The following is a 72,089-nucleotide window of genomic DNA, read 5'->3' as shown; positions in this document are numbered from 1 at the left end:
TTCAGGATGTATCTTCAAGTCTTTGATCCTTTGTGAGTTTATTTCTGTGTACGGTGTGAGATAGTGGTCTACCTTCATTCTTTTGCATGTGGCTGTCCAGTTTTCCCAACACCATTTATTGAAGAGACTCTCCTTTCACCATTGTATGTTCTTGGCAACTTTGTCAATGATTGGCTGTCTGTAGATGTGTGGTTTTATTTCTGGCCTTTCAGTTATGTTCCATTGATCTGTGTTCCTGTTTTTGTACCAGTACCATGCCGTTTTGGTCACTATGGCTGTGTAATATATTTTGAAGTCAGGGATTGTGATACCTCCAGCTTTGTTCTTTTTTTCTCAGGATTTCCTTAGCAATTTGGGGTCTTTGATTGGCCCATATGAATTTTAGCATTCTGTGCTCTATTTCCATGAAGAATGTCATTGAGATTCTGATTGGGATTGCATTGAATCTGTAGATTGCTTTGGGTAGTACAGATATTTTAACTATGTTTATTCTTTGAATCCATGAGTAAGGAATCTCTTTCCATCTCTTTAAGTTATTATTAACTTCTCTCAGTAATGTCTTATAGTTTTCTTTGTATAAATCCTTCAGCTCCTTGGTTACATTTATTCCTAGGTACTTTATTTTTTTAGTTGTGATTGCAAATGGAATTATATTCTCAAGACCACTTACTGTAAGTTTGTTATTGGAGTATGGAAAACCAACTGATATTTGTAAGTTGATTCTGTACCCTGCAACTTTACCGTAGTTGTTACTTATTTCTATTAGTTTTCCAATAGATTTTTTTTTTGTTTTCTATACATAAGATCATGTCGTCTGCAAAAAGCAAGAGTTTCACTTCCTTTCTCCTGCCTAATTATTCTGGTCAAAACCTCCAGTACTATGTTGAATAAGAGTGATGATAGTGGGCATCCTTGTCTTGTTCCTGTTCTCAGGGGGATGGTGCTCAGTTTTTGCCTATTGAGTATGATGTTGGCTGTGGGTTGTCATATATGGCCTTTATTATTTGAGGTAATTTCCTTCTATCCCCATTTTCTTAAGAGTTTTTATCATAAGTGGCTGTTGGATCTTGTCAAATGCTTTCTCTGCTTCTATTGAGATGATCATGTGGTTTTTATTCCTTATTTTGTCGATGTGGTGTATCACAATTGATTTGCAGATGTTGAACCATCCTTGTGTCCCTGGTATGAATCCCACTTGATCGTGATGTATGATACTTTTGATGTATTACTGAATTCGAGTTGCCAAAGTTTTGTTGAGAATTTTTGCATCTGTGTTCATCAGCAATATTGGCCTGTAGTTCTTTTTTGTGATGTCTTTGTCAGCCTTTGGTATCAGAGTGATGTTGGCCTCATAGAATGTGTTAGGAAGTGTTCCATCCTCCCTAAATTTTTGGAATAGCTTGAAAAGGATAGCTATTAAATCCTCTCTGAAAGTTGGGTAGGACTAAGGGAAAGCCATCTGGTCATGAGGTTTTATTCTTTGTAATGATTTCGATTGCTGTTTCAATCTCTTTCCTTATGATTGGTCTATTCAGATTGTCTATTTCTTCTTGACTCAACTTTGGGAGGTTGTAAGAGTCTAAGAATTTATCCATTTCCTCTAAGTTATCCATTTTGTTGGCATACAGTTTTTCATAGTATTCTCTTATAATCCATTGTATTTCTGTGGAGGCTGTTGTTATTTCTCCTCTTTCATTTCCAACTTTGTTTATTTGAGCTTTCTCTCTTTTTTTCTTTGTAAGTCTGACTAGGGGGTTGTCAATTTTATTTATCTTCTCAAAGAACCAACTCTTTGTTTCATTGATCCTTTCTACTGCTTTTCTTGTTTCAATAGCATTTATTTCTGCTCTGATTTTTATTATTTCTCTCCTTCTCCTGACTTTTGGTTTTGTTTGTTCATCTTTTTCTAATTCAATTAGGTGTAATTTGAGATTGCTTATTTGCGATTTTTCTTGTTTGTTAAGATGTTCCTGTACTTGGATGAATTTTCCTCTTAATACAGGTTTTGCTGCATCCCATATGAGTTGGTACGGCATGTTATCATTTTCATTTGTCTCCAGATATTTTTTGATTTCTTCTTTAGTTTCTTCAATGATCCATTGCTTGTTCAATAGCATATTATTTAGTCTCCACATCTTTGTACCTTTCTCAGCTTTTTTCTTGTAATTGATTTCTAGCTTTATAGTGTTATGATCGGAGAAGATGCTTGTTATTATTTCAATTTTTTTTAAATTTATAGAGACTTACCTTGTTTCCAAACATATGGTCTGTCCTTGAGAATGTTCCATGTGCACTTTAGAAGAATGTGTATTCTGTTGTTTTTGGATAAGTGTTCTATATATGTCTATTAAGTCCAACTGGTTTCTCTTTTCATTTAATTCCACTGTTTCCTTGTTGATTTTCTGTCTGGATGATTTGTCCAATGATGTGAGTGGGGTGTTGAGGTCTCCTACTGTTATTGTGTTATTTTTTATATCTTCTTTTAGGCTTGTTAATAGTTGTTTTATGAACTTTGGTGCTCCTGTGTTGGGTGCATAGACATTTATGTGTTATTTCTTCTTGATGGAGTGTCCCTTTGATCATTATATATTGCCTCTCTTTGTCTCTCTTTACCTTCCTTATCTTGAAGTCTACTTTGTCTGATATAAGTATTGCAATGCCTGCTTTCTTTTGTTTGCCATTAGCTTGGAGTATTGTCTTCCACCCCTTCACTCTAAGCCTGCATTTTTCATTGGAGCTGACATATGTTTCCTGGAGGCAACAAATTGTTGGATCTTGTTCTTTAATCCATCTTGTCACTCTGTGTCTTTGTATTGGAGAGTTCAGTTTGTTTACATTGAGGGTGATTATTCATGTATGAGGGGTTAATGCTGTCATTATATCACTCGTATTCTGGTTTTCCTGCATTTCCTTTGTTTCTTTTCCTGTGTGTTTTGGTCTACCCATTGAATTCTGCAGTTTTTTTATGATGTGTTTCTTTGTTTTTTCCTTGTTTATTTTTGTGTCTCTGTTCTGCTTTTTGATTTAGTGGCTATCCTGAAGTTTGTATTCAGAATCTCGTGTATAACATAGTCCCTTTTCTGATGGCCTCTTATTTCCTTAGCCTAAACTGACTCAGCCCCTTTCCTCCCCCCCCCTCTAAGTTATTATTCTCATAGCTTATTCCAACTTGTATTGTGAGTTTGTGGTTAAAGTGACAAGATTGTCTTTGTTTTTGGTGTTTTCTTTCCCTTTAGCCTAATGCTATAGTTGAATATTTGCTATCCTATTCTGATTCTGTCTATCTCTTTGTCTCCTTGCTCTGTGTTTTGTGATCCTTTCTCCCTTTTTTTCTTTTTAGAGGTACGAGGGCCTTCTCAATGATTTCTTTTGGGGGTGTCTTGTGGCTACAAAGTCCCTTAGCTTTTGTTTGTCTGGCAAAGATTTAATTTCTCCCTCATATCTGAAGGGTATTTTTGCTGGATAGAGTGTTCCTGGCTGAAGATTTTTATCTTTTAACGTTTTGAATATGTCATTCCATTCTCTCCTAGCTTGTAAGGTTTCTGCAGAGAAATCTGCTGAAAGCCTGATAGGGGTTTCTTTGTAGGTTATTTTCTTCTGCCTTGCTGCCCTGAGTATTCTTTCTTTGTCATTTATTTTTGCCAGTTTTACTACTATATGCCTCGCAGTAGCTCTTTTTACATTGAGAAATCTAGGAGATCTGAAAATTTCCTCCACACACATTTCTCTCTCATTCCCTAGATTTGGGAAATTCTCTGCTATTATTTCTTTGAACATACTTTCTGCTCTATTCTCCTTCTATATACCTTCTCGAATACCTATAATTCTTATTTTGCATTTCCTCACTGAGTTGGATATTTCTCAGAGATTTTCTTCACTTCTTTTTAGTCTTAGTTCTCTCTCCTCTGTCTGGAGCATTTCAACATCTCTATCTTCCATTATGCTGATTTTCTCCTCTATGGTGTCCACACGAGCAGTTAGGTAATCCATATTTTGTTTTATCTCTTCCATTGTGTCTCTCATCTCTAATATTTCTGATTGATTCTTCTTCATAGTTTCAATCTCTTTTGTGAAGTAGCTTCTAAACTCATTGAATTGTTTATGTTCTATTTTACCTCATTGAGTTTTTTGATGATAGCTATTTTGAATTCATTGTCATTTAGTTTACTTATTTCTGTGTCCTCAAGACTGAGTTCTGGGTGCTTATCGTTTTCTCTCTGGTCTGAAGATTTGATGAAGTGCCTGATGTTGGAAGGATGGGATTTTCCCATTCTTCGGTTGTGGTTACAGCCTATCGCCACTGGATGGGGATTGAGAGCCAAGTATTCTGAGTCGTCTGCCTTCAGCTGAGATGGCACGGCATGGGTCAGGGGAGGGGAAATTTCTCCTGCCTGCAGTCTCTTGTTTCTCGATCAGCCCTTGTTATCTGGTCTCCTGGGGTCTTGGCTTGATGAGGTCACCCCATGTGAAGGCTTTTCCCCATTAGAGGGTCTCCCTCTAGGCTGTGAGGGGCCCAGGGAGTCCTGGGTGATCCTGCGGATGTGTGACCCCTCCACTCCTTTCTTCATGGTGCCTCCCATGGCAGTGACCAGTCTTTAGGGGAGGAAGCAAAGTTCTCTCTTACCCAGTTCCATCTCCTCTGAGGGGAGCTCCAGCCTCTCCACCCTCCATCATGTGGCCGCCCTGACTCTCTAAGGATTTTTGTGCTGTTAGGGTATTACCCGTTGGAATATGGTTGCTTCTTTTTGTTGTATGTTGGAGGGGAGAGAGTCTCAGGCAAGTTCGCTCTGCCATGACACTGACGTCACTCTCTTACTGTTTTTAAGATTCTCTCTTTGTCTTTAACATTTTTTTTTCTGCTTTATCTCCCCAAACTGCCCCGCCCCCCATACACAGTTGTATTTCTTAGTTGCAGCTCCTTCTAGTTGTTGGATGTGGGATGCCACCTCAACGTGACCTGACGAGCCGTGCCATGTCTGCTCCCAGGATCCAAACCCTGGGCCACCACAGCGGAGCTCGCGAACTTAACCACTCAGCCATGGAGCCAGCTCCTGTCTTTAACTTTTGGCAATTTAATTGTAATGTTTCTCAGTGTGGATCTCTTTGGATTCATTTTACGTGGAACATAGAGGGGCTTCCTGGATTTGCATATATGTTTATTTTCCTGGGTTGTGGTAGGTTTGAGCTATTACTTTTTCAAATAAGTGTTATGCCCTCTTTCTCTCTCTCTTCTACTGGAACCTCTGTAATGTGAATATTTGTCCACTTGATTTTGTCCCATAAGTCCCTTAAGCTATCTTCAATCTTTTTTATTCTTTTTTTTTTTTTTCTGCTTCTTGTTTGGATTAGTTCCACTGCCCTGTCCTTGAGTTCACTGATCCTTTCTACCACTTAACTTTGTTGACATTCTCAGTTTGTTCAGGCCTTATTCTCCTGACTTTGGTAGCATTTTTATTGATGAGGAGCAAGGCTGCCCCAGGGAGAGAAGCTCAAGGTGACTTGTCCTACATACTGATCTATATCATCCTTGGGGGAGCATAGGATGTCCTGACCTGATCCGATCTTATTCTTGTCTAAAGTTATATGACCACCCAATAACCACACCCCACCTGCACTGATACCATTTTAATGACTTTTTTTACATCATCTTTCCTTTGTCATGTAAAGAGATAACTCACATAGCTATGCCTTACATTTAGCCCTACCCTCAACCTTTGCTTGCAGCTATTACTGCCCCCATGCCTGCAGCTCTTTACTACCCATGGGTCCTGTCCCCATGCTACTCCATGCTATTCTCTGAATAAAACAGCACTACTGCAAGACCTTGAGAGTCCAAGAAATCTTTCTTTTGACTCCTTGACTCACCGAGCCTGCATTATTTATGACCAGTATTTTATATTCTTTATTAGGTAAATTACGTATATCCATTTTATTATGGTCTTTCTCAGGAGTTTTATGTTTTATCTTTTTCTTTTTTTTTTTGGAACATATTTTATTGTTTCTTCATTTTTCTTGACTCTCTGACAAAGTGGTCTCATGTAGGAGATGAATCTTCTCATTCAGTCTGGCCCAAGTTCTTGGTTGTCTTTCAAACCTTTGTAACTAGAGAAGCTGCCTTCTTTGTTCTTAGTTGTTTACAGTAGTTAAGGTGTGTCAAGACCTGTCACTGTCCTAAAGGGAATGACCTCAGTCTGATTGGAATCAGACCTTCAGGCAGCAGCTTTTAGAGTATGCAAATGGAGCCCTTTCAGGGAAAAACTAGGAGATAAACTATTCTGTATGTTCCCTCTCTGCTAAGCAGTGTGGTGATAGCTGGTTAAAAACTGTTTCTTTGCTACAGCCTGTGGGGCCTACAAACACAAGCCCTGCTGGCCACCAAAGCCCACCAATAAAGGGGTGAATCCTCTTCCAACCGCTGCTAAAGTAAGGGTACCAGACATGTGCACAAGCTCCCTCCAGAGGTACCAGTGACCTTGAGTAGGCTAGAGGGAGTATGTGGAGATGGCCCCTGCCAGCTTCCCTATATCCAGATAGGATGACAGTCAGTGCATAGTTATGTGCTGAATTGGAAGCATGACCCTCAGGCAGCAGCTTGTGAGGTATGCAAACAGATCTCCTTCAGAGAAAGCCTGGGACTGAGATTTTTTCTTTTTTGTTCCCTCTGCACTGAGCCCTGGGAGGATAGCCAGAGTGTGAACTTGGTAGCCCACTTTGAGCTCTTTGTATATTTTTTTGCTGTAGTTGTGGGTTTCTTGGATGCAAGCCTTTGCTGACTTTCAGAGCTAGGTGTTCTGGAGCTCATTCTCCAGGTACAAGTTTTAAAAGTTGGAATGCTAGATGTTGGGTCCAAACTTTTTGGCCCTTAGGGAGAAGCTGAGAGTTGTGAGTTCCCTCTTGATTGTATGTCACTGTGCTGGGGGTGGAACTTATGGCATGTCTCAGCCTCTCCTACCTGTTTCACTCTGTGATTTTTTTTCTAATCTGTCCAATGTTTGGAAGTCACTCACTAGTTTCTGAATTTCTTTCAGAGGAAATTGCTTCTTTGTAGCTGTAGAAATTGTGTGTCTGTGGGACTTCAGGAGTTCCTATATTTGAGTTCAGGAGCTTCCTATATTTGCCTTCTTGGATCAGAACTCTTCCTTGCTTCTTATCTTGCTACATCTTCTTTTGTGATTTGATGACTTTTGCAGTAGGATGCTTTGACTCTGTTATCATAATATTTTTTTGTATCTGCTACAGGTTTTTCCTTTGTGACTTCCATGAGGTTTACATAAAACATCTTATATTTATAGTAATGTACTTTAAGCTGGTAATAACTTACCTTCAATAACAAACAAAAACTTTATACTTTTACTTCTCCTCTCCTAACTTTTTAAGTTATTGATGGTAAAATTCACATATATTTATATTGTGTATCAAATAAGCAATTATTGTACTTATGATTATTTCTATACTTTTTAAATGTTTAAACTGAAGTTGTAAGTGAATTATGCATCACCATTAAAATATTAGAGAATATGACTTTGCCTACATTTACCATTAATGGCAAGTTTTATACATAAATTCACATATTTTTATGATGATAATTAGCATCTTCTACTTTCTGCTTGATGAAGGCCCTTTAGTGTTTTTTGTAAAGCAGGTCTAGTGGAGGAACTGGTGAACTCCCTCAGCTTTTGTTTGTTTGGGAAGGTCTTTATCTGTCCTTCATTTCTGAATGATAGCTTTGCCAGATATAGTATTCTCGTTGACAGTTTTTTTCTTTCAATATTTTGAATATATCTTTCCACTCTCTGGTTTCTCAGCCCAGATAGAATCATAAAACTGACTCCATCGTTGGTATAACTTATTTGCTGGGGATCTAAATCAGGCAAAACTTCCCATGGTGCTTCCTGAGCAGACAGGATCACCCACTCAGCACTGCAGATGAGCAAAGTGACTGACTAGGCTCTGTGCTCAGTGTTGCTGTAAGCAGGGCTGTAGGATGGGCTATGCAGATTCCTAGGTGTTTTGGTTAGGCCTCCTGATTGCACAGGACTTGGGGCTATGTTGAGGACTAGGCAGGATCATGAGTTTGCTTCCCTTACCAGGTAGGGCAATAGAACAAGCTCCAAGACCTGTAACACTAGTTAGCTATGCACTTGAAGCAAGCAGAACTGCAGTGAACTCTCTGCCATTCAGAGCCACCAGCTCAGCCCTACAGATGGTCATGGTTGCTTGCTGTGCTCTTTGCTCCAGTGCCACTGTAAGCAAGGCTGTAGATGGTTGTAGTGGCTATACCACTTCCTGGGTGTTCTACCTAGACTTCCTTGTTGAGCTGGGCTGCGGGCAATAGTCAGCAGTAGGTGGGGCTATGAATTTGCTTTCCTGCCCAGGCATGCTGATAGAACAGGCTCCAAGGCCCAGCTTTTTGACTGTGGACTCATATCAGTAAGGACCACACACCTGGCCAGATGGTGTCACCAACTTGGCTCTGGTGATGGGAAGAGCCACTGACTGGTATCTCTGTATGGGCACTGCTGCAAGGAAGAATTCAGTCTGCCAAGATCTGAGTGGTGGTTTCTGTGAGCCTCACCCTATTCTCTGTCCCAATTCTATCTCCAGTAGTCAAGACCTACAGATTCCCCCATGATGCTGTGAGACCTGAGTGGGCCTCCTAGGAAGCATCCTGCAGCACCGGTGGAACTGTATGTCCACCTTGGACTCTCTTTTTCCTGCTGGAGTAACCATAAGCACAGGAATACCCTCTTAGTGCAGCACTGTGCTGGCCTGGGGGAAGTGTGATTCAGTCAGAGTGTAGCCATTCCCCCAATACTTCTAATGTGGTCCTTTTCAGTATCTGTGGTCCAGAGACCTGCTTCAGCCACACCCCTGTGTTCTGGGATTTTCTCAATGGTGTCTTGTCTATGGATAATTGCTAACTGGTCTTCTTGTCAGGAAGACTGAAGTCAGGAATAGCATATGTCACAACTTGATGACGTCACTGACTGATTTTGAATTTTAAGCTACCCTTGCATTCCTGGCACAAATATTCTGTCATGGCTTATAATACTTTTAATATGCTGATTGGGTTTGTTGCATCTGTCATCATGAGGGATATTGGTCCATAGTTTTGTTTTCTTTTTTTTCCTAAATTTGACAAAGGAGTAATGAACAAATTAGGAAGTGTTTTCATTTTCTTCCTTTTTCTGGAAAAATTTGAGAAGAATTGGCCTTAATTTATCTTCAAATGTTTGCTAGAATTCAGCATTGAAGTCATCTGTTCCTGAGCTTTATTTTGCTGAAAATTTATTTATTATTGATACAATCTCTTCACTTGTTATAGATCTCTTCAGATTTTTCTTCCTCTTGAGTCCGTTTTGGTAGCTTGTGTATTTCCAGTATTCTATTATAATCCTTTTCATTTCTGTAAGCTCAGTAGTAATGCCTCCACTTTTATTTCTGAATTTAGTAATTTGAGTTTTCTCTATTTCACAGTGAATGTACAATGGCTTGTCATTTTTGTTGAACTTTTCAAAGAATCAACTTTAGATATTGTTGATTTTCCTTATTCTTTTTCTATTCTGTATTTTGTTAACTTGATTGTAATTATATTATTTCCTTTCATTTGCTAGCTTTGGCTTTAGCTGCACTGCTATTACTTATTCCTTCAGATGTGAATTAAATTATTGGTTTGAGATATTCCTTCATTTTTAATTTAGGTACTTATAGCTGTAGATTTCCCTATGAGCACTGCATAAGAGTGTGTTCTTTAAAGTCTATAATATGTGAATTTTCAAAATTTCTTTCCTTTATTGATTTCCAGTTTCATTCCATTGTGGTCAGTGAAGATGTTTCACATGATTTTAATCTTTTTAAATGTATTGTGAAACACATAGAAACAGAGATTGGATTGATGGTTGCCAGAGGGAATGGGGGCAGGGCAGAGGGCAAAAGGGGTGATTAAGCACATGTGTATAGTGATGAATGGTAATTAATCTTTGGGTATTAAACATGTTGTAATCTACACAGAACTTAAAAGATATAATGATGCATACCTGAAATTTATATAATTTTATTAACCAATGTCATCACAATAACAAAAAGTATTGTGATTTTCTTGGTTTGTCCTGGTTTATAGTATATGGTTTATCCTGGAAAAATGTTTCCTATGCAATTTAGAAGAATGTGTGTTCTTCAGTTCTTGGATAGGATGTAATACATATTGTATCTTGTTAGTTTATAGTGTTGCTCTTATTATTTCTTTACTGGTCTTCTCTCCAGTCATTCTGTTATTCTGGTGAGGTATTGATATTTCCAGCTATTATTGTAGAACTGTCAATTTCCCCTTCAATTCTGCCAATTTTTGCTTCATATATTTTAGGGCCCTGTTTTATATATATATTTATAATAGTTAGATCTTGATTAATTGACCCTTATCAAGATATAATGTCCTTCTTTTTCTCCTCTAAGAGTTTTTCGTTTACAGTCTATTTTGTCTAATCTTAGCGCAGCTAGCACAGCTCTGTTCTGGCTACTGTTTGCATAGAATACTTTTTTCCATTCTTTCACTTTCACCTATGTGTGTCTTGGATGTAAGTAGGTTTCATGTAGACAGTACACACATAGTTGAATCATGTTTTCTTACACATTCCACCAATCACTAACTTTTATTGGAGAGTTTAATCCAATTTCATTTAGGTAATTGCTGCTAAGAAAGAACTTACTTTTGGCATTTTGCTATTTGTTTTCCATGTGTCTTATAGTTTTTGTTCTTTACTTCTGCCATTGCTTCTTTATTTTGCGTTTAATTGATTTTTTAGTGTACCCTTTATTTCCTTCTCATTTTCATATTAATTATCTTTGCAATTATCCTGGGATTACAATCAACAACTAAATTTACAATAATTTTGTTTGAGTAATACCAAGGTATCTTCAGTAGTATAAAAACTCCTCTCCTATATGGCTGCCTCCCTCCTACTTTATCTTGTTATTGTCGCAAATCTTTATACTTTTTGTACCATTAATATAGATTTATAATTATTTTATTTAAAATCATGTAGAAGAAATAAGAGTTAGAAACTAAAAGTAAAAATTATTTGGTTTTGTATTTACCTATGCAATTAGCTTTCTTCTCTTTTCTTTAACTCTCCTGTTCTTCTGGAACTCCATCTTTCATGAGTAGGCACACTTAATGGCATCCAACCTGTCTCTTAGGTTCTTTTTGGTTTTTCTTCATTCTTTCGTTATGCTCCTCAGTCTGGATTACTTCAATTAATTCTTCTTTAAATTCACTGATTCTTTATTCTCCCTGCTCTAATCAGTGTTGAACTCCTCTAGTGAATTTCTCTTTTTACTTATTATGCTTTTCAGTTCCAGAAATGCTAGCTGGTTCCTTTTTAAAATTTCTCTGTCTTTGTTGATGCTCCCTATTTAATGAAAATTCATTCTCCTAGTTTCCTTTCATCACATGTCCAATATTCTTTTACCTCTTTACAAATATTCAAGACAGTTTATTTAAAATCTTTGTTTTGTGGGCTGGCCCTATGGCCTAGTGGTTAAGTTCAGTGTGCTCTGCTTCATTGGCCTGGGTTCAGTTCCTGGGCACAGACCTACACCACTCATCAGTGGCCATGTTGTAGCAGCATCCCTTGCACAAAATAAACGAAGATTGCCACAGATGTTAGCTCAGAGTGAATCTTCCTCAAGCAAAAAGAGGAAGATTGGCAATGGATGTTAGCTTAGGGCAAATCTTCCTCAGCAAACAAAGTCTGTGTTTTATAATAATAATATCTGTGTTTTCTCAGAGTCTGTCAATTTCTTTGTTTTCTCTTAATGGTATGTACTTTACTGTCATATTTCATATCTTTTAATTTTTGTTGAAAACTGGGCATTTCAAATATTATAGGTTTGTAACTATGAAAATCAGATTCTTCCCTCTTCCCAAGGCTTTTTTCTTATTGCTTGCTGTGGATTGTAGTTGTTTGTTTAATGAATTTTCTAAAATATTTTTAAATATGATATTCTTTGTCAGGTGTGGTCTCTGAGGTCCCTGAAATTTTACTTATAATCAGATAGTAGTTTGACAGAGATTTCCTTAAACACCACATTTAACTATCTTCTTCTTGATTCAGCACTCACTTGTAAACTTTTGACTATTTTTCAGAGTTTTAACACAGTTGATTCTAGAGCTTTCGCTTAATTTTTTCAGTGTTTTTATATAGGAATGGGCCCTTGAAATGTGCTAACTGGTTATTTTTCCTGCCTTTCTCTTTTAAGAACACTGATTATTACATTTATATCCCACTAAATAATCCAGGTGAATCTTCCATCTTAAGACTCTTAAATTAATTACAATCGTAAATCCATTGGTAATATTTACAGATTCCATGGATTAGGATCTGATATGTTTGGGGATCATTATTCAGGTCCCTACAGAGTTGTTTCTCACTTATGCTACTATATATCCGTGGGTATCTAGCAAATTGGAGAGCCTCCTCTACGTGGTCACGCAAGGCTGATGAAGCCTTCACCATCTGTAGCTGCACCTCCTCAAGCATGAAGCTTCCTCAATCATTGTGGCAGGAGAAACATAACAAGAGAGTAATGAGTATGCTTCAACCCACCCCAAAATGATATATATCAGTTCTTTCTGCAGTCCGTTGTCTGCAACTAATACACATCTCACTCTACCTATAATTGGTAGGTACCTGTGAGGAAGCAGATGGAATGTTTGAATATCACTATTTTTGTGAGTCATGCTTTATCAATTTTTTTTGAATAATGGAATATTACTGTTTAACCTTACAGAAAATGTGATATGTGCTGGAAATTGTTCTCTGCTTTGTATGCATGTAATCTGATAACTTCATTGACAGTCTTATGAGGATGGCATGACATTATTATCTCTTTCTTTACAGATGATAAGCTGAAGTTTTATGATGACAAATTACTTACTCATTTTGAGGCCAAGCCACTTTAGTACACAAAACGAACTTGTAACTGTCACACATGCTTGCAATGAGAAAAGTGTAATAATTCTACTTGAGAATGTGGGCTCAGAGGAAAATGTGGAGAGGAAAGAATGAATCCATCTCCTTTATTGGGGGAAAAAAACACTTGAAGGCCATAACTGTGGTGGTAAGGTAAGAGGAATTTTTTAAAAAAGATTCTGCTAAAGAGACTTATTGAGCATTTTTGAGAAAGAGTAGAAATGAAAATAAAACTAAATTAAATTTTAAAAATTCAAAGTACCAAGTGCTGCAAAAATTTGAAGAAATTTGAATGTGTTTGGCCCTGGGAGTACAAAATGGTAGAGCTACTTCCATAGACAGTTTGGCAATTTCTGTTCAATTAAGTATATTTACCAAATGAACAAGTAATCCAACTCTTAGATATTTACTCAAAGGAAATAAAAACCTATGTTCGCAAAAATTTTAGCCAATGTTTTGGTCAGCCTTATTTATAATCACTCACTGGAAACAACTCAGAAGCTCCTCAACTGTGGAAAGAAAAAAACAATATGTGAAGTTTATATTATGGAATACTACTCTGCAATTAAAAAATTCCACTACAGATACAGGTAACAATATGGATGGATCTCAATTAAATTACGCTAAGTGAAAAATGCCAGAATCAAAGACTACATATTCTAGGATTCTAGATAAGGACACTCTTGCAGAGGCAGAATTATGTGGAAAAAAGCATATTAATGGTTATGAGGGGCAATGGGTCACAGAGAGGGTTGACTACACAGAAACTCGGGGAAATTTATTATGGGTGACTGCAGTAGTGGTTACATGACTATACATGGAAATTAATGATCAAATTATTAGAACTATATACTAAAAAGTATGCATATTACTATTTGTTATTTATACATTAATTAAAAATAAAAATACTACGAAATAACAATACAAAAACATATGTGAATGTTCAAAATATCCAACTTGGTCTCCACAAGCAGTTTAATTACTTCTTCCCTAGGAAAGTAGGAAGAGACGCTGCAGGTGTTCTAATGGGGGCATCTCCTGAGAGCTCCATGTCACTATAATTCACTCCAGTTCCCATGCATTAGCCTCTGAAATCCAACATGACTCCAGGTAACTTTGTTTTAGAGGGACCAGGCTTTGGCCCTAGCCTTTTTGGTCATCGTTTATTAATCTGAATGTTGATAGTTGTTTTCACATACAGGCCTTCTCTCGATCTTAAGATTTCCTGCAAGCCTGCAGCCATGGCCAAGGCAATACTCCAAGGTAAAAATTATATTGAATGACTTTAAAATGTTAACCCTTGCACTCACCAAGTTATTTTATAGGCATTTCTTTATTTGGAAATAAGGCATTTCCTTATTTACAGATAGATTTATGCAGATTATGTGGGAGAGGTAATTTTATTATGTTTATTTTACATATGAGCAAGGAATTTATCCCTCCAAGGACACAGAAAGAATGCAGGGTAGATTCAGGACTTGAACCCATGTTAATGTTCTTTCCTCCATTGTTCTCTGCCTTAGAGGCCTTGGAACCTTTGACCACTATTTGAGAGAGCTTCTCTAACAGTATTTATGCATTATTCCATGGGTGAACTTTTTATTTCAAACACATTATTCAGGATTGACTGTCATTTGTTTTCAAACAGCAATGTAAGCTTCCATATTCAACGTACGGTTTTAGGGAAAACTGTAATTCATGCAAAAGCAGTGGGGTAGCTACACCTACTATGATTGATCAAGCACAGAAATAGATGTTTTGAACATTTTCCTTAAAAACTGAAGTGAAGCTGGGGAGTAAATGTCAAAACTTCCATCTGCAGAAAGTTAGATGATACTTATGAAACATCATGATGATCCTCTAAAAAAGATTAATAAAAAAATAATTAGGGTGATGCTACCATTAAGTGGTAATTTTATTGTGTTCACTGTATGTTTGCCCCCCTATTGTAAGTAAGGAGAAAAAAGAAAACAGGAGAGTGAAATGACTCTTCTTTAAGCTATGAAAGGGACAAAAGAGAAATAGCAAGATCCAAATTTTGTTTTAACATTTCTCCCAGAATTTCATCCTTATTGTTTCTAGCATATCTACACATGTTGACAGTGATATGGCTAAGACACGGGCTTCTGATTAGTTGATAATGGGTTTAAATCCTCACACTAGCTGTGTAATTATAGATCATTACATAACTTCACAAATCCTTAATTCTTCAGCGTTAAAATAAGAATAAGGATACTATCTACCTTACACACACACATATTGTTATATGTAAAGCTCTTAGCATTGGTTGTAGCACATGGTATATGCTAAAAGTGATTATGTATGTTAAGGTGAGCAAACACAACCTTCAAGGGCTAGCCTTGTAAAGTGACAGTGCCAAAGGTGTAGGAGGAAGATGGCAGGAAATAACAGTCAGCATAACGTGGCTGCATTTGCAAAGGACTCAGATTCAGATAAAAAGAATTAAAATACTGTTCCTACACAAGAACAGATTCATATAAAATGTATAACAACACAAAGTGTGTCACAAAAACAGATATGCAGGCTAGAGGGAAGCCACAAACTGAACTCTCACTTTATATCTCTGTGATTCAAATATGGGATGACAGTCATGAAAAAAAAGGGTTTAAGAGAAGAAGACACTTTTAATGCAATTTAAAAGATAAATTTCAAGGAAGAAATTAAGAAAAAAACTGGGTATGCGAAAGAGCAGCCAATTGTATGAGTGGAACAAGGAAAGAATGAAAGTTACTGGAGAGTACAGAAAATCTCCTGATCCTATGGTGTGAGAAAAGGCAAATGGAAGAAGGAAGCTACACGACTTCAAAATTCACTCACACCCAAAGCCCTGCATCTTACCTCTCACTTTTTCCAAACCAACAGAGAGACCATAATTCCATCCTAATAGTAATTTTATAGCTAATACTTATCACTTAACTCTCAATATTTTACTCATAGTTTTTTGTGTTTTTTTGAGGAAGATTAGCCCTGAGCTAACATCTACCGCCAATCCTCCTCTTTTTGCTGAGGAAGATTAGCCCTGAGCTAACATCCATGCCCATCTTCCTCTACTTTATATGTGGGATGCCTGCCACAGCATGGCTTGACAAGCGGTGCATAGGTCCGCACCCAGGATCCGAATCGGTGAACCCCAGGCCGCCAAAACAGATTATGTGAACTTAACCACTGCACCAGTGGGCTGGCTCCCTCATTGTTTTTTTAATGCATTATCTCATTTAATTCTTACAATAATACCTTGAGTTAGATCTCATTACTATCTTCATTTTGTAAATGGAGAAAATTAGGTTCAGGGGAGTTAGGTTAACACAAATGATTCCTAGATAGTAAGTGGTAGAGTTGATATGTACCTCATCCCAGAGCCCAAGCTCTATACCTGGTTCTATGCTTTCCCCTCAGAATTGCCTCTGCTAGTTGTGCATGCCCCTGCAGCTCCACTTATACCACCACACACACTATACATATGATTCTCAGTTGCTTCACTGTGAAACCCCCAACGCTGAATTTGGACCAATGGAGACAAGTAATTGTGAATTGAGTTAAATCTGATTCTATTTAAATTCAACTAATACAATTTTACTTAGAACCACTCTACTTGGATCCAAAGATTGGCTTTCCATTAATACTTGTGGAAACATGAATAAATTACTCAATGTCTTGGGCCTCACAATTTAAATGAAAGTAACAACTAACCAACCTCATAAGACTGTTGAGAGGAATTATTGGATATACATGTAAAGCATCTAAAGCAGTCCTGGCATATGAGCAACATAGTGGTGTAATCTTTTACTAGGATGGGAAAAACTGGATATGGCACCCCAGACATGTCATCTGAAAGAAGTCATTCAATTTTCCAAATCTCAGTTTACAAATTAAAAAATTTTAAAACTGAGACGAAGATCCATAAAGATCCTTCTAATTCAGCTATTTTTAACCACAAATAAGGTACCAAATTTTGTGGTTAAGCTCATGCTTTAGATATGGAGAATCTTGAAACACATATTATTGCTATAATGAAATAATGCACATGGTATATGAATGTTTCAATTTCACTGTAATCTCTATTCCACTTAACACTCGTACTTTATTTTACTTGGCTACAGGGCATATGATTCTCAAATAACGTAGATGGACAACAAGACAGAAGTGATGCAGTTTATCCTTGTAGGACTAACTGATAACCCAGAATTGCATATCCCTCTCTTTATAATGTTCACTCTGATTTATCTCACAAATGTGGTTGGAAATCTGGGGATGATTCTGCTGATTCTCATGGACTCTCATCTACACACTCCCATGTATTATTTTCTCAGTAACTTGTCTCTGGTAGACTTGTGTTACTCTTCAGCTGTCACTCCCACAGTCGTGGCTGGGTTTATTACAGGAGACAAGATCATTTCCTACAATGCATGTGCTGCTCAGATGTTCTTTTTTGCAGCTTTTGCCACTACAGAAAATTTTTTCTTGGCATCAATGGCTTATGACCGCTATGCAGCAGTGTGCAAACCCCTGCATTACACCACCACCATGACAACAAGTATGTGTGCACGTCTGATCATAGGCTGCTATGCCTGTGGTTTTTTGAATGCTTCCATCCACGTTGGGAACACATTCCGTCTTCCCTTCTGTATGTCCAATGTGGTCCATCACTTTTTCTGTGATATTCCAGCAGTCTTGGCTCTGTCTTGCTCTGATAGGCTTGTGAGTGAGTTGGTTCTTCTTTATGTAGCCAGCTTCAATGTCTTTTTTGCTCTCCTGGTCATCTTGATATCCTACTTATTCATATTTATAACCATCCTAAACAAGCACTCATCTGCAGGATACCAGAAGGCTTTATTCACCTGTGCCTCCCACCTCACTGCAGTCTCCATCTTCTATGGGACTCTTATTGTAATGTACTTACAGCCGAGCTCCAGTCATTCCATGGACACAGACAAAACGGCGTCTGTGTTCTATAGTATGATTATCCCCATGCTCAACCCTGTTGTCTATAGCCTGAGAAACAAGGACGTCAAGAGTGCATTCAAAAAGGTTCTTCTGGAGACAAAATTGTCTGTATGTTTGTGATTTAAATGTCATAAGATTCACAGTAACCTCATTTCATTTCTCTCAGATCTTCCCCATGTACTGACTCATATTTTAGGCCCACACTGAAGCTAAGTTCTTTAAGTTATTACCGTCCCTCTTCAAAAGTTTGTTGTCTAGAAAAAAGGAAATATTATGTTGAGAAATATAATACCAGAATGAGAATGGCTAAGGTGAATCATAAGACATCTTGTGTCCTGCTTGTCAAAAACCTTGTTATGGATATTTGACTCATTCACTCATTCTGCATACATTTCCCCTACCATATGCCGCTATAAACATACATCTAAACCAGGGGCACAAACAAGCCCATGAGCAGAAGTGTATGTATGTGCCTCATGTGGGAGCTTATACACGGGAGTGGGAAATTTGTCATATGTAATGGAATGTGGCTAGCTTTTAACTTACATAATTTAGTAATTAATTGTAGTATTAGAACGTCAATTTATGTTTAACATTATGTATCTACTTTGTTGACTAAGTGTTCTAAGGGTCCTAATTTCAAAATAAAGTGACTTTTAAATGAAAGTATTTGCCTTTTTCTTGACATATTTTATCTGGAGATACATAAATGCAACACAAATTAATTGCTACGTCTTGACTGAGCCATTTTATACAATCAATATATTCACAATATAATTTTTGAAAGAATACAAGAGCCAGAGTATAAGAAAAATGGAGGCGAAATTAAAAACATTTTCTAATTGGAAAATTACTGCATACATACAAATTGTAATTAACTTAAATTATTCTAAATGTCCATATAAATATAAACATGACAGTATCTCTCAGTAATAAAGACAATATGCATTCAATATGCTAGTATAATGCACAATCTTTGTACTTTTAATTTTGATCCTCAGGGGTTTGATACTTATAAAACCTATCTACAGGAATGTACACCCATGTCTAATTTGTTGTCTGTATAAAATAAGAGACTTCAGCATCTCAATATTTGTAAGATTGTGCCTTGAATGTGTTAGGATTCTTGTAGTGGTACTTGTGAATCATTATAGTTTAACACAAATATTCATTTTGGTATTTATGATAATGTTTCTACTCTTGCAATTGTTTCTATCTTTTATTTTAAATGATTATTTAATTTTAAAAATAACAGAAGATTTTCAGAAATAGCACAGAATGTTTCTATATAATCTTGTGGCAGGCTAAAAATAGCTGCCAAAAGATCCATGACCCAATCTCTGGAACCTGGGAATATTAATTTATATGGCAAAAAAGAACTACTGAGATGTGATTAAATTAAGAATTTTAAGATTGGGAGGTTATCCTGAATTATCTGTGTGTATCCTAAATAAAATCCCACATGTTCTTATAGGAAGGAGCCATAGAGGCTAAGATTCTGAGATGATGCTGGAAGAGGAAGCACCAGGAATCTATCTCCTCACCTAGACAATTACACTGAGAATCTGTCTGATGTAACTATTTGGCATTTCTGGAGTCTATTGGCTTGCTACTTCCAGGGGAAGACTTGGATGATAAATTGCAGTTAATTTTGATCATTTTCAGCTCTTAGCACAGTAGCAGGTACCCATTTCCCACTCTGAGCCATGTGACAAAAAGCTGTGCCTGTGTTCCTGGAGCAGCTTGCACACAACTTACAAGAGCCAGGGTGGGCTAAATGACTCTGTCCTCTAAATATTGAGAATTTGTGCTCTGATTGCTGCTTCAGATCACAGAGGTGCAAACAAAGAGGTAGGAGGTCATTGTTGTTCTACTTCCCCTATTATTTCAAGACTCCCTCCCCCCCCCCCATTAGCTGAAGTGACTTCCAGGGGACTTAAAGGGCTATTGCCTGTTTTATTTTCCCCTTAATTTTTTCCCCTTTCTAGAGCCAAACATTAAAGTCTAGAACATTCAAAAACAACTGCATAAAAATAAGTAGATCAGAAAACGACTATACATGCCCAGGGAGAAGCTCAGAAAAGACCTGAGGAGACCTTAAGTTTGCTCATTAGGCTGATCCTCAGCAGAGAGAGAGCCTACAGCAATCAAAAAAACAAAAACAATAACAGAAAAGAGCAAAGGCTGGGGAAAGGGGAGAATATGATGTCCAGATTCAGTGTTCTGGAAGAAATATTAGTTCACTTAACTGTTTATTGATCTCAAGTGTGTTTCAGCCATAATGATGAGCCATGGGAATACAGACTCACGCGAAGTAAACACCATTTTTGCACTCATGGTGCTCAAGTCTAATGGGGAAGATAAACACTGAACAATGAAACACCCTAAGAAGCATGCAATTATATGTAGAAAAAAATGCCATCCATTTATAATTATGTATAGAATAAGCATGTAATTATACATAGAAAAATGAGAGAGAAAAGAAGAAATCTACTTTATATTGGCTGGACAGAATGTTTTCTCATTCTCAGAAATTTTTTTTGAGGGACTGATCAATAACTTTATTGATTAAACAGTTTATTGTGTACTCAAAATATCGTTCAAGTTATCACAATTGACACAATTTTTCATGTATGAATTTCATGTGTGTAATACATTTAGGAAGGCAAATCTGTATTGTCGTAACAAAAAGAAGTCATTTTCAGGTTGTGGCAGTGTCTGATGTTAGGTGAGCCTTAGGGCAGAAGGAAAAGCCCAGAGTTTTCATTTTAGCCAGGGCTAATGACAAAGAACCAATGTGAGAAAGATCATTCCAAAGAAAGTGACAGTATGTACTAATGGCTCCAAATTTAAAAAAAGTTCGTAGAATCTAAAAGAAGCCGATGTGTCTGCAGCATAGATAGCAAAGCCACTTCCTTGATAGTTTCCATTTCAGCATCCTCTGAGAATAAAATCCAAATAAAACCAAACAAATCCATCTATTCTTGATACCAGGGTTGTTGGTCTGGATCACATGACCCGAATAGGCAGGTCATAAAGATAGCTCAAATATTATCATACCAGAAGCAATGAAAATTGGGATTCAAAATTAACTTCAAATTGGAAATGATTTGTTGGAAACCTGCAACATCGTGATAAAAGCCATTGCCGTTTCTTGAGGAATATCCATCATACCCAAGGAGAATAACTTACAGACTGTGAGTTTAAAAACCCATGATAGTGTGAGTAGTTCCTATAATTTTCCTAGAGGTTGTGAATAATTAACCTCCACTCTACTGAGATATGACTTAGTAGTAAACTCATACACCAAGGTATTCAGCCTGTTCATGTCTCAGTCATCACCATCCCACATGGCCAATGCCTTTTTGTCTTGTCATGGCAAGAATTCCTGCTGTTCTTGCTATTGTAAATGAATCAGAACATTTTTCCCTCTAGGTCCATGTTGTTACCAACATCTATATAGTGTAATGGTTGTGAGCATAGATTGTGCACAGAAATACATCTGGTTTTAAACGTGAGACTTTTCAATTTTCTATCTTTGACACCTTTGGAAAACACCTGTAATAAAGAAGGGATAATAGCACTATCTACATCACAGTGTGATAATATATAGTAGAGTTGAGAGGAATACATGAAATGAGATATGGTCGGGAGAAAAGAGAGGGAGATACAGATAGGCAGGTCATACAGAGATATAATGTCTTGTATTATAAGAAAATTGGGTTAACTTCAGAAACTTTGTATTTGCTAAATAAAGAAGGCAATAATCTGGAATACTTAGTCATCTAGTGAGTTAATTTAAAAAAGTGTTCCATCTCTCCTTCCTCTTTCAGATATAAGAGAATTTTCAAATCAATTCACTTCAAAAGTCACTGGACAGATATATCAATTAGTCACCCTCAGAAACCTATTTATAATCTAATTTATTGCAATTAATAAGAGAAGTTACATAGTAAATAGATATGAAAATTATTATTCAAAAGAGAAGTAGATTGAGTTATGGGATGTATATACATTGATCTCAGCTCTTTTTATGGGTCAATTTATGGCTAAGAAATCTGGCACATAATTTAGTAAAAAGGACTATCAGGGATTATAGCCATGTAGAAGGGAACAGCCTAATTCTGCCAGTGAGTACAACTGTAAAAACTAATTTTTTTTAAAAAGTTGTATAAAGGCATTGAAGAACAACCAAGACAGTCATTAATTGAGAAGCCAAAGTACTAGAGAAAAGAGAAAAGGATTGACATAAACTCCTTATTTTCTTACTAAATATAAGAATTCAATATTTAGCTTGAAAGCACATTAAACACAGCAAAGGAGTAAACTAGTAAAGGGCTCAGTAGAAACTATCCAGGCTAAAAAATGGAGCAGAACACTGATAGAAATTAAAGAAAAGAGCAAGAGAGACATGAATGACCTGGTGAAAAGGCTGTTTATATATGTTTTGAAGACTAAGAAAGGAAGAGGAAAGATAATATGGTAGAAACCATACATAAAGAGATACCTGAGGGGCTGGCCTCATGGCCAAGGGGTTAAGTTCCCATGCTCTGCTTCAGCAGCCCAGAGTTCACCAGTTGGGATCCTGGGCATGGGATCAGGCCACACTGTGGTGGCACCCCACATAGAAAAACCAAAATGACCTACAACTAGGGACTTTGGGGAGAAAAAAAAGAGGAAGATTGGCAACAGATGTTAGCTCAGGGCCAAACTTCCTCACCAAAAAGTTTAAAATAAAAGAGATACCTGCTAGAATTTGTCCAAAACAAGAGCAAATTTACTAAATGGGATTTTTTGAGAAGCTCTATATTTGAAGAGTACCAACCTGCAAGTAGAAGACGAGTAAGGTCTGGAGATCTAATGCACTGCATAGTGATTATAGTCCACAAAACTATATTATATACTTCAAAGTTGATAAAAGACTAGATCTCAAATATTCTCACCACAAAAAAGTAATGATAAAATTATAATTATATGACCTGATACAAGTGTTAGCTAATGCTACAGTGGTAATCATATTGCAATATATATATATCAAATTAATACGTTATACACCTTAAATGTAAATGACATTATAAGTTAATTATATCTCAATAAAAAATAAAAAATAATTAAAATACACCTAAGAACATCAATAAAATAACAATTAAAATAGTTAAAAAGTAGACAGAAAATAAATAAATGTTATTGTCAAAAAAAGTAACAGTGAGTCCTTCCTTCTCTTTGTCTCTTTATAAGGGATTTGATGATTTTCTGCAATGGTAAACTTAGATTCCTTTCTATTTATCATGTGTGTATCCAGAATAGGCTTTTACTTTGTTGTTACCATGAGGCTTATATAAAACTTCCCATAACTGTCTATTTTAACAACTTAAAATAACTTCACTAATAACTGATGTGTGTGTGGGAGGAGTTTCAGCTTGAAGAAGTCTCCTTAACATTACTTGTAGGCTGGTCTAGTGGTGATGACCTCCTTCAGCTTTTGCTTGTCTAGAAAACTCTTTAGCTCTCCTTCAATTCTGAAGGACAACTTTTCCAAGTAGAGTGTCTTGGTTCACAGTTTTTTTATTTCATCACTTTGAATTTATCGTGCCACTCACTTCCGGCTTGCAAAGTTTCTACTGAAAAATCTTCTGCTTACAGGCTTCTGGGGGGTTATCTTGTATGTAACAAGCTGTTTTTCTCTTCCTACTTTTAGGATTCTCTCCTTGTCTTCAACTTTTGATTTAATTATAATGTGTCTCAGTGTGGGGCTTTTTAGATGTATCTTAATTGGAACTCTCTGAGCTTCCTCATCTGGATGGATGTCTGTTTCTTTCCCCAAGTTAAACAATTTTTCAGTGATTATTTCTTTGAATAAGCTCGCTGAATTTGTGTCTCTTCTCCTTCTGGGACTTTCGTAATGCATATATTTGTCTACTTCATGGTTTCCGTAAGTTCCTTACAGTATCTTCACTCTTTCTTATTTTTTTTCTTTTTGCTCCTCTGATTAGATGAATTCCATTGCTTCTGTCTTTGAGTTCACTGATCCTTTCTTCTGCTTGATCTAGTCAGCAGACAAACCTCTCTATTGAATTTTTCATTTCAGTTATTGTATTCTTCAGCTTTGTGATTTCTGTTTGGTACTTTCTTATATATTCTATCTCCTTCTGGAAATTCTCTCATTGTTCATACCTGGTTCTGCTGACCTTGGTGAGTATCTTTATGACCATTATTTTGAACTCTTTGTTAGGTAAATAACATTGCCATTTCATTAATATATTTTTCTGGAATTTTATCTTATAATGTTGTTTGGAATATATTCTTCTGTTTCTTCATTTTCCTTGACTGTCTGTGCTGTTTTCTGCACATAGGATAAAATAACCACCTCTCTCAGTTTTGACAGTGTGGTCTTATGTGGAAGATGAAACTTATCAATCAGTCTGGTATGACCCCTTGTTTGTTTCTCAAACCTTTGTGATTGTCTGAGTTGCCTTCTTTCTTCTTAGGGGTTCTCTGTTGTTGATGGTTTGCCAAAATCTGTCAGTGTCCCAAACAGGAGGATCTCAGTCAGCACCTAGATGCAGGTCTACTGGAAGCCAGTCTCTCAGGCAGTAGCTGGGAAAGTGTATAGCTAGGGCCCTTCCTGGTACAAACTGAGAGGGCTGGGTGTTTTTGCCTGCTCCCTTTGTGCTGGATTCAGGTGTGTAGTTGAGGGTCGAGGCTGCTCCTGAATCCATTCATAACTGCCTCTTTTTTTTTTTTTTTGCTACGGTCCTTTGAGATTTATGAATGCAAGCCCCACTGGCTGTCAGAGCCAGGTGATCCAGGGGACTGTACTTTCAGTGGCAGTTGCAATAACTGGGGCACCAAATGTGTACAAGCTCCTTCCAGGGAGATATGGGCAATTTGTAGCTATCTTGAATTAGAAGGCAGAAGTGGAATCTGCTGGTTTCCCCAGTCTCTGGGGAGAATCAATCAGCCCCTAGATGCATGCTAAATTAGAAGCCTTACCCTCAGGAAACAGCCTTTAAAGTATGAAAATGGACCTCTTTCAGGGAAAGACTGGGAGATGTGCATTTCCATCTTTTCCCTCTGCATTGAGCCCTGGGAGGATAGCTAGTTAAAAACTGTTTCTTTGTTTGTTACCCTCCTGTGGGACCTGCAAATGCAAGCACCTTTGGCTTATCAGAGCCAGACAATCTAGGGTTCTGTGCTTTGGGCAGCAGCTGCAAAATATGGAGGGCAGGACATGTGTACCAGCACCTTCTAGCGAGGTATTGGTGATTCGTAGTGGCCTACAGAGGGGGGCAGGTGGTTTCTGCTGTCTTCTCTGGGAGAAGCCAGGGAGAATTGAAGTCAGCCCCTAGATGTATATTAAATTATAATACTGACACTGAGGCAACAGCTTTTAATGTATGCATATAGGCATACCAGGAGATGGGCATTCTTTGCCTGCTTCCTCTGTACTGGGCTCTTAGAGGAGAGCCACAGAAAATCCTCATGAGCCTGTTAAGAACTGTTTCTTTCTTTGCTATAGTCTTGTAGGCCTTGTGTATGCAAGCTCCATTTGTTACCAGCACATTGGGTTCTTATTGTCCCCCAGGATAGAAATCAAGAGAGACAATAAGCGGGAGTAGAAAAGTAAAAGTTTATTAGCTTGTGCAGAGGAAAGGCACAAGGGAACCAGTGCAGAAAGGAAAGGGGCAAGTGGCTGCCTCCTTAGGGAACAGACTGTGGGGCTTTTGTTAGGCAAAAGCTAGGGAGGAATGTCTTGTCATGGAATGTAGAGGTAGGGTTGTACTTTCACGTGTGCTGTCACATAGCATGCTACTACATGTGATGCATGCATCATTAGCATGCTAGCTCTCCACCCCTGGTGGTGATTTTTACTATGGTAAGGGGCTAGAGTCACCTTCAGTGGACTCCTGGATGCTAGGGCACATGTGTAAGCCCAGGAAAGTCCAGAGGCTGCTGAATGTGAATCTTGGTGGCCTCTGGTTCTCCTAGCTTGCCAATTGGTTAGGGTCCTTATCTTGTTAGGCCAGGGGTCTTGCAGACGGCGCTATATTCTTAGGCTGGTTCCTGTCTCACATTGGCTTTCAGAGATAGGTGTTTGGAGTGCCTGTCCCTCAGCTGAGAATGTTAAAAGTTGGAGTGCTAGATGAAGAATTCAAACCCTTTGCTCATCAGGGAGAGGCTGGGATTTGGGCATTCCCTTTTGATTATATGGCACTATGCTGGACGTGGGGGTTAAAGATGAGAGTGTGCCTCAACATTTCCCACCCATTTCAATGTGAGTGATGTGAATATTTTCTCCTTCTCCCTATGTGAGGGACTTGCTCAGCTATTTCTGGATTTATGATTTATGTAACAGGAAAATGTCTAATATGTCGCTGTAGATTTGGTGTGTCCATTGGTAGAGGTGAGTTCAGGAGGCTCCTTTTTCACCATCTTGTAGAGGAACTTCTCCAGGTTTTAGCATTTTAGGAGAATAACTTGGAGAGATCGGAGAGCTCGGTTACTTTTCTACAAAAGGAAAACACTTCCTTATCAGGAGAGACAATTTGTTGCTTTGATTTTTCATTTGGTTCTGAAGGATATGTCCCTTACATTTAAATATCTCTACCATGCCATAGCAAGGTATGTTGGCACTTCATGTTAAACCACAGGAGTCCTAAATGCTAGATTCCAGACACCACATGGAACAAAGTATACTTCCCTCTTCCCACATATGAGGCTAAGGCTTAAAAATATATATATTTTTGTATGTGTTCTAAATATGTTCTAACTTATTTAGATAGGAAAAGAATATTCAAAGAAAAACCAATATGCAGAGTATTGATAATTCAAAGAAATACTCTTTAGACTCAATAAAATAAGATAATAGTTTCCTTTTTCAAAGACATCTTCATAACTGTTACCACTCCTGTGAACTATTCTTAGTGTGCTAACACACTGAAATTAAAAATCTAGGTAAGATAATTCTTCGAGACAGACAAGAACAGTCAGGTCAGCCTCTAACCTGAGGTAAATGTTGACCAAAAAGTTGGCAACCTGACTGTATACATGAAGAAAGAAATATGAAATGTGTCCTGGACTGAGCATCTGAAGACAAAGAGTCAAGCCTCACATTAATATTAAATGTTGTTATTTTTATTTCAGTAGATTAAAATATGCTTCTATTATTGTTTCCCTGTTCTTATACTCTGGTCTGCTTCCTTTATTAAAATTGTCACATAAAATGTTGATACTGGGTAATGAATCAATAAAGGTGGATATTGAGCTAAATAAAGATGCCCACATGATGACCTTTATTATCATTGAAAAGGAACAAAACAAACAAAAAAAACCCCTGCAGTAATAAACCTATACCCAGGATGTTTGGAACCAATTTTAAGTAAATTAAAATAAAATATTTTCACATAAAAAGTTTTTAAAAGTAAAATTTAAAAATCACACATGTAGGGACTATTAAAAAATTAACAGTTTCATATTAAACGATGTATTATCAAATATTAAAATCATTGTTTTAAATTATCCTATAAAAATAGATTAATTCCATTCATCTCTTGAACTTATTCCACTGTCCATTCATGGATGTGTGAGTTACATGGGCTTTGCATGAATGAAGGATGTGTGGGAATATACTTAAATATACATGTGACTGTAGGTGTGCATATGGTGGTGTGGATGATTTTGTAAACAAATTAAATAACAAAGTGTAATGAAGGAGAAATTTTCAAATAAAAATTCTAAGTTCATGTTTATTCTTCCTAAGCTATTATTCCTGAGACCTCAATATTTGTTAACACAATTGGTTGTATACTTAGTAAAGAACCGATGGAAATTACTTCAGGAATTTATAAAATTGTTAGTCTAGCAAGTTAATATTTTCCCCACATGGATCTGAGCTGTATGAATGTCTTATTCTTGATTCTATAAAATTAAAATATGAACCCTATAGAAGACTTACCCTTCCCAAAAGCCTTTTTAGAGGCAGTCTTGACCTCTTTGTTCCTCTGGCTATAGACCAGCACATTCAGCATGGGAATAACTACGGCATAGGACACAGATGCTATTTTCTCTGTGTCCATGGAATGGCTGAAGCTGGGTTGTAAGTACATGAAGATGCCTGTCCCATAAAAGATGGAGATAGCAGTGAGGTGGGAAGTACAGGTGGAAAAGGCCTTATGGCATCTCTCAGATGAGTGCATCCTCAGCATGATGATAAATATAAAAGGTAGAAGATCAAGATGAGCAGGATAGAAAAGAGGATATTCCTGCACACCAAAACAAACCAAATCATCTCACCCATGTAGTTGTCTGAGCATGAGAGAGTCAGGAGAGGAGCAGCGTCAGAGAAAAAGTGATCAACCACTTTGGACCCACAGAAAGAGAGGTTGAATATGTCCCCAGTGAGGATGAGGGCATCCAGGAAACCACAGACATAGGAGCCTATGACCAGACACACACACACTTTTGGTGTCATGATGGTGGTGTACTGTACTGGTCCACATACTGCTGCATGGTGGTCATAGGCCATTGAGGCCAAGAGAAAATTTTGTACAGTGAAAAAGACCACAAAAAACACTTTTGAGCAGCACATGCATTGTAGGAAATGACCTTGTTTCCTGTAAGGAATCCAGCTATCACTTTGGAAGTGACAGCTGTGGAGTAACCAAAGTCTGTCAGAGAGAGACTACTGAGGAAGAGGTACATGGTAGAGTGGAGACAAGAGTCCAGCAGGATCAACTCAATCATCCCCAAGTTCCCAACCAGCATGATGAGGCAGAGGAAAGTGAACATTTTAAAGAGTGGGATGGGCAGTTCTGCGTCATCAGTTATCCCAACAAGAATGAATTTGGTCAGCTCTGTACTGTTCTCCATTGGGGTCATTTGTGGATTATACGAATGCCTTATAGCAATGAGAAAAGAGGATCTAGATAATAGCTGTGCTTAGAGCCATCATTATGCCCAATGTATAACTTATATCAGTATTCTCTGAATCTAACATGGGTACAACAGCAAAATGTAGTTTTTAGAAATTGGTAGACTAGAGAGTGTTCCAACCAAAAGTATTTTGGAGTTAAAATAACTCATTCTTCTAACTTCATAAATGGTTAAACCAGAGTGCCGGGATGGAGTGTGTGCAAAATCAGGATTATTCCTGATGGGTTTATGTTAGCCTCCCAGTTCAGATCTTCAAACACTAACACAAAATAGCCATGTAATAAAGTAGATTTAGTGTAATTTAATTCATTTCACTTGAGTCACTGTTTTACCATTATGTCCACTGTATCAAGCTCAGTATTATATGTTAGCAAAAGATAGTTTAATATATCATGTTCTAGCATTCAATATCTCACAGGATAATAAGATACATAAAATGTGTAATTATCACACAATGAGATACTATAGAAATTCATGTACAAGGAATAAAGACAGCTAGAGAATAAAAGTTAAAAGTATGAATCCAAACTTGGGACATCTGGATGCAAACTCTAGCTCTACTATATACTGGATGGGTGACCTTGGGTGTTGCTCAATATCACTTGGTCATCAATTTTCCCTTGAACTCATAATCAAACTGGATTGATAATGCAAACTGACATTGTAAATTCTTACACATTATGACGAGGACACAGTCATTGATCTATGTATGGATTAGAGGGGTGAATGCTGTTACAGAGGGATTCCAAATAAGTGTGAAATCTATCCTATATACTCACTCACTCCATTTGCTTCTGTTCAAAATTCCTTCCACTCTCACATTCCTTTCATTCCTTCCTTCAATTTTTCACACAATATTCTTTTTCTACCTGTACAGTGGCCAGTCCAGCTATGTCAAGTAAAAATCCATTTATTTTCTCAGTCATCTTGAGTATTAAATAATGTGTCTGGGTCTCAGTTTCCCCACCTGTTAAAATTGAGATAAAATTGCCTGACACTTTAAACACATTCTATAAATGATATTATTATATCTAAAAGCTAGTTTAAAATATCATTTTTAAAGATAGTGACAGGCTCTATCTAGGGATCCAAATTGTAGGCGAGGTTAAGGAGAGCTTCCATGTGAGAATGAAAGCTGGGGTCCTATGATCTCACCCATTGCATGTTTCTTTGCAGTAATCTCATTAATCTATGCACGAGATGATGATAACTTAGATAAGGGTGATAGAGAGGTGAGAAATTATCCAATCCTGATATATTTCAAAAGTAGACTTGGCTGGATTTCCTGATATATTGAATATAGGGCATTAGAGGAAGAGAACAATGATGACTCCATTTTTATGTATAGTGTTACACGGAAAGGTGTAGAAGAAGCAGTTCTTTGGGAAAAAATGAGAGACACCATCGCAGGTTAGTCATGCTGAGTTTGAGATTCTTTTTGGTCATCCATGTGGAAGTGTTGCATAAACACAAGGCTACACAAGTCTGGAGTTCAGAGGAGAGGACTGGCAGCGTTAGATTTTATTAATTTGAACTCTGTTGGCAACTTCTAATTTTCAACAAATGTATATCATATTAAAGTCACCAAAAGGAAAGAGTTTACAGCAAACAAAAATTAGACTGTTATACTGTTAACAAAGTCAAGAACATGAGGCGGTACAGTGTTAAGAAGAAAGTGAGAGAGAAAATTGCCTCCCCCTGAGATGACTGCAAGGGGAACGCTGTCCCAGGACATAGATTTCAGTTAGACCATGTAGGTAAATGGAACTTTCAGAGGAGAGGTTAAGTGTATACTGGGTTATGTTGATGACTCCTATGAATTCCAGAGTGCACAGTGGAAAGTTTTCAAGAGTTTGGGCAGGAGTGAGTTTGGGGACAGAAATAGGGAAATAAAGAGATACGGACATTATTTTATAGAGGTTGAGGTCTGGTCTGAGATTCTCAGCTTCATGGTGAGTGACACAGTTAGAAAAAGAACATTGAGATTAGTCCTAAGGTCTCCAGGTGGACAGTGACAATCAGGCTACGAGTTTGGGAGTGGGAAAGGGAGGGTGAAGGTTTTTGATAGAAGCATGCAGAGTTCTCTGCTCCCTCTAAACTCCTGCCATGTGTAGTATGGAGGCCACTGGAGAGGCACTATTATCCAGAGCAAAGTGCCTAAGGCACCATTTTGGTCCCTTAAATTACTTACCTCAGTCAACACACAGAATTATACTCTCTCTTAAATCTGGAAAAAAACAAAGAACTGAAAACCCCCCCCCTTTTTTTTTAACCATCTCTCTTCTCCACAAAGTAAAGAAGTGGATCTTAATTCAACATTTTCCTGGGGAAGAAAACTAGTTTGGGGATCACTCATAATCAAATTAATCTGTTGATAAAAACAAAAGTCCTTCGAAGCATTTGTTGACTTCTTAGCATTCTTTGTTCCGAGATGGGGAACTTTTTATGGATCGGACCACCACATACTTGGTGCTAAGGGAAGAATTAAAAAGTGCAGTCCTCCTGACAAGATGCTTTGTGCTCCCAGCACAAATCTCACTTACTCTTCAAAGAATAGCACAAGTTTCAAAGGTTCCACAAAGTCTTCAGCAACTTTTCCTCTTTAGACACTGGCTTGCCATTATAATCCGTAGGCAATCTTTTATTACTTTGTTACTTGTAACAATTTGCTTTCTCTAATTTAAGCTTTACCTTCCCATACAGATGATCGATATCATCTGTATCATCTGTATCTGTATTAAAGTGGATATCAGAACTTTAATAATGACAAACTGTGATAGCGAGGATTTACTGTGCCCTTGTTATTTTGGGAACACCACATTTATACTATACTTTCATTAATTTATCATGCAACCATGTGAGATATATTCCCATTTCACGCATGGAGAAACTGAAGCTTGCTGACAATGAGCTACACACTGAAGACTGTAATGCTAGCAATGAGCAGAACTGGAATTTGGAAACGTTGATCTGAATGCTTAATAACTAAGAAATATCGCGTTAATGTTTCACATATAATGTAAACTGCCTACTCCAAGCCTGGATACAAAAAAGTGACTCATTATATTGCCTTATTCAAGACTGATTGATGTATTGAATGTCATTCTGAGTCAACGTGGGGAATTAAAAATCATGGTCTTGGGAATCAAATATACTTATTAGCTATATCTCTCCCCTTTACACTTTTATTGTCATAAATTACATCTTTGCACATTTTGTGACATTAACTTTAGTTTAAAATCATTTTTGTGCATTCTTCTTTTAAATCATATGGGAAAAATAGAGCGGTTACATACCAAAACTACAATAATACTGGCTTTTCATTTACCTATATAGTTATCTTTATAGTGTTCTTTACTTCTTGTATAGTTCTGAATTACTATCTAAAGTCATTTTATTTCAGTCTAAAGGACTTCTTTCTAAGAACTTCTTGTAGGACATGTTGACTAGAGATAAACTCTGGCTTTTGTTTATCTGGGAATTCTTTAATTTCTCTTTTATTTTTTGAAGGATAGATTTACCAGACATAGAAGTCTTAGTTGACAGGATTTTTTTCCAGCACTTTAAATATCTTCTCTCACTGACTTCTTTTTTCATGTTTTCTGATGAGAAGTTGACTATTAATCTTGTTAATAATCCCTTGTATGTGACAAGTCATTTCTCTCTTGCTACTTTCAAGAACCTTTTTGTCTTTGACTTTCAATAATTTGATTACAGTGTGTCTCAGTATTTATTTCATTGTGATATCCTACCTGCAGTTTGATGAGCTACTTGGATGAGTAGATTCATGTTTTTTTATCAAGTTTGGGGAAATTCTAGCCTTATTTCTTCAAATATTCTTTCTGTCCCTTCTCTCTCCTCACTGTCAGGAACTCTCATTATGCATATTCTAGTACACTTGATGGTGATCCAAGAGTCTCTTAAGCTCTGTTCAGTTTTTCTTCATTCTTTTTTTCTTCTGTTCCTCACACTGAATTAATTCAATTGACTTATTTTTAAGTTTGCTAGTTCTTCCTTCTTCCTACTCAAACAATTGTGGAAACCTTTTAGCGAATTTTTAATTTCACTTGTATTTTAGCTCCAGAATTTATATTCAGTTCCTTTTTATCCTTTATATCTTTTTATTGATATCCTCTGTTTGTTCAGACATTATTCTCCTGGTTTCCTTTAGTTCTTTGAGTATATTTAAGACAGGTAACTTAAAATCTTTGGCCAATCATTCCAATGTCTGCACTTCTTCAGGAACAGTTTCTGTTAACTCTTTTTATCCCCTGTGAATGGGACATACCTTCTTGTTTTTCTGCATGTCTCCTAATTTTTACTGAAAACTACACTGTGAATATATGCAAATACATTCACATATATGCTTGTGAATATATAGTGTGATAAACTTTGGAAATCAGATTGTTCTCTCTCAGGTTTTTTGTTGTTGTTTTCCTGTCATTGGTTGTATCTGTTTGTTTAATCAGTTTTCTAAACTATTTACTGACTGTATGTTTTGTGTATAGTATCTGAAATGTCTATCCCTTTTGCTTGTGTTGAGTTGCTGGTTTGACAGAGATTTCCTTAAACATCTTGGTTAACTTGCCATTCTCATGGATCAACATTTACTTGGTTTCAGATTTTGAATATGATCTAGAATAATTCTGAGAAAAGGTTTATTCTGATGGTGTTTGCCTTTTTTGGGGGTTTTGGGGGTGTTTTTTGGTCTTTTTCCTGCTTCTCTCTTGTTAGGACACTGGTTGTTGTATTTAGAGTCCACTGATTAATCCATGATAATCTCCATGTACATACCCTTAAATTAATAACAATTGCAAAGTCGTTGTCATATAGGGTAACATTACACATTCCAGGCAATAGGATCTGATATTTGGGGGTCATTATTCAGTGTACTATAGGTTTGTTTCTTACACTTGACAGTACAAGTTCATAACACAGCTTGTCTAGGGAGGGGCAGTATTTCTCCGAGATGTCACCCAAAAACACTACTGACGTCGGCTTTACCATCTATTGCTGCGCTTGCTGGTACATTAAGTCTCCTCAGTCACTGTAGCAGAAGAAACAACTGGAAGGTTGCACATCTGCTTTAACTCACCCAGAAATGACGCATATCATTACATATGACAATCCACTTCTGCAACTAGTCATTTCTGAGCCCACCTGCAATGGGGCAAGCACATGTAAAGCAGCATATGAAATGCTTCAGCAACACTATCTTTGTGACCTATGCTATATCAATTATTTTATAAGTAATAAAATATTAATAATTAACCTGATGGAACAACTGATATGTGCTAGACAGTATGCTAAACTTTGTATCTATGCCAGGTTATAAGCTTCTTGAAAGTCCATAAGTGTTACATTACTATCTCCCTCTTTAAACATGAGAAGAAAATCAACCTGAGTTCACTGAACAAATTTGTAACCATGACACTTATCTGCACTGACAAAGATATGGTAAGTCTGCTTGGAAGTGTGGACTCATAGGTGACCGTGCAGAGGAAAGAATGGATCTATCTCCCTTGTTGGAAAAAAAAGCATTCTCAAGCCAGAACTGTCTTGGTAAGGCAAAACGGCATGTAAATAACAGATTTTATCACGGAAATTTCTTAAATCTTCCTTGAGAAAGAGCAAGAAAGAACATGAAATAAAACCGAAATAAAAATTTTAAAACCATTATAATATCAAGTGCTGTCAAAGAAGTGAAGCAATTGTAGTACCTTGCTGGTAGGAATGCAAACTGGCAGTCAGAAAACACTTGGCAGTTTCCATTCAATTATACATATACTTACCATCTGACCAAGCCATCCAACTTATAGATATTTACCCAAATAGGCAGTCAAGGAACACCAAAGATTGTCAGCAAACTACCCAGTAGTTAAAAGAAAAACATGAAACAGATTCTCTCTTAGAGCCTTCAGAAGGAGCCAACAGAACAAAATCTGCCAATACCTTGGTCTCAGATGTCTAGCTTCCAGAAATGTGAGACAATAAATCTCTATTGTTCAATCCGTCTAGCTTGCGGTACTTTTTTCATGGCAGCTTTAAGAAATTAATACAAGTAACAATATGGATGCATCTCAAATGCACCATGCTAGCCAAAAGAAGCCAGAGTCAAAGGCTACATTTATTAGGATTTTATTTAAGTGACATTCTTGCAAAGACAAAAACATATGAACAGAAAATAGGTTAGTGGTTGTCATGGGCATTGAGTAAGAGAAGGATTTGACCACAAATAAGCTCAGAGGTTTTGTTTAGGTGATGAAATTCTTCTACATTGTGACTGTGCTAGTGGATATGTGATAGAAATTTGACCAAGCTATTAGAACTACACACTAAAAACTGTGGATATTACTGTTTGTAAATTTTACTTTAATTAGAAAGTGGGAGAAAAAAGAAATAAGTAATACACACAGGTGTGCACCCTCAATGTATCCAGCTAGGTCTCCACAGGCAATTTGTTTTTTCCCTAGGAAAGTGTAATAAAAGTCATGTGTCCTCATGGGAGACATCCCCAGAGAGGTCCATGTGTCTATAAATCCCTCTTGATTCCCATTATTTAGCCTCTAAAATCCCAAATATATTTCAATCTAACATCATTTTAGAAGGACTGACTGTGTGCTTTTAGCCATCATTTTTCATCTAAATGTTAACAGCTGTTAGTACTTAAGCGCTTTCCTCCCACCCCCAAATCTTGACCTGACGATTTGCTATGAACTCCTAACAATGACCAGGAAGAACACTTTGAGATGAAAATTATATTGGTTGACTTTAAAGTGATAACCCTTCAGCAAGGCTTTTTATGGTGCTTCCCTTATTTGCTATTCACATACACAATTCCTTGGATTATGTGGGAGAAGTAATTTTATTCTTTATTTTACAGATAAGAAGAAGATAAGAGACTTTACCAAGGGTACACAAAGAATGCATGATGAATTCAGTACTTAAACACATGTTCCTGCCTCCATGTGTGTTCTTCCTCTCATCTCTACTTGCCTTAGAGACTTTGGAAATTTTTGACGAGTGCCTAATAGAGAATATTGCTCACAGTAAATATATATTACTCTATGGCTGAATTTCTGATTTTAGATTCACTATTCAGGATTTACTGCCCCTTCATCTCCAGCAGCAAGGTAAGCTTCTATAATACATATACACTTTAAGTCAGAAGTGTAATTCATACAAAATCAATGGAGCATCTATACCTTCTATGAGTTATTTAAGCACAGAAATAGGTTTTTTGAATATTTTGCTACAGCAGTGAGTTGAGGCTGGACATAAGTATCAAAACTTCCATTATTAGGAAGTTTAGTGATAATTCTGAAACATTTTCATGTTGCTTTCCTAAAAGAGACTGGTAAAAAATAAATAAAAATAAAAATAAAGGATAGATGAAGCTTGAGTAAGCAGGCATAAATTTCATCTTATTCACTATCTGTTGACCTCTCAGTGAAGGTTAAAAAAAGACAAGTGTGAAATAAATCCTCTTGAATGAGCAAGATCCATACTCCACTGTAAACTTTTCCCCATAATCTCACTCTTATTGTTACTAGCACATCTATAAATGCTGACAGTGAGGTGGCTAAAAGCAAAGACTTTTGATTTGGTCACAGCTGGGTTTGAATCTTAAGTCTTGAATTTTCCTCACACTAGCTCTTAATTGTAGAGCTTTACATAGTTTCTCAAATCATCAGTTCTATTAATTGAAATAATAATATCACTTACCTTATAACATTATTGTGAGGATTAAATGAAAAGATGCATATATATACATATGCACACACACAAATATAAATGTATATAGATTTTTTTTAAAGATTTTATTTTTCCTTTTTCTCCCCAAAGCCCCCCATACATAGTTGTATATTTTTAGTTGTGGTTCCTTCTAATTGTGGCATGTGGGATGCCGCCACAGCATGGATTGATGAGCAGTGCCATGTCGGCTCCCAGGATCTGAACTGGCGAAACCCTGGGCCACTGAAGTGGAGCACACGACCTTAACTATTCAGCTACGGGGCCAGCCCCTAGATCTTATTTTTTATTGTAGAACACAGTATATTCTACAAGTGGTTATGGTTGGCAAACATAATGACTTTATGGGCTAGGCATTAAAGTGAAGCTATGAAAAGATTAAAGAGGATGGTGATAAAAAATAATTAGCAGATAATACATGCCCTTGTAAAGGTATCAAAGTCAAATAAAAAGATTAAAAACACTGTACCTAAACAAGAATAGATTCAAATAAAAAATTTTCAAGCATGTAATTGGCCAACAAAAGAGATCTGTAGCTAACAAACTAAGAACATTCACCCTTTGTTCTCTGTGATTCAACTATGGGATAAGAGTAATGAGAGAAAGAATGAATTTAAGAAAGAATACCCTTTCATCCCAAGCTAAGCCATAGATGTTAAGGAAGAAATTAAGCAAAAGAATGGCCCACATGAAATGGCTGAACATCCACTCATGTAGACAGAGTGACAAACTGAGAAACACTGGAGGCACAGAAAATCTCAGGGCACCACATGTGTGAAAAAAGGCAAATTGAAGAGAGAAGTCTTAAAAAACTCTACCACACTGGAGCCTTACATTTAACCATCCACCTTCCTCAAACAAACATGGAGGCTATCATTCCATCATAATCATAATTCTGATTTTAATATAAACATCTAAATCTAATTAGACTGTGCTAAATACCCAGCACTTTACTCATTATTTTTTATGCACTATCATTTAATTCTTACAATAATACCTTGAGTTAGGTCTCATTACTATTTTCGTTTAGTAGATGAAGAAAATCAGGTTGAGAAGAGTTAAGAGAGGACCAATAACTCCTAGGTAGTGAATGATACGGCTGATATACACCTCAGCCCAGAACCCAGGCTTCATACTGGATGCTGTGCCTTCCTCTCAGAATTGCCTCTGCTGGATGTACATGCCCCTACTGCTCCAGTTACACCACTACATGCACTATGCATATATCTCTCTTATGTCACTGTAATATTCCAAACTCTGAGTTTAGAACTTTGGAGACATGGAGTAATTGTAAATTGAATTAAATTCAACTTGGTTTAAATTCAGTTAAGACCCGTAGACTTGGGAGTCGCTCTGCCTGGGTACAAGGCCTGGCTTTGGCACAAATAATTTTGTAAACTTAAATATATTACCCAACCTCTGTGCTTCCTAAGTTAAATGCGTGTAACAATTAATCACTCCCATAGGGAGGTTGAGAGTAATAAATGAATCTACATGTAAAATGCCTTGAGCAGTTCCTGCACATGGGCAATATAGACCTAAGTGTTTAGTAGGCTCAGAAAAACTGAGTCATTCAAGACATTTCATCTTAATCAAGGCATTACCTTTTCTACAAATCAGTTTACAAATTCATAAAATTTAAAAATTGAAAAATGATCCATAAAAATCTTTCAGTTTCAAAAGTGTGAGACTCTACAGATAATTCATGCCTTAAACTTTATTGTTTAGTCAATACTTTAAACTTGTGGAATCTTGACATATAAATTATTGCTATAATGAAAAATATATATATATAATATTAAATGAATTTTACTTCAATCTCTTCTTTGTTTGTCACTCTGTACCTTTATTTCTCATTGCTACAGGGCATCCTGTGATTCCAAAATAACATCCATGGAGAACAACACAGAAGTGACTGAGTTCATCCTGCTGGGACTAACCAATGCCCCAGAACTGCAGGTTCCTCTCTGTATCATTTTCACTTTCATTTATCTCACTAATGTACTTGGAAATCTAGGGATGATCCTGTTGATTCTCTTGGACTCTTGTCTCCACACTCCCATGTACTTTTTCCTCAGTAACTTGTCTCTGGCGGACATTTGTTACTCTACAGCTGTCACTCCCAAGATGATGGCTGGGTTTCTTTTAGGTGACAAGGTCATCTCCTACAATGCATGTGCTGCTCAGATGTTCTTTTTTGCAGTCTTTGCCACTGTGGAAAGTTACCTCTTGGCCTCTATGGCCTGTGACCGCTATGCAGCAGTGTGTAAACCCCTACATTATAGCACCATGATGACAACAAGTATGTGTACACGTCTGGCCATAGGCTCCTATATATGTGGTTTCCTGAATGCCTCTATCCATGTTGGGGATGTATTCAGTCTTTCTTTCTGTAAGTCCAATATGGTCCCTCACTTTTTCTGTGATGTTCCAGCTCTCATGGCCCTCTCTTGCTCTTACAGACATGTTAGTGAGCTGATCCTTGCTCTTCTGGAAAGCTTCAACATCTTTTTCGCTCTCCTGGTAATCTTGATTTCCTACCTGTTCATATTTGTCACCATCCTAAAGATGCCCTCAGTAGAAGGATACATGAAGGCTTTATCCACCTGTGCTTCTCACCTCACTGCAGTCTCCATCTTCTATGGGACAGTCATCTTCATGTACTTACAGCCTAGCTCCAGTCATTCCATGGACACAGACAAAATTGCATCTGTGTTCTATACAATGATCATCCCTATGCTAAATCCCATGGTCTACAGCCTGAGGAACAAAGAGGTCAAGAGTGCTTTCAAGAAGGCTGTTGAGAAGGCAAAATTGTCTCTAGGCTTCAGATCTTAAAGTTATAGGATCCGCAAGACCTAGTTTCAGTCCTGTCAGATCTTCTCCATGCATTAACTCACATTTTATGGCCTACACTACCTTTACATTACTGAGGTATTGCCCTTTCCCCTTCAAAAATGTGTCTCCTATAAAACAAAAAATAATGTCCAGATATGTAATATCTGAATGAGGATAGCCAAAAGGCATCTTAAAAATTTTTAGATCCTATTTGTCATAAACCTTCTTAATTACATTTGATTTATTCATATGTTCACATTTTCTTTATGATATACCAATGCAAATATATTTGTAAAACAGGGCTCAAACCCGTGAATAGGAGTGCATGCAAGGATCCCACGTGTGCACATACACACAAGAGTGGGAAATTTGTTAAAGTATGTAGATGGAGTATGACTAGCTTTTATTTAAAAAGTCAAAGTAATTAATTGTGGTAGCAGTATATAAATTTATGTCTAATATTTTTTATTTCTCTCATTAAAAAAACTATTCCAAGAGTCCAAAATAAGGGAAAACATGACACATATTTTTAATAAAGGTATATACTTTTTGTTGGCTTTTTTTTTCAGAGCTATGTAGGTATAACACCTTGAAGGAATTAAAATTTTTGTCTTCAGTAAGTCATTTGGTAGAAAAAGTATGATCACACAATAATTTTCAAAAGTAAGAAGACCAGAGTTCAAAAAAAGGGGATCAATTGATAACAAGGGAATTTTTCAATTTTTCCGTGTATGACTACCAACTCCTCAACTTTGTAAAAGAAAATGCATGGAGCAATAATAATGTTATTCTTTTTTTTCTCTAGAAATACTGTGAAATGGCTAATGTCACTCATGCATGAATACTTTAGTTTTAGATGAGTACATCATGTCTTACCACTCTCCTACTCATTCACTCAACTTCCTTCACACAGTTTCTTGCTATTGCTGGACAACTCCAAGCATGTTCCTGCCTCAGGGTCTTTGCACTTGCTGTTGCCAATGTTCAGAAAGCTCCCTCACTTCCTTCAGGTCTTTGCTTAAATATTACCATATCACAGTCACTCCACTTCGTAATGGATACTGTTCAATTCTTGCTTTATTCTTCATAGTGTTGATTAGTACTCAACTATTGTTGTTACTATTAATTTATTTGTTCACCTGTTCATCTATCTCCATATCTAGAATATACACTACCCTAGAAGAATGTCTTTGCTTCTTTACTAACAACTTCTTCCTCAAAACATAAATTACATTCTGGCTCATACTAATTCCTCTGTAAATATTTGTTAAATTAATAAATCAATTATTTAATTATACTTTGAGTCCAGCAGTCTATATATTTGAACCACTGATCATTGAGTTCATTACTTATTATATAAGTCTTTAGAAAACAATTCTAGAGCATTCCATGAGATGTAACTAGTTTTTTCTATTTTCTCACTCACTACTTGCATTCTCCCACTTTTGGAATATGTAATGTTTTGAAAAACACACCATCAAGTAGAACATACCAAACCGTCTTAAGTTTTTTTATTAGAAATTTCTCAATAAGTGGCAAATAACACATGAAATTAATTTATGTAGTAAATCATAAAAAGACAAAATATGAGACTGTGCTAAGTTTCCTACATGATTCAATTTTAACAATTTCTTCCTACATATTGATGATTTATTTAACTTTAAGAATAATTGATGATTCTAAGTATCCATACAAAATGTAAGCTTGACAATACTTTACAACAATAAACATACCCTACCTCAATACACTAATACAATATACAATAATTAGGTATTTTATTTGGACCCTCAAATGAGTTCAATTCTATACTAAAGCTATTCAAAGGAATTTGCACTCATGAATTCTTTCCCATTTCTATAAAATTAGAAACATTAAACATCTCAAGATTTATACAACTGTACTTGAATGTTATAGAGGGACATACTGATATTATCAATGATGGTATGGTGTAACACAAATATCCTCTTCTGGCTCCAAAGGCTGTGAAAATGGTGTTTTCTCCTCCTGGAAACATTTTTAATGATTATTTTAAATATATTATAAATTTTATAATAATTTTAGACTTCAAGAAAATTGCTGTGATATTACAGACAAGTCCGGCATGTCTTTCGCTGTCTCCCCTATTGTTCACATCTTACTTTATTTTAATACATCTGTCAAAACTAACATTGGCACATCGCTATTGCTTAAACTTCAAGAATTTAGTCAGATTGTATTGTATTTCAAATGATGTCCTTTTTCTCTTCCAAGATCCAGTCCAGGAAACAACATTCACAGCGTTGCACGCCTCCTTAAGTCTCCTCTGATCTGTAACAGTTTCTCAGTCTTTATTTGTTTTTCTTTTACCTTGATAGCTTTGAGAAATACTGGTCAGATACTTTGCAGAATGTCTTCCAATTTGCGTTTGCTTGATGTTTTTCTCTTGATTAGACAGTGGTTATAGGTTTTCAGGAAGAATAAGACATGTCTTTCTCATCATATCCTATCAGGGGATATATGTTACCAACATGACTTGTCACTGAGGATGTTAACCTTGATCACCTGACCAAGATATTTTTGCCAGTTTATTCACTGTAAAATTACTTGTTTTCCACTTTTTGTACTCTATCCTTTGCAAGCTAATCACAAAGTCCTTACCCGACTCAAGGTGGCTGGGTAGTATACTCCCCATCCTGGGGTATGTTGTTGTTAGTGCCCTGGAGTCGAGTTGATTCCAACTCCCAGTGACCCTGTGAACAGCAGAGCAGAATCCTGCCCAGTCTTTTGCACCATCCTCTCACCTTCCAGTGCTATATCAGATAATGCTCCACTGCTATTCATAGGGTTTTCATGGCCAATTTTTTTTTAGAAGTGGGTGAACAAGTCCTTCTTCCTAGTCTGTCTTAGTCTAGAAACTCCACTTAAAGCTGTCCACCATGGGTGACTCTGCTGGTACTTAAAATACTGGTGGCATAGCTTTCCGCTTCAGAGAAGCATGCAGCTGCCACAGTATGACAACCGACAGACGAGTTGTGCATTTCCTTTCCAGGGGAGTGGTTCCTAAATATATTATTTAGAATTCTTCTACAAAAATGAAGTCTCCCCTCCTTCACTTAATTTGTTTGTTTGATTGTCTGTTTTTACCAGCATGGGCTCATTTATTTTTGTTTTACATCCTAGTTATAATTCAATATGATATTATTTATTTTTTTGCTTGACTTGTTCCATCTTTGGCCAGTGGGGACACTTTCAATTTGACCTGTTTTTCATTTGATATGCCCCAGTCCTTTTGTTTTTGGTTTTTGTTTTCTTTTGTTTTGATTTTTTCTTTCTGAAACTAGAAGGTGCTCTAGGCTCATCTTGAATTTTTCCTGTCCCAGGAAAATGTGAGGTGATATCTTATTGTGGTTTTGATTTGCATTTCCCTGATGATGAGTGATGTTAAGCATCTTCTCATGTAGCTGGTGACCATTTGTATGTCTTCTTTGGAAAAATGTCTATTCAGGTCCTCTGATAATTTTTTAACTGGATTTTTTGAAATTAAGTTGCATGAGTTCTTTACATATTTTGAATACTATCCCTTATTGGATAAATCATTTGCAAGTATCTTCTCACATTCAGTAGGTTGCCTTTTCATTTTGCTCATGGTTTCTTTCACCGTGCAAAAGTTCTTTAGTATGAAGTTGTCTCATTTGTTTATTTTTGCTTTTGTTGCCCTTGCCTGAGGAGACAGATTCAAAAAAATATCACTAAGACTTATGTGAAAGACCTTACTACCTATATTTTCTTCTTGAAGTTTTATGGTTTCAGGTCTTACATTCAAGTCTTTAATCCATTTTGAGTTTATTCTTGCATATGGTGCAATATAGTGTTCCAATTGCATTCTTTTGCAGGCAGTTATTTAATTTTCACAACATCATTTATTGAAGAGACTGTCTTTTCCCCATTGTTTTAGATGAATGGATAAAGAAGATGTGATATGTGTGTGTGTATATATATATATGAATATTACTTAGCCAAAAAAATAATGAAGTCTTGACATTTGCAATGACATGGATGGACCTAGAGGATATTATGCTAAGTGAAATAAGTCAGACAGAGAAAGGCAAATATCACATGATTTCACTTATATGTGGAATCTAAAAACTAAAACAAATGAACAAAAAAAACAAAACAGAAGCAAACTCATAGATACAAAGAACAAATTGGTTGCCCCCAGAGAGGAGGGGGTGAGAGGATGGGCAAAATAGGTGAAAGGGACTAAGAGGTATAAAATAAATAAGTCACAAGGATGTAATCTACAGCATAGGGAATATACTCAATAATATTATAGTAACTTTGTATGGTGACAAATGGATACTACACTTGCCATGGTGATCATTTTGTAATGTGTATAAAAGTCAAACCACTATGTTGTACACCTGAAACTAATATCATATTGTATGTCAACCATACTTCTAGATGAACGACCTCACTCAACTCACTCTTATTCTGCACTCAGTCCAAGTTCTTCCATATGAGCTCCTGCCTTCTACAGGAAGCTGACATACATGAGTGAGAGACCCCATTCACACTTCACTTCTTATGATAGTGATAACATAGCATTATCTTTGGTTTGTCATCTTGTCATAGGTGCCTCTCATGATGATTCCCAAATGACTTTGATGGAGAGCATTTCAGAAGTGACTGAATTCATTCTTCATATGGCAGTCTTTATTTTTTTCTCATAGGCTGATGTTTCCCATTTCTTAGCATAATTTATGTCACATGACTGCACAGCTCAAATTTGTAACAGCCATGCCTAACTGACTGATGAAAGAGAGATAGTTCTGCTTGAGTATTTGGAGTCAGAGATGACCATGCAGAGGAAAGAATGGATCCATCTCTTAGTTCTAGAAAAAAGAAAAAAATCTTCCTAAATATCCCCAGACCAGCACTTTAGTGGTAAGACAAATGGGTGTTTTGTTTAAAAAAAATCCTGGGGCAATTTCTAGGCTCTAAGGAAAGAACTAGATATGAGAAATCCTGCATGAAGTCCTGACATCACCTAAGCCAGAGATTTTAGTGAGTTTTTTTATTTTTGTTGCCTAACTTGACCGTGGCACTGCTGATTTGATGACTAGGGGAACTTCCCTCTAAGCTTCCCTTCCCCACGTCTTCATAAGCACATGATTTTCAGCTGAAATACATGCAAACATTATCCTCTGATACCTACAGTCAGGTTCAGGTTAGGAGGCCCAATCTGGGATCAGGAGTCTCCTGAGATATCTACTTATATGACACTAAATGGTTCCCCTGAGATTTGTTGTAAGAAAAAGTCATTGTCTCTGCCTTGATATTTGCAAGAAGGCAAACCCAAGTTACGTTCCACAACAGAGCTCCACAAGTGGGGAAGGAGTTTCTCCAGCACGATGCTTTCCTGGATGTGGACTTCTGGTCAAAAATCTGGGCATGAAGGTTTTCCATACTCCCTCCTTTGTCCCCTCATTTGTCTGTTCTTAGGACAAAAGTAAGTATTAGGAAAACATACAATCATAGTCAATTAGAATGGGAAAGGGCTCGAGAAGTTCCAACCATTTTTATTTTACAAATGAGGAAAATAAAGCGCTGAGAGATTAAATGACTAGATCATAGACAGCCTGTTAACTAGTGGTCTTCTCACTCCTAGCCCACCGGTCTTTCCACTCTGCTTTGCTGTGCTACAGCACCCAGATTTCCATGGTCATTACAATCAGATGTCTTATATAAATGATTGGACTGATGGTTAGACTCAAAGGGGAGACTGTACCTCCTAATTTTCTTTTATTTAAAGTGTGCAACAAGAGTAGCAGTGCAAATATCATACTTCCCTTTCTGAAATCAGGGGTTGTAGAACTTTCTTCTATCTGGGGACCTCAAATATAAAGCCATTTTCATTAGGAACATCAACATTTGGACATTCAATATTATTGGCTGAACAGCCTGCAGTAACCAAGAAGAGATGAGATAAGCTATGTAAAGTAATGGCTCAGATTGCCTGATTGTCAAATGTTAGCATCTTTTATGCTTTTTAAAGAACTTTCATATTCATTGTCACATGAGAGCAGAATAGTAGCCAACAAGGGAAACAGAGAATGTTTTTCATCTTGTGAATTAAAATCTGGCCAGTGGCAGGCCCACACCCAGATGATTAACAATAGAACTAGATTAGAATTGATCTTGTGTTTGTAGTACAACCCTATACCTCTGAATTTTTGGATCAAAAGGAGCTATTTTAAATTTACAGTAGATAAGAAATCGGTCAATAAGTTGGCCATTCTTGGTGCATCAGTGGAATACAGAAATTAACTTTTTTCAAAAATAAATTTAATCATATTCACATGTTTATGCATTTGGGCTAAATCTGGCAACTCCAGCAAACAGAGACCTCTAAGAACTGAAGAACCAATCTCAAGAGGAAGTGACTTCATGGTCACTAGGATGTTCTAGCATATTTGGAGTATTTTTGTGACCATTTTGTAACACCTCAGATACACTTTTATTATAGCACATTATTTGGGGGAAATAATTTGTAGATCTGGTTGTCTCTACCTCATTAAAAAGTCAGGAACCACGTTATTCATTTTATAACACCACCTCCTGGTACAGAGCTTGCTTGTATGCAAAGCCAACTAGGATAAGAACGAGAAGAGGTAACTAACATTGAATACTTTCAGTGTGCCAGGCGTTATGTTAATAGGGTTCCATATGTTATTTAATTTTGTCTTTCCAGCTCCGTAAAATAGTTACATGAAGTATTAAATGAACTATTTCATAGAAAACGAAACTCAGATTCACAGAGTGTAAGTAATACTCCCAAAGCCACATCCCACCTAAGTTGTTAATCTGGGAGTGACACTTATCTGTACAAATAGAAAAAACATATCCTTGAGTTATACTTGGTGTAAATAGTCACCTTAGGCTCTTCTTCTAAATGGTCATGTTATGTCTATAATCTGACGCATTTTCCGGCTCTTTCTCTTAGGATTCAATTCTATCCGTCTTGCTTCTAACAATTATTTTTGCACATCACTCCCTAATTGAGATTTGATTGTGCCATGTATTTTACTAATTAGTAATACCTATCTTCTTATAATTGCCTGTTTATACACTTGTGTTTAACAATTCATCCTTTTATCCATGATGTTTCTTCTTCCTGGTATAATAGTAGTAAAAGTAGTAACAGTAGTAGTAGTAAATGTAATAGTAGTAGTAATAGTAATAGTCGCCGTAGTAGTAACAGCTTAAACTTCTTGAATACTTGCTGTGTAATTGACATTATTTTAAATGTTTTGCAGGATTTAAGTTATTCTATTTATCTCCCTTCAAAGCTGAAAGCTGTTTTTCCCACTTGAAAGATAAGGAAGCTGAAATACTAGAAAGTTAATTAACTTGACCCACTCTTTTGAGAAGGCTGCTTAATAGTATGGATTTTAGATCATACTACCTGGGTTCAAATCCCAGTTCTACCACCAGATTTTTTTACTTGGGTAAGTAATTTGCCTCTTTAAACCTCAGTTCCATTTGAAGTAAAAAGAGGGTAATAACAGCACCCGCCTCACAGAAATGCTAAATGTACTACATAAGTTAATATATATGAACAGCTTAGAACAGTTTCCTAACATAGAGTAAATGCTATGTGTTTGCTATTATAATAACTAATAATCATTATTAATGTCTCTTTAGTCTCCAAGCAACAACTCATGAGTTGTCATCTCCAGAAAGCCTTCCCGAGTCTCTGAGTTGGGCTAACCACATACTTTCTACTTTCAAAGATCCCTGGGAATGCCTCTACTTTAGAAATATGTTATGTTTAATGTGTCTTTTTGATACAGTTCTCTCCCACTAGGCTATCTTTAAAGGGCTATATCACATCCTTAAGTATTGTTAATCCAGGAGAAATGAATGTGACAAGATTCCAGAGTCAGGAGTGTCTCTTGGATTGACAAAGCTTCTCATACTATAAACACAGCAGCCCAATAAGCTGTCAGGTGAGCTACCAATGGAGGTGAGCACAACCAGATACACTATGTAATAAAGCAGGAGGTCTATGGCTTGGTTGAGGGCACAGAGTCTCTAGATGAGAACAAAAGCAACTCTTCCACTCCCCCCCGCCCACCTTATTTCCCTACCTCACAAATAGAGCAAAGACATAGGAAATGCTTGGAAGATGGAAAACATCAACCTATGAGAAAAAATAAAGAATATGACGTGAAGAGAAAACTGCTACAGTTTTCCTCAACTTTTTAAAAAACTGTTCTTTTAGTTTTAGAGTTGTTGAAAAATGCCAAAACATCACTAAGAATGTGCCAAAACTCATGAAGTTTCCTTCAGGGGCCAATGGTTTCAGTGGAGCATCCAAACAAGGGCCCTTCTAAATTACAAAGAAAAATGTTGATGTCTCTAAAGCAGGGCTCTGAGTCATTGTATATCTTGAGGTACTATGAACCAGTGGTTGAGGGGTCCCTCAGAGATGGCAAATGTATTTGATGGGGCTTGTCAGCATCATATACCAACAACTGACAAAATGTTTCCTGTATTATGCTTTCTGTTTATTAACCTTTCTATACATATCTTAGACAAGAGTGCCTGTAAGATACAGCAAGTAGTGAAAAAGTCCTATGTGGTTTAATATAATAGAGTAGAACATGCAGCAACAAGCTGAAATATGCCCAGAGTCATAATATGGTGCCCTTGTGGCAGCCACAGTCAGCAAGGACATTCCAGTGTCCTTACATACCATTCTAGATGAACAACTCAATCAAACCCTACCCACCATTCAGCCCAAATTCTCACACACAGACTCCTGTCCTTGATACGCAGCTCACACACATGAGCAAGAGGTCTTATTCACACTTCTGTTCCCATGATAGTGATCAAATATCATTATCTTGAGTTTTTCATCTTGTCACAGGTGCTGGTCATGATGATTCCCAAGTGACTTTGATGGAGAACATTTCAGAGGCAACTGAATTCATTCTTGTGGGGTTAACAGATGCCCAAGAGATGCAAGTACTTTTATTTATAGTTTTCACTCTCATTTACTTCATCACTCTGGTTGGGAACCTGGGGATGATCATGTTGATTCTTTTGGGCTCTCAACTCCACACTCCCATGTACTTTTTTCTCAGTAACCTCTCCCTGGTGGACTGTGTTTATGCCTCAGCTGTCACTCCCAAAGTAATAGTGGGGTTTCTCACTGGAGCTAACATCATTTCCTACAATGCATGTGCTGCCCAGATGTTCTTCTTTGCAGCCTTTGCCATTAGTGAAAATTTCCTCCTGGCCTCAATGGCCTTTGACCGCCATGCAGCAGTGTGTAAACCCCTGCATTACACCACCACCATGACAAATACTGTGTGTACCTTACTGGTCACTAGCTCTTACATCTGTGGACTTTTACAGTCTTCTATCCATGTTGCCTTCACTTTCCACCTCTTCTTCTGTCGTTCCAACATGATTAATCACTTTTTCTGTGACATTCTCCCACTACTGGCTCTCTCTTGCTCTGACACCCACACAAATGAAATTGTGCTCTTCACATTGGCAGCGTCCAGTATCTTTTTCACTCTCTTGGTTATCTTGAACTCTTACATGTTCATTTTTATTGCTATCCTGAGGATGCACTCAGCTGAGGGACAAAAGAAGGCCTTTTCCACCTGTGCATCCCATCTAACCACTGTTTCCATCTTCTATGGGACAATCATCTTCATGTACTTACAGCCAAGTTCTAATCATTCCATGGACACAGACAAAATGGCATCTGTATTCTATACTATGGTCATCCCCATGCTGAACCCTCTGGTCTACAGCTTGAGGAATAAAGAAGTCAAGAGTGCATTCAAAAAGGTAGTTGGAAAAGCAAAGTCTTCATTGGGCTTAGCCTTCTAATTAGAAATAACATGTAAACCATATGAAACTTGTATTGCACTTCTAGTGTCTAAAAATATGTTTTGAACTTTAATTCATTCTTTTTTCAATTTCTTTGAGCAGTTCCCTCCCCAGTGAGACTGGTTCTATTCATGTTTTGAGACTATCACTTCATAGGAGAAATTTTGGATGTCCTTTTCTCGAAAGAAGATGTTACTTCTATCTTAAGATCAAGATTACCACCCTAGATGCTATAGAATCCCACACTACATCACTCTTTTAGCCTAAAGTGCTTTGTAGGTAAATCTCATGGGTGTATGACACTACAATTACACTTTCGGTTACTAGAATTCTAAAAAACTTCAGGATTCTTGCACATAGCATAGAGGCATACTTCTCAGACATTCATGCTCCTAAGAATGACCTTGAGAGACTATTGAAATGTAGAATCTCACAATCTAATTACGAATAATCTAATTTAGTATATCTCTAGTGGAGCCCACAAATCTGCAGTGTTATCCCTTATTAGCCACATATACCTAGATCCTGAGCTTAGATAGCAAGAATGCCAGCGGTGAGTTTGGAAAGTGAGGTATACTATATAAGATAAACCTATTTAGTTCCTGAATTTCTTGGAGAAAAACACAGTTTAGAGAACAAAAATACATATCTGTACTTATCCCTTACCTGATTTCTAATAGATAAAGTTCATATAAGAAAGTCTGGATAAGGAGGACTGCCTGCATTCTTAACAAGCTTCCCCTGTATTTCAGATGAGGTTGCTGTGAAGATCACACTTTCAGAACTGTTTCCCTAGAGCAGTGGTTCAAAAGCATCATTACCAAAGTAGCAGCATCAGCATCACCTGTAACTTTTTAGAAATGCCAATTGTAGGAAGCCCACCACAGACCTACAGTATCAGAAACTCTAGGGGCAGAGCCAAGCTATCTATGTTTTAACCTGCCCTCCTGGTGATTCTGAAACATGCTCAAGTTTGAAAACCACTGGACTCAAGCAACCAGAAACACTAGCCCAGAGCAGTAGTTCTCAGCCTTGGCTGCACGTTAAAATAATTTGTGCCAGATTTTTAAAATACTGCTGCCTGGATCTCACCTCAAGAGAGTATAATTTAATAGATCTCGGGATAAGACCTGGGCACCAGGAGGTTGTAAAATGCAGTCTCTTCCCCAGAGCCTGATATGTAGAAGAAATTGAGACTAAAAAGATAATATTAATTTAGCATCTAGAGCCTGCTCAATTATGTGCATATGCTATCTCAATCAGGTCCCACACTAACTCTGAGAGGATCAACCATACAGAGAAGAAGAAACGCAGGCTCAGACAGGGGTAGATGGTGGCAAGATGAGAATTTTGAACCCAAGTCTTCAGGACTCCAAAGCAAATCCTTTCCAGTTTATTTCAGCTAACAATAGTTTACCACCATAACGTACTCTAGTGGACATAAAGGATATTAAGATTAAAGAAATTCTTTTTCAAAAAGAGCCACTAATCTTCTCAAGATAACACAATTATCCGTAACTAAAGCATTAGAAGGACTGAAAGAGACATGAAAAAATCAGATAAATATTGTTCTAGAATCTTCCTTGAAACTGTATAAATCTCCTTCAGTGTTGATATTCTGAAAACTCCCCAAATCCCTATCACCTTATCACAGCTCTAACTAGGAACGTATTAAGTAACATAGGTTTTTGAGATCTTTGGAGAAATATAAAGAGGATTAGAGCCCTTGCATTCTGTCCATGCATTGGTACTACTAACAATGAAGCCATTGTTATCTGGAAAGATTTGCCATCCTTTTTTTCTAGAAGCTTTATGTTACTTAATGAGAAGTTTCACTTGGATAAAGAAGTTTAGCTGTAAAATTTTCATGTGCCAGTGGCATCCACTTAAGTCAAGTTGGAGACCACAAACCTTAAAATCTGATGTGCTCACCTTCACCAAATCCCAATGTCCCATTGCCTACTTGAGAATAAATAGGAAAAGAACAGTAAACTATGAATGCATTATGAAAAGATCTCTATGCCCTGACCTTTAAGTCTTGGTGGGTTGATGTGGAGTATTAGTCACATAGTTGTGGAACCTACAGCAGGCAAGTTCAGACACGATTTAACCACATCTAACACCCTGTGTTGGACAGAAACAGAGTAATGTAACAATTCACCCATATCCTGTCAAACAGGCTTCTGTAACTTTTTGATAAAAGTGAATAATGAATTTATACGACTAAAAATTTCTGTCTGGATTATTTTTTGGAATGGAAGCATCTTAGATACAATGTTTATGTGCCCCCAGATTTCACATTTTAAATCTTAATGCCCAATGTGGTGGTAGTAGGAGGTGGGGCCTTTAGGAAGAGACAGATTCAATATCTGGTAAATGGAATTATTGCTCTTATAAAAGACATCCAAGAGAGCTCCCTTGCCCCTTACACCATCTGAAGACACAGCAAAAAAATGGCCATCTTTTAACCAAGAAGTAGGCTCTGACCAGACACTGAAGCTTTCAGCACCTTGATCTTGGGCTTTTCAGACTCCAGAACTGTGAGAAATAAATTTATGCTGTTTATAACAACATAAATACCAAATCTATAATATTTTGTTAGCAGCCCAAATGACCTAAGACAGAAGCATTAGGAATAGCAGAATGAGCTAAAGCTCTTCTTCAAATTACTAACTGTGACTTTGATTCTAATCGGACATTGAACTTGAGATCAACAGTGAGGGGAAATCTTAACCTGGGCTACAGGGAACTAAAGTAATATCCTTGGTCACTCAGAGGGATTTAATTAGGCCAAGATGTAGCTTTCTACAAGTTAAAAAGTGATCTCTGGAACTGAAATCTAATGGGAATTGTACACTCTTGAAGACTGGTAGTAGCTCATACATCAGCCCTCTCATCCTCAGCAGACTTGTCTTTTTATGGGAATCATTAAATGCTCATTCAATGAGACATTAGATGAATGAATGAGGAAATATGTGACTGGATGATTACATGAGTGAATAAATAAATGAATGAATGAACTGAGATTGCATAAATGAGTCAGCACAAAGTTGGCCCCAATGGTTAATTATAGGATGCAAGGTTTCTTCATTCTTTGTGCCTAAAGAAAGGACATCTCTCAGATCACCCCACAATGTCCCCTCTTCCCTCATCCCATGGAAGTACATACCATGTTCCTTTTCACTATCTAAGCCCAATGCTTATATCTTTATTATCTATATGTACATTACAAAGCCGCAGTAATCAAAACAGTATGGTATTATCATAAAAACAGACATGCAGCAAATAAAAGCAATATGTGAAAAGCAATCAGTTTAGCTTTAGAAATTATAAATAAGAAAATGTGTGCATAAAAAGGAAAGAGCAAAGACTATAAGAGGAGAGAGTGGAAGCTAAGAACCCGGATAAAAAAGGCTGCAGATGCACAAAAATCAACTCAAAATGGATTAAAGACTTGAATGTAAGATATGAAACTCGAAGAAGAGAACATAGGCAGGATGCTCTTTGACATCGGTCTTAGCAGCATTTTTTCAAATACCGTGTCTGACTGGGAAAGGGAAACAATAGAAAAAATAAATAAATGGGACTACGTCAAACTAAAAAGCTTCTGCACTGCAAAGGAAACCATCAACAAAATGAAAAGACAATCTAACAGTTGGAAGAAGATATTTGCAAACCATATATCTGATAAGGGGTTAATGTCCAAAATATACAAAGAACTCAAACATCTCAACAACAAAAAAGCTAACAACCCAATTAAAAAATTGGCAGAAGGTCTGAACAGAGATTTCTCCCAAGAAGATATACAGATGGCCAACAGGCACATGAAAAGATGTTCAACATCATTAACTATCAGGGAAATGCAAATCAAAGCTACAATGAGATATCACCTCACTCCAGTCAGAAGGGCTGTAAGTAACAAGACAGGAAACAATAAGTGTTGGAGAGGATTTGGAGAGAAGGGAATCCTCATACTCTGCTGGTGGGAGTGCAAACTGGTGTAGCCACAATGGAAAACAGTATGGAGTTTCCTCAAAAAGTTAAGACTAAAATTACCATATGATCCAGCTTTTCCACTGCTGGATATTTATCCAAAGAACTTGAAAACACAAATGCAGAAAGATACATGCACCCCTATGTTCATCACAGCATTGTTCACAATAACCAAGAATTGGAAGCAACCTAGGTGCCCATTGAGGGACGAATGGGTAAAGCAGATGTGGTATATATACACAATGGAATACTATTCAGCCATAAGAAATGCTGAAACCCAGCCATTTGTGACAACACGGATGGAACTTGAGAGTATTATGCTAAGTGAAATAAGTCAGAAGAAGAAAATCAAATACCATATGATCTCACTCATAAGTAGAAGAGAAAAATAACAACAAACAAACACATTGAGACAGAGATTGGATTAGTGGTTACCAGAGGGGAAGGGAGAAGGGAGGAGGGTGTAAGGGGTGATTAGGTACATGTGCGTGGTGATGGATTGTAATTAGTCTTTGGGTGGTGAACATAATGTACTCTACACAGAATTCAAAATATATTATGATGTACACCTGAAATTTATATAATATTATAAACCAATGTTACTGCAATAAGAAATAAATTAAAATAATAAGTTAGAAAACAAATGAAAACAAAGAAAAAGCTGCAGAAATCCAAGCTACAGATAGATGATGGTAGCCTGGATGAGAGCTGTAGAGGTGGACGTAGGAGAAAGTCACATTCTGGATCCTTTGGGAATGTGGAGCTGAAAGGATTTGCTGATGGTGTGGGTGTAGAGGTGGAAAAGAAAGGTGACTCATGCAAGGAATTGTCACTCATGTCAGAGGGGAGAAATGGCAAGAGGAGAACGTTAGTAAGGAAAATCAAGTGCTAACTGACATACCAAATTAAAATTAGACACGGAGATTGGAGGAAGAAGGTGATATGCATTTCCAAATTTCAGGAGACAGATTTGGGGCAAAGCTACATATTTGAGAATTGTTACTATATAATGATATTTACATCAATATACTCTTGCTTTTTATCTTATCTTAAAACCTGCTCATCTCACTTACTTCACCCTCAACATCTTCCCAAACCTGAAATGTTGGTATGGCCCACAGCTTAGTCCCTGGACCTCCCCTTTGCTTTACTACTCACTTCCTAGGGGATTTCCTCTATTGTCATGGTTCAAAATTTATCTAGAGACCTAACAATGAATGCTTGGTTTATCATAAATACTACACATTCTGGACTATTTTTGTATAGATCCCTTACAACCAGGTAGATTTTACACTACCAAACAAGATAGTTTGGTCCTTATAACTGCTGATGAACATAATTAATTATGTTGTTTTAAAAGCGTTATGGAGGGGCCAACCTGGTGGCATAGTGGTTAAGTTCACATGCTCTGCTTAGGTGGTCCAGGGTTCACAGGTTGGGATCCCAGGCATGGACCTACATACCACTCATCAAACCATGCTGTGGTGGCCTCTTACATGCAAAATAGAGGAAGATTGGCACAGATGCTAGCTCAGGGCCAATCTTCCTCACCAAAAAAAAAAAGTGTTATGGATATTCTAGGATATTAAAGAAACTGTGTTTCAATGAATGACAAGAAGAGAGAATGTGTTCTTGGTTAACCTCTACATGAACTTGATTCATATATGAGTCATCTATATTATCCCTAAATCAGAGGAAGACTCTCTTGATTGACTATTGTAACAAAAATATTCAAGTTCATGTGCGTTTTTTTTTTAATATGTTTCCCAGGACAGGAAAATCTATCATAACCCGAACTTAGGTGGAAGGTTTGCAAGGAGTTACAGGATTAGAAGGAGAGGAGAAAATGGATATTCTGTTAGCAGTATCAGGGGGAAAATGGTACATGAAATTGAAAAGAGGTAACTAAGGAGGAGCAAATAGAGCAACCTGGCTGGGAGAGTTAAAATTATAGTTATCAGCACAGGAAGGAGGCAGGGCATAACAGAGAGAAATATAAATACGATTGACAGGGGAAAGGAGAAAGCTAAAAGTGATGTATGGGATGCAATTCTCTAATATATTTTCTATTTCTTGAGAGAGAAGTAGAAATCATAGAGTTCTGAGGTTAGAAGGGATCATGAACATCATCTAGTCTAACCACTCATAGTATAGATGAGGAAACTCAAATATAAAAATCTTCAGAAGGCCAACCCCATGGCTGAGCAGTTAAAGTTCCATGCCCTCCACTTAGGCCATCCCAGGTTCACAGGATAAGATCCCAGATACAGGCCTACTCCACTCATCAGCCATGCTGTGGAGGCAGCCCATCTGCAAAGTAGGGGGAGATGTTAGTGCAGGGCTAATCTTCCTCAAGCAAAAAAAAAAAAAAGAGGATTAGCAACAGATATTAACTCAGGACAAATCTTCCTCACAAGAAAAAAATTAAAAACAGTAAAAAACAAATAACAAATAAATAAATAAATCTTCAAAATTTGCCAGAGGTAACTTAGCATTTAAGTGACAAAGCTCAACCTAAAATTTGCATTCCTAATTGCCCAGGCTAGGATCATTTCAATGCACTTTACACCTCTGAAAGCCTTGACCTGGCATGAATATTTCCCATTGATTGGATTTGCTAGAATCCATCCATAGGTTCCTGTTGGTAGGAATGTGGACACCATCCTATAGTTCCCAGAGAGCAGTTGTCTGTGATCATCTTGTGAAAAGTTGCCTAATAACTTTTTCACAGTTGATCAACCCAGGAATCTTCCTCCAAATTGTTTTTTAGTTGAATTTGGTTTAAGAAAGACCACTGGGGAAATTCCTCCTCTCTGGGACCCATTATTTTAAGACATCCTATAAGGCACTAACTTATCTGGCTAAATCAGGCGAGAAAGGCCTCTGAGTAAAGAAAATAATGCAGAAGAGGAGTCTGGTCCTCCCACGTAGGACTCTGGCTGAGGATATTTCCATAATGTCCCTACTCTCCTTGTATCTTTATCTTACCCTATCCCAAGGACAGCTTTCTAAAAGCAGACTCTTTTCCTGAACACCAGCACACTCTTTCCCATCTACATCGAGATACTATGAGAACATCACCTACTGGTCACTTTTCATTTCTAGGGGATTCTACTCATCTGGAGCCCATGTAGCCTTATTTCATTTCATCCTTAAAGAATAGGATACATAGAGTCAAAAAGCATTCTGGGAGAGCTCACTTAATCATCTATGGCAGGAACTATTAGTACTTCAGAAAAACAAAATTTTTGCCTTTCTGAACGAACTTTGATGGCTGATGGAACACAGCGAATTGAAAGAGGTAAGGAAACATCTTCAGAGACTTTACTTTTTAAAAATAAATTGGCTATTCTTTTTCCTTATTGATCTTAAATTACTGTGTATAATACTTTAGAGCGAGAGTAGGGAAACTAGACCTACAGACCAAATTCAGTCTCTTTTTGTGCAGCCCTTGAACTAAGAATGTATTTTATACTTTAAGAGAAAAGAATGAAAGAAAGAGAGTGGGGAAGGGAGGGCAGAAGTGAGAAAGAGAAGGGGGAGGGGCAACTGGAGGAAGGAGGAGAGGCAAGAAGGAAGAGGAAGGGAGACAGGGAGAAAAGAAGGGAGGGGGAGAGGAAGATACACAATATACAAAGAACCAAAGTGGCCTACAATGCCTAAAATGTTTCCTATCTGATCTTTATAGAAAAAGTTTTCCAATTCTTACTTTAGAGTGTAGGGAGAATTTTCAAGTACGTGCAAGAAGGGTTGAATAAATCACATGACTTTTTAGATTGAGTGTGGTTATCCATATTTCCCAGATGAGGAAAATGAGGCTTAGATGTGGTTTGTCCAACATCATATAACTAGGTAGTAGTCAAGCCAGGGCCCAAACGTAGGTCTTTCTTTTCTAGATCCAAAATGCTTGAGCTTGAATTATGACTCCACCACTGACTAGCTGTTTAATCTCAGACTAGTTACTTTTGGGACCTCAGTTCCTTATCTGTAAAATAGACAGAAAATGTTATCTGCCCCATGATTTAGTTAGGAGGTGCAACTGGACTAATACCTGTGGAGAGCTTAGATGAGCACCTGCACATTATGACATAAGCCATTATTAGTATATTTGAATATGTTTTCCAAGGCATCTAAGGAGGCTTTCATGAACCCTAGAGTTTCATGAAAAATTTTGAAAAGTTAAATTTATACATACTTCTTCATATCGGGATTCTCAGAGTCTTTTAATTCTCAGAGTCTCAGAGTCTTTTAATCTCCATTGTGAATCAAAAAGTGAATATTTAGGGACCAGCCTGGTTGTGTAGTGGTTAAGTTCCCATGCTCCACTTCAACGGCCTGGGGTTTGCAGGTTTGGACCCCGGGTATAGACCTATACCACTTATCAAGCCTTGCTGTGACAGTGACCCACATACAAAGTGGAGGAAGACTGGCAACAGATGTTAGCTGAGGGTCAATATTCCTCACACACACACACACACGCAAAATGAATATTTAATGTTTCCCAAATGTGCTTGACTATGTATGCCTACATCTATGTGTCTATGAATATATCTATTTATGAACATATGTGTGTATATATATATATATTCATGCTTGGTATTTTGTCCATAAATATCTTTGCCTTAAACATCTTTGCCACAAGTATTTTTGCCTCAAACATTTTCACCACATAATGAATTGGCCATAAGACAATTTTGCCATAAAAGACAAATAATTTAAAAAGTAAATAAAAGAGAGACATTAAAAAGAACCTAATGAAACACGTACTACGTATCTGGACTGCATTTAAACGTTCCATCACATGCCCAGTCCCTATATTTCACCAAATCATCTAAGCCAGATTCTGTGGCAAATACTAAAATTCTGTCCACATCATGTTCTCCACTATTAAATAGCAAAACATTGTCACCATTTTCAAGAAACTTATGCACATCAGGAATTATATAACCATTTCTTTTTTGGTGGGGCAAGGGGAGAGGAAGAGAAGCTTTGTTTTTTCTTTGCCTCCAACTTCTAATATTGCAGGATAAATTTGGTAAAGATGGCATTAGAGAACAAATTTTTGTATCTAAATTAGCTGAAGAATCAATAATTAATGCTCTTGAAGACTGTTGTGAATGACTAGCCACCTCTAGGTGAACTTTTGGTTTTGATGGGTAGGAGAGAGAACTGGCTCACCAAAGGATTTGCAAACTGATATATTATCATTTTCTAGTATAATATGCAATCTGGTTTTACACTCTCTTATTTCACACTTCCAGTAAGTTTTATCAATATATTTCCTAGTTGAAACCAAACTGTCAAACCAAACTGTCAACCAGTTATTTTATCTTCTACAGCAAAATTGCCTTATAGCCAATTAGTTATGTAGCAAAAACATTAGCTGCAAAAATGCTTCTGGGTAAGGTACTCAGAAACCTTTCTATCTGGCATCTATCTGTCTATCTATCTATCTATCTATCTATCTATCTATCTATCTATCTATTTATCTATGTATCTTTCTTTCTATGTGGGGGAGGAGCATTTTACAGCTTTAGTATTCTAAAAAGATTATATAGGAAATCCTCACTTAGAAGAGTTTTTCCCAAATTATGTTAAATGTCAGGTCTCCCTTACATGATTGAGGACAATGACCACTTTTTAAAATAAGTTTTTAATATTCTCCCCTGGAGCTGAGACTAAGATTTCAGCATATAGCAGGTGGTTGATAAGTGCTAGCTAGCTTCCTTGCCTGCTGGACAGTGCTTAGCCTGATTCAGGCATAACAGTCTTGTAACTGAGAAATAGTCACAATTCTACAATAATTCATAGGAAAAGCACCTTATCCACAGGTGCACAGACGGTGAGAATCAGGAATGCTTCCTGGATAATTGATTGCTGAGCTGAAACCTGTAGAAATTAGCTAAGAAGAAAAGAAGTAAAAGTCATGCAGGCTGAAGGACTTTCCATGATTTCAAGAAAGACAAGATAGTATTCAAGGAATTGCAGAGGGTAGAGGACTGGGAAGAGATGAACCCCTATGAAAAACTAGATACACTAAGTGAAATAAGTAAGTCACAAAGAGACAAACACCGTATGATTCTACTTATATGTGATACAGAAAGTAGTCGAAATCACAGACAGAGAAGGTAGAATGGCGGTTTCCAGGGGCTGGAAGGAGGAGGAAATGGGGATTTGTTTAATGGTATAGAGTTTCACTTTTGCAAGATGAAAAGATTTCTGGAAATAATGGTGATGATAGCTGCACAAAAATATGAAGGTACTTAATATCATTGAGCTATACATTTAAAAATGGTTAAAATGGTAAATTTTGTGTTATGTGCATTTTACAATAAAAAAAAGTTTAGGGGAACAAAAGAGGTAGGCACAACACAGCACAATTCTGTGTACATTTTTGTTAACATTCACACCAACCCTGCAAACTGTCAGCTAAGGTAACTGAGATTTGTAGGTTTACTTATTGACTAAGTGAATTTCCCAAGGCCAGAGAGCTGCCATGTGGCAGAGGCAGGATTCAAACATAAATGGAAGGACCTTAAAGCTTGTGCACTTTCTCATAGGAATAATTAACTCAAGAATTTCCTTCACAGTCAGTGCCTTTAGGGGGCCTATAAGGGGCAGTAGAGATTTTCTGAAGCTCCTCAAATCACATTTCATAGGAGATTGCCTGCACTCTCCTATAAATATAGATCCAGACAGAGTTTGAGTGTTTGTGTAAGTCACTCCAACAGAATTGTTCCAACTAAACTGTCTTTTCTGTGTAGGTCTTTGCAACATCTTGACTAAGTTGCAAAGCAGTCAACACAGATTAAAAGAGCAAAATCCGAGAATCCAAGAGTATAGGGTAGACCCGACCTCTAATAACTAATCTTGCTGGGTTGAGTTCTTAGTTTTGCTCTAATTAATTCTAATTCCTTTATGATTTTAAGAATGTAAACTTTTTGGCCATCCAAAATAAATTCAGTATATGGTAAATTAGAAAATTAATGTCAAAATGAATATTAGTCCATCATTACATACTATGGGTATTTGAAAAATAGTAAGCACTAACATTTAGTGAATGTTTATAGGGATGGGCACTATACTAAGCGCCTTTCATTAATTTTCACTATATCATCACAGAAACCCTATAAAGAAAGTGCATTTATTGACATTCTTATGTTATAAATGAGCAAATTGAAGTATAGAGATTTTATGTAAACTGTCCAAGATAACTTTGAACTTGAGCAGTCTGATGGCAGAAAACATGCTCTTAATCACTCTGATATGCTGCCTTGACTGTATCACATGTTGCAGACTCAGATATTCATGAGTATTTTATGTTTCATTGAATTCTCTCTCTATTCCTGAACTTATTTTTGAATTGATATAATTTTTACGACATATAATTATGCTACAATTTAATATTTAATGCAAACCTCATCCTTGTTGTTTTTTGAACATTTATTTATTCTTACTTGGTTATTCTTCCGAATAAACTGTAAAATCACATTATGAAGTACATGGAGACACAAACACACGCTGAAATTCTCTTGGGATTTTTAGCAGGTTTGCACCAACTAGATGCATTATTTTTAAGACACATGCCATTTTTTAAAATATTGAGTTTTCACATCCTAGAAAAACCTATAACAATGCCTTAAATTTGTCTTAAGATTACATTATGGGGCTGGCCCTGTGGCCAAGGGTAAAGTTCACGCACTCCACTTCAGAGGCCCAGGGTTTCAGGGGTTCAGGTCATAGGTGTCGACCTAACATGGCTCATCAAGCCATGCTGAGGCGGCGTCCCACGTAGCAGAACTAGGAGGACCTATTACTAGAATATAAAATTATGTGCTGGGGGGCTTTGAGAAGAAGAAGAAGAAAAAAGATTGGCAACAGATATTAGCTCAAGGCCGATCTTTAAGAAAAAGATTACATTACATTTATTGATATTTTATATTGGCATGGCTATTTGAATTAGAATGTTCTAGGTAGTTATTGCTGGTATGGAGAAAAGCTGTTGTTCTATGTAAAGTAAAAGTCCTTTTACCCAAAGCTACTTGGGCCAATGCTTGATCAGTTAATTAAAAGGACAGTTACAAGGAAATTAGTTTTAAAATATACATATTCCTTAAAATCTTAATTTAACTTAAAACATATAATTGCACATCCCCCCCCCCCCCCCCAGCCTTCTGATATATGCCAAGCCTTTTCCGTGTGTATGCTTTTGGTTGGCTGACTATTGCAAACTGAAGTCTTCCTTATGTGAACCATACTCACAAATCATCGTAAACAATTTGCAATATCAATGTCTAACATGGAATGAAAATGTAAACACATTTCTGAAAAAAATGCATGCTACATAATCTTTTTATGATTTTTTTCCCTCAAACATACACAGCAGTTGTGCCCATCTTAGCTAATTCATCAGTAAATTATTACTTGTTTGCAACTCACTTTTATGAAATATTTCCAAACCATTAAAATTGATTTGCATTGGAAAAATCCTTTTTCACATTCGGAGTTCATTATTTCATACACTATTTTATTAATTTTAACAGTTTCAAGTATACTTGGCTTATTCATAATTGGAAACAAACAAAACTGACTTGATAAGCAAAAACTTCCACTGGAGGGAATCTAAGTGCTCAGAGGTACAGTAATGAAGACTACTCACCTAGACTTCAGCATGCTGTGGACACTCACAGTATATTTTACAGACGGAAAGGAGAACAAGGTGGTTAAGTAGAGAGTTAACTATTGACCATCTTAAGACATTTCCTTATTAGTTCTAACAACTTCTCAGTTGGCTGCCTTAGAGTTTTCATAGGGACGATCAGATGTCTGTCATCTTATTTCGACTGGGCATTGTGGTTTATTTCCTATTTTAACATTTCCAGAAAAATTTTGGATGAAAGGAGTGATAGGTTTTATAAAGCACTATGCTTCTTGCCTCTTGAAAATCTCTCTTTGTTTTCTAACTCAATCTGAACATCTTTATATTTTACTAGGTGATACATGCCCACTTATGATATTGTCTTAATTGATAGGTTTCTTCCTGCTTCCGACATTTTTTTAAAGATTTTTGTTCTATATAATTTCTCATTCATTTTTGTTCTTTTTTTTAATTATAGCTTCATTCTTTCATTTTTCTCTTAAATCATTGGGAAAGATATATCGTATGTATTTATATTATATATTTGGAAAAATACTATTTGAGCTTAATATCAAAGCAATTAATATTAAATGTTTACGTATAAAAAGAATAAACTTTTCTCTAATTATCCACATCTAAATAATAATGTGGTTTATACTGAATAGTTTTTTACATAGTTTGAGGAAATTAAAACAATTTTACCTTTCTCTCCTTTCTCTTACTCTCTTCTCACATTTTTATATCAGTTGAGATTTAGATCTGATTACTATTAAAAATTATTTTTCATAATGAATTTCTCAAGAATTATATTTGAATTTCTGTTCTTTATAAAACGATATTTGAAATAATCATTTAGACATAACTGTGTCTTACTATGCTTTAATTCTCACTACTTTTATATCACAAAATACTCAACATTTAATTTTTATTTTGATTAATTTTTTTAAAAGATTTTATTTTTTCCTTTTTCTCCCAAAAGCCTCCAGTACATAGTAATATATTCTTCGTTGTGGGTCCTTCTAGTTGTGGCATGTGGGATGCTGCCTCAGCGTGGTTTGATGAGCAGTGCTATGTCCACGCCCAGGATTCGAACCAACGAAACACTGGGCCACCTGCAGCGGAACGCGTGCCCTTAACCACTTGGCCATGGGGCCAGCCCCTATTTTGATTAATTTTTTAACAAACTTGGTTATTTGAGTTATTGAGTTATTGTTTCAGCATGGATGTAGACAATACAATTCCAGATCCTTTGCAAATCTGAAAAATTCTTTTTGATATTTTTATACATGGATGACAACTTGATTGGGCATAAGATCTCTTAATCATGATTTATTTTTCTTAAAATACTTTGGGTAGTAATCCATCATCTCCTGAATTTTTGTATCATAAAAAGTATATTTTACATCCAAATCTGCCAGAAAGTGGTGACTTTTTGGAAAGTGGTTAGTTTTTCTTTCTTTTTGTCCTCCGATGGATGTGTAGTTTCCTCATCATCTTTTGTTATCTCAGCCAGCTCCACTCTTGTTTCTGCCTACCATGCATCCAATGTTTTTACCAGTCAGTACATTTGAACCCTAAAGTTTGGGTTGACAGTTGAAGCCTTACAGAAACTACTCTAATGAGGGAAAATATATAAGTGGCATATGTCAGGATAACATTGGAATAAAGATGTGTGCTCAGTCCTCTATAAAACCACAACATCCAGATTAATATGAAGAATTCCATCATTCAAAGTTTCATCTGTAAAATAAATGTCTACAATTATACAACTATGAATCTTTTGCAAAAGCAAAGAACTAGCAACTGTGAACTTAGAGTTAAAGACTGATGTTTAAAGACTTTTTAGAAATCTATTTCTTTGTTTTCAGGAACACACATATGAAGAATTCTAAGGGCTACTATTCCATTTCTTTTATTATTATTACAATCTTGATGACAATTAGGTAATTCTCATATTAGAAACAAAACTTACAATCTTTTATTTTCTTCAATCGATAAAACTACTCAGCAAAGAAAGTTTCAGCACTTTCTCTTCTTTTGCAGGAGACATGTTTTCTAGGAGCCCTGTTCTCAACCAATCTGGCCCCACTGAATTTGTGTTCCGTGTATTCACCACTGTCCCTGAATTTCAGGTCCTCCTCTTCTTCCTCTTCCTCTTCCTCTACTTGATGATCCTCTGTGGCAACACAGCCATCATCTGGGTGGTGTGCACACACACCTCCCTCCGCACTGCAATGTATTTCTTCCTGTCCAACTTGTCCTTTATAGAAATCAGCTACACCACCGTTGTGGTGCCTTTGATGCTTTCTAACATTTTAGGGGCCCAGAAGCCCATTCCACTGGCTGGCTGTGGAGCTCAAATGTTCTTTTTTCTCACACTTGGTGCTGCTGACTGTTTTCTCTTGGCAATCATGGCATATGATCGTTATGTGGCCATCTGCCACCCACTACACTACACCCTCATCATGACCCAGAAGCTGTGCATCCAGATGGTGGCCAGTGCCCTGGGCCTGGCCCTCTTCCTCTCCCTGCAGCTCACATCCTTAATCTTCACCCTGCCCTTCTGTGGGCACCACCAGGAAATCAACCACTTCCTCTGTGATGTGCCTCCAGTCTTGCAGCTGGCCTGTGCTGACATCCACGTGCACCAGGCTGTCCTCTATGTTGTGAGTATTCTTGTTCTGACTGTTCCCTTCAGCCTTATTTCTGTCTCCTATGTGTTCATCACCTCTGCCATCCTGCGCATCCATTCTGCTGAGGGCCGCCGCCGGGCCTTCTCCACATGCTCCTCCCACCTCACTGTGGTCTTGCTGCAGTACGGCTTCTGTGCCCTGGTCTACCTTCGTCCCCAGTCCCGCTCCTCAGTGGATGAGGACCGCCAGTTTGCCCTTGTTTACACTTTTGTCACTCCCTTACTCAACCCCCTGGTTTATACCCTCAGGAACAAGGATGTCAAAGGTGCCCTGAAAAAGGCCATCGGTATCAAAGGAACTGTGGAAACTCTCTGAAGGTTTAGGGGGACTTGGAAGAGGTACCTGAGCATGTGACAACAGTGAAACTCTTACACATAAATGAAAGTTTTATATTTCATTTGCTACAATTTGTGCTTTTGTTAATTCTTTGTTCCTAATATCCTTAGTTGCTACAGTTCACTCACATTTTCTAAAATTTCTCTGAAACTGTAAAACTCTAAAAGTGGGGACAAAGGAACTATAGGCCCCATATTGAAAGATTTATGTTTCCTCTGAAGCAACTTTATTATCTTTGAAGCTTCCTCCTTAGGAGCAGTGGTACTGACTCCTTGAATAGTGCCTCAGATGAAAAATGTTCAGGTCAAGATGGCAGCATAGGCAGACTCTGAACTCACCTCTTTCCATGGACACAGCAAACTTACACCTACAGTTGGAACAATTACCCCTGAGAGAGAAGCAAAAACTGGATTTAAGAAAAACCTCCACAACAAAGGAAGATGCTGACTGAGATGGAAGAGGCAGAAATTCCTTCCTGGAGCCAAAAAAGCCATGTTTGAGCCATGGCACTTCACAGCCAGCTGGGAGCAATCCTAAAGTATGAAGCCTTCCCTAGAGAGAGGGGGATCTGAGCAGGGGAGTGTTACCATAATAAGCAGCTTTTGGAATCAGCACAACCAAGACAAGAGTCATAATATCTGGCTTTGCTGGCTATTAACTACAGTGCAGAATATCCCCAGAAAAGTTATCTGACACAAAGGGAAAAAAGCCTATTCTTAAAGGGCCCATGGACAAATTCACCCCTTTTGGAAAGTAACGTAAAATTACCAGAAAGAAAGATGCACAGTCCTTTTGTGAAAAGAGACTCACTTATAGGCTCTGGGTGCATCTTAGTGAGAAGTGAGACCTCCCCAGGGTGGGACCACCTCTCCAGGGTCTGAAACATTGGTGGCAGCCATTATTGTGATCTAGTACAGGTGTGCTGACACAGACACTGGCAGATGCCATTGAAGTTCTTCCCTTGGCCTGTTAGCCCAGAAGTTTGCCACATCCAATTTAATCCAGTTCAGCCAGGACAGGCAGCCCACCCTATGGCCTGGCCCTAACCAACAGCAGGCCCTTGGGCAACTAGGGTTTTCCCATAGGCAGGGTGCCTGGAACCTCTGTGGCCAGGTGGGTTGGTCCACCTCTGTGAGACAGAGCATGTGCAAAGGCTTGGCCTGCATTGGTGGAGGGTGTGGAGCTTTTGTGGCAGTGAGGTGATGGCATCCACTTCAGTGGGTTGGGGAGTGCACATGGGGCAGGAATGTGTTGATGGGCTGTGTGGCCCTGTGAGTGGTGGGGCTTGTCAGCTGCAGTAGACTTGTGCTTCTCAAATAGCCACATAGGGGATTGGCCCCACCTTCAAAAGCCTGAAAAAACTGGGTACTCGCATGCCTGGGGCTGGCCCCACTGAGCTGCAATCCTGAGAGAGCTGACAACAGCATGGAAGGCCAGAGGCATACAGCAGTTGTAAGGCCCTGAGCCTAGCAACCAGCCAGACTAGAGTCCTACTCACTTAACAGAAAACTGCAACAGGAATATGCTATTAGACCTTGCAACCAACTGTGCTGGGGCTTCCCATGCCTAATAAAGTGACTGAAGGATCCATAGTAGCCACATGCAGCTGAGCATTACAACCAACTGGTCAGGGGGACAGCCTAGCCTCCCTAGGCACCTGAAGCAGGAGCAACCATGCCATAACAGAAGGAAACATGCAGCCCACATAGGAGACATGCCTAGAATATTTGGAACTGGTGACAAGAGGGAAGGACACTACTGGGCCTCATAAGGCATCTCTTATGTAAGGCCACCTCTCTAAGATTGGGAGACATAGCTAACCTCCCTAATACACAGATAAAAGCATAGAGAAAGAGCCAAGAAGAGGAGGTAAAGGAATACATTCCAAGTAAGGGAACTGGACAAAGCCTCAGAAAAAGAACTAAATGAAACAGAAACAAACAATCTACCTGAAAAAGAGTTCAAACTAAGAGTTGTAAGGATGCTTACTGATCTTGGAGAAGAATAGATGGATTTAGTGAGAACTTCAACAAAGAATTGGAAAATATTAAAAAAAGAACCAATCAGAAATGAAGAATACAACACAGGAAATGTAAGATTCACTACAGGGACTCAAAAGCAGAGTAGACAATAAAGGAGAACAGAGCAGTGAACTGGATGAAAGAGAAGAAATCACCCAAGCTGAACAGATAAAACAAAAAATAATTAAAAAGAATGAAGACAGTGTAAGAGACCTCTGGGACAATAAGTGCACTAATATTAGTATTATAGGTGTCCCAGAAGGAGAAGAGAGAGATAAAGGGGCAGAGAATTTGTTTGAAGAAATAAAAGCTAAAATCTTTCTTAACCCAAAGAAGGAAACAGACATCTGGGTATAGAAAGCACAGAGATCACCAGACAAGATAAACCCAAAAAGTCCTACACCAAGGCACATTATAATCAAAATGTCAAGAATTAAAGATTAAGAAAGGCAGCAAGTTACATATGAAGGAAATCCAATAAGGCTATCAGCTGACTTCTCAGCAGAAACCTTATAGGCTAGAAGCGAGTGGCGCAATATATTAAAGTCCTGAAAGGAAAAAACCTACAGCTAAAAATACCCTGCCTGGGAAGGTTATCATTCAGAATGGAAGGTGAGATAGAGTTTCCCAGAGAAGCAAAAGCTAAGGGAGTTTGCCCACAAGAAACTAGCCTCACAAGAAATTCCAGAGGGACTTACTTAAGTGGAAAATAGATGACCACAGGTAGGAATAAGAAAATTATCCCAAAAAAGAAATAAAATCACTGATAAAGACAAACATACAGTAAAAGTAGCAGATAAATCACCTATGAAGCTAATATGAAGATCAAATGACAAAAGTACTAAAATCATCTGTTTCCATGATAAGAGGGTAACAGATACACGTGCAAAAAAAAAAAAAAGAGGAAGCCAGCTATGGTATCAAAAACGTAAAATGTGGGAGGAGGGGAGATAAAGAGTAAAGAGTAGAGCTTTTTAACAAGAGCTCCATATAATAAACCATCAACTTAATATAGATTACTATAGATGTAGGTTATTATACATGAAGCTCATGGTAATCACAAACCAGAAATTCTAATAAATATACAAAAAATTAAGAGAAAGGAGGCCAAACATAACACTAAAGAAATCCATCAAAACACAAGGGAAGAAAGCAAGAGAAGAAGAAACAGAGAAGAACTACTAAAATACCCATAAAAAAGTAAGAAAATAGCAGTAAGTACATTCTTTTCACTAGCTACTTTAAATGTCAATGAACTAAATGCTCCAATCAAAAGGCATTGGGTGGACGATTAGATAAAAAACAAGATCCGTATATATGCTGCACACAAGAAACACACTTCTGACCTAAAGACACTCACAAACTGAAAGTGAAGGGATGGAAAAAGATGCTCCATGCAAATGGCAAAGAAAAGAAAGCTGGGGTGACAATCCTTATATCAGACAAAATAGAGTTTAAAACAAATACTGTAACAAGAGAAAAAGAGGGCAATACATAATGATAAAGGGAACAATCCAACAAGAGGACATAACAGTTGTAAATACCTATGCACCAAATATAGGAGCACCTAAATATGTAAAGCAATTACTAACAGACATAAAAGGAGAAATACACAGTAGCATGATAGTGGTAGGGGACTGTAAAACTTCACTTACACCAATGGATAGATCATCCAGACAGAAGATCAATAAGGAAACATTGGCCTTAAACAACACATTAGATCAGATGGACTTAGTAAATATACATAGAATATTCCGTCCAAAACCCACAAAATACACTTTCTTTTCAAATGCATATGAAACATTCTCCAGGAGTGATCACAAATTAGGCCACAAAACAAGTCTCAATAAATTTAAGAAGATCGAAATAACACCAAGCATATTTTCTGACAACAAATGTATGAAACTGGAAATCAACTACGGGAAGAAAATTAGAAAAGCCACAAATAGGTGGAGATTAAATAAAATGCTACTGAACAACGATTGGGTCAGTGAAGAAATCAATGGAGAAATTAAAAAATACCTGGAGACAAATGAAAATTACAATACAACAAGTTAAAAGTTGTGGGATACAACAAAAGTGGTGCTAAGAGGGAAATTTACAGCAATTCAAGCCTACTTCAACAAGGATGAAAGATTCTAAATAAATAATCTAACAGTGCACCTAAATAAACTGGGAAAAGAAGAAAAAATAAATCCAAAAAGCAGCAGAAGGAAGGAAATAACAAAAATCAGAGCGTAAATAAATGAAATAGAGATGAAAAAAAAGACAAAATCAATGAAACCAAGAACTGGTTCTTTGAAAAGATAAACAAAATTGAGAAACCTTTAGCTAGACTCACCAAGAAAAAGGAGAAAAGGCTCAAATAAATAAAATCTGAAAAGAAATAGGAGAAATTAGAATGAACACCTCAGAAATACAAAAGATTATAAGAGAATACTATGAAAAGCTATACGTCAAAAAATTGGATAATCTAGAAGAAATAGATAAATTCTTAGAATCTTACAACCTTCCAAAACTGGATCAAGAAGTAGTAGAGAATTTGAATAGACCAATCACCAGTAAGGAGATCAAACCAGTACGCAAAAACCTCCCAAAAAATAAAAGTCCAGGACCAGATGGATGCCCCGGGGAATTCTACTAAACATTCAAAGGGGACTTAATACCTATCCTTCTCAAACTCTTCAAAAAAAATTGAGGAGGGGAGGCTTCCTAACTCATTCTACAAAACCAGCATTATCTTGATACCAAAACCAGACAAGGACAACACAAAAAAAGAAAATTATAGGCCAGTATCACTGATGAACATTGATGCAAAAATCCTCAACAAAAATACCAGGAAATCAAATACAACAATACATTAGAAAGATCATACATCATGATCAATTATTATTTCAGGGATGCAGGGATGGTTCATCCACAAATCAATCAACATGATGCACCACATTAACAAAATAAAGAATAAAAATCACATGATCATCTCAATAGATGCAGAGAAAGCATTTGACAAGATACACCGTCCATTTATGATGAACACTCTAAATAAAATGGGTTTAGAAGAAAAATACCTCAACATAGTAAAGGTATATATGAGAAACCCATAGCTAATATCATTCTCAATGGAGAAAAACTGAAAGCTATCCCTCTAGGAAGAGGAACCAGACCAGGATGCCCACTTTCACCACTCGTATTTAATATAGTATTGGAAGTCCTAGTCAGAGCAATCAGGCAAGAAATAGAAATAAGAGGGATCCAAATTGGAAAACAAGAAGTGAAACTGTCACTATTTTCAGATGACATGATTTTATATATAGAAAACCTTAAAGAATCCACTAAAAACCTTTTAGAAATAATAAATAGATATAGTCAAGTCACAGCATACAAAATCAACAAACAAAAATCAGTTGCATTTCTATACACTAACAACGAAGTAGCAGAAAGAGAAATTAAGAATACAATCCCATTTACAATTGCAACAAAAAGAATAAAATACCTAGGAATAAGCTTAACCAAAGAGGTGAAAGATCTGTACACTGAAAACTGTAAAACACTGTTGAAAGAAATTGAAGAAGATACAAAGAAATGGAAAGAAATTCTGTGCTCTTGGATTGGAAGAATTAACATAGTTAAAATGAGGGTATTATGCTGAGTGAAATAAGTCAGAGGGAGAAAGTCAGATACCATATGATCTCAATCATAAGTAGAAGATAAAAATAACCACAAAAAAACACATAGCATTGGAGATTGGATTGGTGGTTACCATAGGGGAATGGCAAAAGGGTTGATTAGGCTCACATGTGAGGGGATGCACTATAATTAGTTTTCAGGTGGTGAACATGATGTAATGTACACAGAATTCGAAATATGATGTACATCCGAAAATTTTTTAAAAATTTTAAAAATGGAACGTCTGTACTTCCTAAAGCAATCTACAGATTCAACGCAATCCCTATCATAGTTCTGACTACGTTTTTCACAGAAATAGAACAAAGAACGCTAAAATTTATATGGAACAACAAAAGACCCCGAATGGCCAAAGGAATCCTGAGGAAAAAGAACAAAGCTGGAGGTATCACACTCCCTAATTCAAAATATACTACAAAGCTATAGTAAGCAAAACAGAGTGGTACTGGCACAAAAACAGAAACACAGATCAATGGAATAGAATCAAGAGCCAAGAAATAAAGCCACACATTTATGAACAGCTAATATTCAACAAGGGAACCAAGAGCATACAATGGAGAAAGGAGTCTCTTCAATAAACAGTGTTGGGAAAACTGGACAGCAACATGCAAAATAATGAAAGTAGACCATTATCTTACATCATGCACAAAAATGAACTCAAAATGGATTAAAGACTTGGATGTAAGACCTGAAACCATGAAATTTCTAGAAGAAAACAGAGGGAGTACACTCTTTGACATCAGTCTGAGCAGCATATTTTCAAGTACCATGTCTGACAGGGCAAGGGAAACAAAAGAAAAAATAAGCAAATGGGACCGCAACGAACTAAAAAGCTTCCACACAGCAAAGGGAACCATCAACAAAACGAAAAGACAACCTAACAATTGGGAGAAGATATTTGCAAACCATATATCAGAAAAGGAGTTAATATCCAAAATATACAAAAAAACTCATACATCTCAACAACAACAAAAAGAACCCAATTTAAAAATGGGCAAAAGATCTGAACAGATTTCTCCAAAGAAGATACACAGATGGCCAACAGGCACATGAAAAGATGTTCAACATCATTAACTATTAGGGAAATGCAAATCAAAACTACAATGAGATATCACTTCACCCAGGTCAGAATGGCTATAGGTAACAAGACATGAAATAAGTTTTGGAGAAGATGTGGAGAAAAGGGAACTCTCATACACTGCTGGTGGAATGCAAACTGGTACAGCCACTGTTGAAAACAGTATGGAGATTCATCAAAAAATTAAGACTAGAACTACCATATGATCTAGTTATTCCACTGCTGGATATTTATCCAAAGAACATGAAAACACAAATGTGTAAAGATATATGCACCCCTATGTTGATTGCAGCATTACTC

General features: G+C 37.1%; 4 protein-coding genes and 1 pseudogene across 4 annotated transcripts; 4 read left to right on the top strand and 1 right to left on the bottom strand.

The window, feature by feature from the left end:
- Positions 1 to 17,114: 17,114 nt before the first annotated feature.
- LOC103560516 (olfactory receptor 5B3-like) lies at positions 17,115 to 18,056 on the top strand. The gene has a single exon (XM_008534643.2). The coding sequence runs from the start codon at positions 17,118 to 17,120 to the stop codon at positions 18,054 to 18,056; it is 939 nt and encodes a 312-aa protein (XP_008532865.1). The 5' UTR covers positions 17,115 to 17,117.
- Positions 18,057 to 27,862: 9,806 nt separating this feature from the next.
- LOC103560515 (olfactory receptor 5B12-like) lies at positions 27,863 to 28,805 on the bottom strand (annotated as a pseudogene).
- Positions 28,806 to 35,751: 6,946 nt separating this feature from the next.
- On the top strand, positions 35,752 to 40,755 carry LOC103560514 (olfactory receptor 5B3-like). The gene is made up of 2 exons (XM_070566051.1): positions 35,752 to 36,001; positions 38,486 to 40,755. The coding sequence occupies exon 2, from the start codon at positions 38,514 to 38,516 to the stop codon at positions 39,456 to 39,458; it is 945 nt and encodes a 314-aa protein (XP_070422152.1). The 5' UTR covers positions 35,752 to 36,001; positions 38,486 to 38,513; the 3' UTR covers positions 39,459 to 40,755.
- A 7,643-nt stretch (positions 40,756 to 48,398) lies between these two features.
- LOC103560513 (olfactory receptor 5B12-like) lies at positions 48,399 to 49,346 on the top strand. Its single transcript, XM_008534641.2, has one exon. It carries the CDS (start codon positions 48,402 to 48,404, stop codon positions 49,344 to 49,346), a length of 945 nt encoding a protein of 314 aa, XP_008532863.2. The 5' UTR covers positions 48,399 to 48,401.
- Positions 49,347 to 64,025: 14,679 nt separating this feature from the next.
- Positions 64,026 to 64,985, top strand: LOC103560512 (olfactory receptor 10Q1-like). The gene has a single exon (XM_008534640.2). It carries the CDS (start codon positions 64,026 to 64,028, stop codon positions 64,983 to 64,985), a length of 960 nt encoding a protein of 319 aa, XP_008532862.2.
- The last annotated feature ends 7,104 nt before the right edge of the window (positions 64,986 to 72,089 follow it).

Source organism: Equus przewalskii, chromosome 11 (assembly GCF_037783145.1).
Source record: "Equus przewalskii isolate Varuska chromosome 11, EquPr2, whole genome shotgun sequence".
In the NCBI taxonomy this organism is placed as follows: domain Eukaryota; kingdom Metazoa; phylum Chordata; class Mammalia; order Perissodactyla; family Equidae; genus Equus; species Equus przewalskii.
This window is presented reverse-complemented; position numbering and strand designations above follow the sequence as displayed.

Bases quoted from the DNA above. Each gene is read 5' to 3' on its own strand.
- LOC103560516 (XM_008534643.2), top strand. From the start codon at position 17,118: ATGGACAACAAGACAGAAGTGATGCAGTTTATCCTTGTAGGACTAACT.
- LOC103560513 (XM_008534641.2), top strand. From the start codon at position 48,402: ATGGAGAACATTTCAGAGGCAACTGAATTCATTCTTGTGGGGTTAACA.
- LOC103560514 (XM_070566051.1), top strand. From the start codon at position 38,514: ATGGAGAACAACACAGAAGTGACTGAGTTCATCCTGCTGGGACTAACC.
- LOC103560512 (XM_008534640.2), top strand. From the start codon at position 64,026: ATGTTTTCTAGGAGCCCTGTTCTCAACCAATCTGGCCCCACTGAATTT.